The sequence below is a fragment of the Emys orbicularis genome, chromosome 1 (genome assembly GCF_028017835.1).
Source record: "Emys orbicularis isolate rEmyOrb1 chromosome 1, rEmyOrb1.hap1, whole genome shotgun sequence".
Classification (NCBI taxonomy): Eukaryota; Metazoa; Chordata; order Testudines; family Emydidae; genus Emys; species Emys orbicularis.
The window spans coordinates 110,872,539-110,933,486 of NC_088683.1; the positions used below are offsets into that span (position 1 = coordinate 110,872,539).

General features: G+C 44.3%; 1 protein-coding gene across 1 annotated transcript; it reads left to right on the forward strand.

Annotated features, from left to right (window-relative positions):
- The first annotated feature begins 21,444 nt into the window (after positions 1-21,444).
- On the forward strand, positions 21,445-59,459 carry FAM180A (family with sequence similarity 180 member A). Its single transcript, XM_065399554.1, has 3 exons — positions 21,445-21,520; positions 57,987-58,090; positions 59,115-59,459. The coding sequence occupies exons 1-3, from the start codon at positions 21,445-21,447 to the stop codon at positions 59,457-59,459; spliced, it is 525 nt and encodes a 174-aa protein (XP_065255626.1).
- Positions 59,460-60,948: the final 1,489 nt, after the last annotated feature.

The window sequence follows — 60,948 nt, forward strand, 5'->3', positions numbered from 1 at the left end:
GGCAATCAAGACTCAGGCCTCTAAGTTCCTGCCCCACATGCAGTGTGATAGATTGTCTGATGGTGAATCTCTTCATTAGTTGTTCTAAGGTCCTGGTCAAAATCTGGAGGGAATGTCCCCAGAAAACTACATTTGTGCGTGTTCATGTTCTTTTTAAGGCAATGAATTCAGCAGAAGGCCTTTCTCACTTGATTAGGTGTGCGTTGGGGTCACACATTGGTGTATTCTGTGCTGTTGTGTCCCTCTTATAAATTTATTTTCAAATTAAACATGCATAGAGCTTTATTTTTGACTTTTAACTTTTATCTTGGAAAGTGTTATGTCCCCCACATTCAGAAAAGTCAAGCCATCCCCTCAGGATCCTCAGGATGTTATGAAATATCTAGAGCATAGTTGCATGGACTTGTCATGCCTGACACACATGAGTCTGTATTTGGCCAGATAATTTGTGGTAGTGGACATGTTCTACTGATCTCAGTGTTCCTCCGTTTCAGTAAGGACTACTGTTTACATGGGGGTTGTGTGGCAAATGGAACAGGAGAGTAAGAAACCATTGATACAGATTAACAAAGGATATGGTAAATTCTCCATCTCTTGCAGTCTTTAAATCAAGACCGGATGCCTGTCTAAAAGATATGAAAGAAGGTGGGTGAAGTAGTATCTTTATTGGACCAACTTCTGCTACAAAAGACAACTTCTCAGAGCTCTTCTTATTGCTACAATAAGAATGCAAACAACATCTAAAAGATATGCTCTTATTTAACCACAACTCATTGGAGTAGATACAGGAATCACTGGGTGAAACTGTGGCCTGTGCTATGCAGGAGGGGTCAGTCTAGAAGACTAAATGGTCCACTCTGCCTTTAAAATCTATTAAGTAAACACTGACAAGAATGTCTAATGCCTGTTTTAACATTTTACTCCTGGTCCTCACCCACACACCTCCTTTTCTATTGTTGTATTATTAATTGTTAAGATACACGAGTATTTAGAAGCAAAGCAAGTTCATTAGGGAAAAAATTAGAAAGGCCAAGGCACAAAACAAGATCAAACTAGCTAGAGACATAAAGGGTAACAAGAAAACATTCTACAAATACATTAGAAGCAAGAGGAAGACCAAGGACAGGGTAGGCCCATTGCTCAATGAGGGGTGGGGAAAATAATAACAGAAAATGTGGAAAAGGCAGAGGTGCTTAATGACTTTGTTTCAGTTTTCACCAAGAAGGTTGGTGATGATTGGTCACCTAACATAGTGAATGCCAATGAAAATGAGGTAGGATCACAGGCTAAAATAGGAAAAGAACAAGTTAAAAATTACTTAGACAAATTAGATGTTAACTCACCAGGGCCTGATGAAATGCATCCTAAAATACTCAAGGAGCTGACTGAGGAGATATCTGAGCCATTAGCGATTATCTTTGAAAAGTCATGGAAGATGGAAGACTGGAAAAGGGCAAATATAGTGCTCATCTATAAAAAGGGAAATAAGATAAATTATAGACCAATCATCTTAACTTCTGTACCCAGAAAGATAATGGAGCAAATAATTAAGCAATCAATTTGCAAACATCTAGAAGATAATAAGGTGATAAGTAACAGTCAGCATGGATTTGTCAAGAACAAATCTTCTCAAACCAACATGACAGCTTTCTTTGACAGGGTAACAAACCTTGTGGATAGCGGGGAAATGGTAGACATGGTATATCTTGACTTTAGTAAAGCTTTTGATACTGTCTCGCATGACCTTCTCATAAACAAACTAGGGAAAGGCAACCTAGATGGAGCTACTATAAGGTGGGTGTAAAACTGATTGGAAAACTGTTCCCAGAGAGTAGTTATCAGTGGTTCACAGTCATGCTGGAAGGGCATAATGAGTGGGGTCCCGCAGGGATCAGTTCTGGGTCTGGTTCTGTTCAATATCTTCATCAATGATTTAGATAATGGCATAGAGAATACACTTATCAAGTTTGTGGACGATACCAAGCTGGGAGGGGTTGCAAGTGCTTTGAGGATAGGATTAAAATTCAAAATGATATGGACAAACTGAAGAAATGGTCTGAAGTAAATAGGATGACATTCAATAAGGACAAATGCAAAGTACTCCATTTAGGAAGGAACAATCAGTTGCACACATACAAAATGGGAAATGACTGCCTAGGAAGGAGTACTAGGGAAAGGGATCTGGGGGTCATAATGGACCACAAGCTAAATATGAGTCAAGAGTGTAACACTGTTGCAAAAAAAGCAAACATCATTCTGGGATGTATAAGTAGGAGTGTTGTAAGCAAGTCACGAGAAGTAATTCTTCTGCTCTACTCCGTGCTGATTAAACATCAACTGGAGTATTGTGTCCAGTTCCGGGCACCACATTTCAGGAAAGATGTGGACAAATTGGAGAAAGTTCAGATAAGAGCAACAAAAATGATTAAAGGTCTAGAAAACATGACCTATGAGGGAAGATTGAAAAAACTGGGTTTGTTTAGTCTGGAAAAGAGAAGACTGAGAGGGGACATGCTAACAGTTTTCAAGTACATAAAAGGTTATTACAAGGAGGAGGGAGAAAAATTGTTCTTAACCTCTGAAGATAGGACAAGAAGTAATGGACTTAAATTGCAGCAAGGGAGGTTTAGGTTGGACATTAGGAAAAACTTCCTAACTGTCAGGGTGGTTAAGCACTGGAATAAATTGCCTAGGGAGGTTGTGGAATCTCCGTCATTGGAGCATATTAGACAAACACCTGTCAGGAATGGTCTAGATAATACTTAGTCCTGCCATGAGTGCAGGGGACTGGACTAGATGACCTCTCGAGGTCTCTTCCAGTTCCATGATTCTATGATTATGGGGCTGTCTCTAGAACACTTGGTAGAGAACAAGTGTGATAGTTCAGGATGTACCTAGAAAATTCAGAAGCATAATATATTGAAACTTGGGGATCTACCAGACTATGTGCATTGCAGCAAGTGCATAGTATGGGAAACACCTAGAATGTTGGGCACAAGTGGGTATGTAGTGTGTCACGATGTATCTGGAACATGTAGGAGCAGGAGTGAAATAATTAAAAAGAATGGGTACCGTCATACTTCATTTAAGTTCAGTTCACTTTGTGGACATTACACTGGATTTTTAATTAGCTTTTAAAAGTATCCATTGTTTCCAGAGAGACAAGGTGAATGAGGTAACTTCAGTGGATCAACTTCAGTAGGTGAGAGAGACAACAGAAGTTGGTCCAATAACAGATATTACCTCACCCACCGTGTCTGTCTAATGTCCTGGGACTGACACAGCTACAACAACACTGCATACATTATTTCTACGCATTTATTTCAGTACATGTTACAATTTTGGAAGTTTAATAAGTTCCAGATGATACAAAAGGCTCACTTATTTGTCTTTCTGTTTTCATTTTGCCACATTGCACTTAGGGTGACTTTTTGTCTCGGTCAACTCTTCATAAAAGGGATAATATCAATTTGCAAATCTGAATGTAGTAATTTTTTTACAGCCCAAACGCAGAGTGCAAATCATGTTTTGTGACTAATAAAATATTTCAAATCAGGGCATTTTGATGTTTTAATTATAATTGTAGTGTTTTTCAGGAATTAGACTGTTAAGTTTTAATAAATGTGCAAAATATGTGTTTTTTTTTCTGGTGCTTGAATGAGAATTCAAATAAATAGCTTTGTTGTTGCATAAAAGGTTTTCTCAAGATGACTTTAAACTGACAGCAGAAAAGTGTATTAGTTTTAAAATAATAAGAACATGAGATTTATTTATTTATTTTGTAAAGACAAGAAATAACATTCAGACTGAAATCTAAATCCGTCTTAATCCACTGTTAAAGTTCAGAATTGCTCAGTAGCCAGGAAATGCTGTGTTAAGATTGACGTCTCAGCCTTAACTCTGCCCCCGTCCTCTTCACTTCAAAGTTAGGCCCACTTTTCCTCTCACACAAGGTTTGCACTAGTGTAACACCATTGACTTCAAAAGGAATTACTTCTGATTTACAGCTATGTAAGAGGGTGGAGAATCAGGTCTTTTACCATGATGAAGTATTTGACAGCTAATATAGTCTATAATATAACGCATGCTGGAATGTGTAACACAACCTTCCCTGCACCCTCCTTGTGCGGCTAAAGTTAACTGGAATGTTGACATTGACCATAATGGGAGCAGGATTAACCCCATTGACTTCGCTGGTGCCCTTTAAGTAACAGGATACTACCTAACATGAGCAAGAGTGGCAAAATCATGGCTGAAGTGTTGAGAGGTTGACATGAGTCTGCCTGAATACAGATGAAACCTATAATTTCATGTGAGTTAAAAGTGAAGGTGGCTGCCATTTGCATCAGGCTATGCAAAGAAGGGGCATCCCTCAGACTCCTGGCACAGACCCCCCAGCTAGGTTAATTTAGAGCATCTCTGATATATTTAATTAAAATATCCTGGTATACTTCCCCCTTCTAGTTTCAGCTAGCCATGGTTGATGCCTGTAGCCAACACTTGAGGTGTGGTGTATGTAACACTAGCAGGGCATGGGACATTTCTTGCCTTGAGACAAGCTAATGTAAAAGTCCAATGCCGTCACCTGGCTTCACAGATTCTTGGCTGGGAGGCTAAAGAAGGAAGCAGATGTGGAGCTCTTGGAACAGTCTGGTGGCTGTGATTTGCTCAGAGCTGAGATCTGAGCAGATCTCCTTTCTTCTATAAGCCCCTCCTGTCTGCTCCCCTTGCAAGACCCTCTAATTGGGGTCTACAGGGTCTTTAGAGAGCCAAAGCAAATAGGTTGCCTATTCTGTTAGCTCATTACATTCCTTGAGGTGTTCCTGCTCTTAGCATTTTTGCAACTCTAGTGAATTTCAAAATATGCCAATGAAAGAACTGAAGGGATTCTTTTGTTAATAATTCTCATCCTTTTACACTGTCAGGGAATTACCTATTCCAGCTCACTGATTTAGCTTCTGTTTATGGGACCTTTCCTGTACTCTGATTCCACTTTGATGAAGGGAGGAGGTGGAAGTAGTTTCACTACTTTTGGTTGGCAGCAAACACATGCCGTGAAGCCCTGTGTTGTCAGCATAACTGAACTGATGTGCCTGTAGCCACCTTCTCAGCTCTTAGTCAAAGATTGCCTTACAAGTAGGCAGTCTTCTGTTGAGATGAAAAGATTTGCTAATGATTAGTGATGCTGATCCTAAAGGCTTGAAAGTCCACTAAAAGTGGCAGGAGGGTGTCTCAGTTCTTTTTCTCTCCTGCTGATAAAAAGCTCACCTTAACTGATCACTCTCCTTATAGTGTATATGGTAACACCCATTGTTTCATGTTCTCTGTGTATATATATATATCTTCCTACTGTATTTTCCACGACATGCATCCGATGAAATGGGCTGTAGCCCACGAAAGCTTATGCTCAAATAAATTTGTTAGTCTCTAAGGTGCCACAAGTACTCCTGTTCTTTTCACCCGACTGTGTTATGTTTGCCATAGAACTGCCTGTTAAATTTAACACCAGTTCGCAATGTGCTAATAGAGGTAACCTTAAAATTCAAGTTAACTGGTAATGTCCTGTAGGTTATTTTGGTTGAACCTGCCATCATCAGTCATGAATTTATTAGTTTTTCCATTGAGGCATCATGCAGTGCTGTTTGTCATGCTGATCAGAATTGCCTTACTTTTACCTTGTGCTCCCCACACCCCATCAGTTGTATGCCCCAGTTATCTCTTATCTTATGCTTAGAGTGTAAGGTCCTGGGGACAGGGACCATCTTTTTATACAGATGTTTATACAGCAGCTAGCACAAGGGTGCCTAACAAAGAGCCCTGAGATTATGGCATGGCTTGCCCTTCCCATGGCTACTGCAATGCAAATAATGCTATTTATTTGCTGCACACTGATGGTGTGTTCAGTCTAGTGCAAATACAGTACTTGGGGATGCTTGAAATCTAAATCATTAGACTGCGATTAATCTGTTTGTGAGGCCCATTGTTCTATCCATAACCTGTCAGACAGTGGAGTTTAAAGTGACTCAAACTCTCTTCTCATTCAGATACTAGCTCTCCAACCAGTACATGTTAAAATATCATCTGACAGTTGAAAGAAATGGGCGAGTGGAAAAGGCATAAAGAACTCCATGATAGAACATAAACCAAAAATCACAAAACAAACAATACATGCACATCCAAATGCACATTAGTCTGATACTAAGAGAAAAAAATCCCACTACAATGATGCAAAGATTGTAGGACAAAGTATGTAAATATTACCTACTGCACAGATGAACAAAATCTCCTGCTCTTTCCTAGCCTGAAGGCTCTCATGCTTTCTCCCTACAAGACAGCACTAGTCAAACGTTTTTGAAATTCAAAAAGAACCAGGGGGAAAGGTAGAATTTTCATGCCTTTCTGCCCTTTTCAACCAACTATAAAGCTCTTTTTAAAGCAGCTCTGCTCATTAAGTTTTATAATATAGCCCTCAAAGTCTGAGATTCCTCTTCCTCCTCCTCTAGTGTCAGTGAAGCCTCTGCCCCTGTAACTTCAGTGGAGCCAGGATAGTAGCCATCTTTTCTTTTGATGCATTTAGTAAATGTTTCCCCATTTCATTACACCTTTGCTTGAGTTACAGTAAAACAAGCATTTTCTTTCTGTCAAACAATTTAACCTTTGGCATAATAGATTTTTCATAGTGTATGTTAGTTCCTTGTAAACCTTTTCCAGTGTTTATCCAAATACTGATTTATTTGTCACCAAACATTTCCTTTCTTTTTACTATGCCTGCTGTAGCCTTCGTATGTGTACATGTAAATTTTCCCCAATTTTTTAAATAGGGCCTCAGATCTGCATGCAAAATTTTACTCCTGCAATTAATTGTGTGCAAAGTTTTGCATCCACAAAGTTTTGCCTTGGCCTCAGATTGTGAGTGCTGCTATTTATTGAGGTTGCACTACTTAATGGACAACCAGTGTAAAAATGAAACTTCCAAATTCATTAGTGTGTTGATTTCCTTAGAACCTCTGTGAAACAATGCTTCATTACCATGTAAATAGCAACAGCCCTTGGGCCCAGGCTAATAGTCCTAACTAAGGCATAATATTGAGAATATAATACTAAATCCCCCAAGATTTATATAACAAATGCAGTTCATATCAGGCAGCAAAATACCCTGCCAACTGCCATAGTTATGGATGCTAAGTAAGAAAGGCCTTATTTCCCCACCACAAACAGCCAGCTTAAAACAAAATATAAAGCTCTCCCTTTAAGAATAAACAGGGTACACTTAAAGGGGATTCCCAGGCTGCATGCCAAGTCTGAGGTTTTGAAGCGTTCATTTGTGGTTGTTTTCAGTGCCTCTCTCTCTCTCTCTCTCTCTCTCTGCCTAAATGCTCTAATTAGTTTTATCCATTAAAAAAAAAAAAACGCTCTGAACCAATGTGAGGCTTCTAGTTGTGGTTCGCTGTGGTTTCCTAGACAGGTTGCCCTTGTGAAGGACAAGCCATGCCATATATGATTCCAGGGCTGAGTGTTGGGTAGAGGCACATCCCACAAACTGTTTTTCCAGGGTTTCCTGATGCCGTAGTTTATTGATGCACAGATAGCTGCCGTGAGGAGACTTGGAAAGCCCTCCACTTTCCCCTCTTAGCCAATGGAGATATGCTTGCAGTAAAAATCCTCAACACTGAGGCAGAAATGGCTGGGAAGTTGGGAAAGAAGTAATCCTGGAATGATGAGGTGCAGACAGTGGCCGTTCCCTTCTTTCAGAGTTGTGGACACCCAAGGAGAGGAAAAACTCAGAATAATAGAGACAGAAACAAATAGAATATGTGTGTGTGTGTGTGTGGGGGGGGTGTTTACACAATTGCATTTATCAACCATCTCTTGCAGATATTTTGAATGGTTTTGCTGTTGGGAAGCAGAACATTCTACTGTTTTACAGGTAGTGCCTACAGGCCCCAGCTGAGAAGGGCCCCCGTTGTGCTAGTCACTGTACAGAGACACAATAAGACAGCTACTCATCTGAAAAAACTTATTTGTTTTGCCTTTCCCTGTCATAGTGTTAAGGGCAGGGCAAAAGCTACTTACATATCAATAGACTTTGGATGAGGCCCTTTTGTTTGGGCTGGCTGTCTTCTTCTGCCATCAGAAACAACCTCTCCTCCTCTTTGTCTGGCCATGTCTCTCACACACATACATATAATCCATATGTTGCCTCACCTGTCAGTCCTGGAATTCAGGAATGTCTTGATGTGCATTCCGAAGACTGTTTAGGAAGCCGCAGGGTGATAGCAGACTCTGGCACATCAAATCTTATCAAAATGAACAAACTAATTAGAGCATTTACGCAGGGAGAGAGACACTGAAAATAAACTATCCAAGACCTCAGACTTGGCATGCAGTCTCTGAATCCCCTTGATTCATAAATGTAAAGAAACTGTTGTGTGTTGAGCTGGATCTCAGTGGGAACCGAAGGCGGAAGAGAGCTTTCAGATTTAGAGTGGTGTGATAGGAAACCCCTAGAAAAAGCAAAATATGAATTTCTTAATTTATTTTTCCAGGGGACATTCAATTAAACTGAATGGCAGCAAAGTTAAGGTTGACAAAAGAAAATACTGTATTCACTCAGTACACAATTAGCCATCAGAACTCAATGCCACATGATATCACTGAGACCAAGGGTTTAGCAGGAATCCTGAAGAAGGATTAGACATTTATGTGGATAATAGGAATATGCATAGTTATAATAGTGAAATGTTTTTAAAGAGAGTGTTGGAAGGAAAATAAACTCATGCTTCAAGGCACAAGTCAACCTCTAACCAATGGGGGTTAGGAAGAACCTTTCCCTGGAGTCAGTGACCCCATAACTACCTATTGTAGGCCTTGCACCTTCCTCTGATGTCACCTTGTGCTGGTGGAGACAGGACACTGAACTAGATGGACACAGGTCTGATCCAGTGTGGCAATTCCTCTGTTTCTATATAAAACCTGATTTCCCAGTCTAAAATCTCATTAGCAGCTAAATGTTAATCTTGGGGGCAGAAACACAAGATCAGGTGGGTGATGTCAGATATTCAAAGAGTGACTTTAAGGTCAGAGAAGTGCAGCACAGCTCTTGCTGGCATGGTCACTGGCAGGCTTTTTGCATACCCGATAGAGCATTGGCCTGTGTACCACAGGGGTCTTGATTTGAGCCTTAGCTCTGGTAAGGTGAGCAGGCACACACAGAGCAATCCTGGCCACTGAAGAGAGTTTAAATCCATTTTGCTTCATGGCTGCTAGCTAGCAGGCAGACTAATGGACCATAGCCTCTGCTTCAGCATCTCCTTGCTATCCCTCCACCCCTGCAATCAAGCACAGATGAAACCACGTCATTCCCCACCCAAGTATTGTTAAGAGACCAGCAAATTGTGGTTCTAATCCTGCAAACCTTATTCACCAGGATAGCCCTTACTGAGAGAGGAATCCCATTGACTAAAATGGGACTCCTCTAATAAGTAAGGGCTCCTGGCACAAATAAGGAATGCAGAATCAGGCCCTATTTTTCTAGAAGAAAATTTGAATAACTTCAGAGCTATTATCTCCCTGGGACCCATTTATCTTCCAGGTGACTTTCTGGTTTCCAACTATTAGACCACAGAACATGCACATAGACGAAGGGGGGGGGGGGAGGAGAAATAGAAGGAATGAAAGAGTGTATTGTTACAGAGGCAGTAACCTGAAAAAATCTGTAAAGCTGCCTTCTTCCTTTCCCTTTGTTGTTGTGTGTTTCAGTAACCCAGCGTGGTGGTTGGTGTTTTCCATTAGGCTTACTGTCAAAATAAAAAGGCGAGATAGTGGGTGAAAAAGAAGGAGAGAAGATCAGCCATCTTTATTTTATAATTTCAAAAAGGATTATGTTAAATTTTTGCTTCCAAAGTTGCTAATGTTTCTATTTGATCTCACTCTGAAACTGGCCAGCATCTGTTTTAGCATAATCTCTCTCTGTTATTTTGACTGAAATAAGGCACAGACATTAGAATTATCCCTTTATTTTCCCCCCCAGATTTACTGGACAGATAGAAAGAAAATTACTAAAAGATCATACTACATGTATAGTATGCTCCATATTTTTGGTGCTGAGGTTTCTTTTAGTGATCAAAATATTAGTTAGAACAGATTGAAATTGGTTTTACATTGCATCTTTCCTATACTGTTTTCCCCAAGTATTTTACAAAGCCATGAGTTAAAGACTGATGCAGAGACTGTGCATTCAGTAATAGCTCCTGCACTGCCTTGGTTTCAGAAGGAAATGTGTTTATTCCCTACTCTTTTTGAAAAATCACTATAGGTCACCAAAGCTTGTGCTAGTGTCAACTACATCACAGTTTCATTGACTTCAATGGAGCTGCACCAATTGACACCAGCATAGAATCTTGCCCAGGATCTTTAACGTCCAGCTGGAACCCCACCAGAGACTGGACCACAGTTAAATGTCACCTTTAAAGGATGGCAACAGTGCAGCAGCAATTTAGCACTGCACATCATGGTTAGCACTGGGTGTGAGGCCAAGTCCTGGAATGGGACTGACACCCAGGGCCGACGAGAGGGGGGGAAGTCAGTACAAATTACCGGGGCCCGGCGGTCCAGAAGGGGGCCCAGGGCCCGGCTCCCACCCCCTCGACCCTTGCTGGGGGGCCCGGAAAATTTTTTCACCGGGGCACGAACCTGCTCTCCGCGTCCCTGCTGACACCACATCATAATGGCCAAAAAGAGAGCATGCTACCAACTCAGCCACGCTGCCACTGTGTGAGTATATTGAATATGAGTGAGTGATGGATTTCAGACAGCTCAGAGGTTCAGTAGGGATAATCAGCAGGGATGTTGGCTATCGGAGGACACACATCATCATTTGCATAGAAATGCCGTCTGAAGTATAAAAGTGCATGCACACATTTTTAAGGGTCTGATTCAACGCTGCATTGCTCTAGGTTACACAGGTGTAACTCCATTTACTCCTATCGGTTTAGGCAGTGGGCACCAGACACATACTCTAACTGATCTAATTATCTGGGGATAGGAGAGATCTGTATTTTTGAGCAGCTGGCAAGTACTGACATTCAATTCTCTAGATGCAGAGAGTGGGTGCACCACTGGTGGGGCTGAAGCATGAATGGAGAGAAGGCAGGAGCAGTTTGCATTGCACCCTGTGCCAAGGTAACACTGCGGTTATTTGTATTTGTTTCCCACCTCCAACAGTATTCTTCGTTCTGGCTCAGACCTTTGCTGCTTAATAGGAATTCTTACACTTTCCCTTCTCTATAGAAGCTTGTACCTCTGTTTGTCCCATCTCTTTTGCTGTGCCTTGCTGCTCCCTGGCTTAGAGTCTGCATTCCAACCTTATGGGAATTCCCCCACTATTTCATCAGCTTGTCTCCTGCTCTCCTTATTTCAGGTCTTCACTGCAGCCTTACAGGTGCAATGAGAGTTATGAGAGAGTTATAAGTTATGAGAGACAGACCGGCAGTTTGCTTTGCATTTAATGTATGTAGGTAAAGCTAGCCTTTGTTAATTTAACAAAAGTGATGGAGTTTAATGCCATGATATATAAATCCTATATTCTTATATAGATATAAAATCACCACTACTTTATATGGACCCTGACATAGCAATGTTAGTTTAAAGAAAAGCCAAAATTGGAACCATTCATCCAACCCTCTGCTTAATTCCTCTGAGCTTTGTGGGCTCAGGTAAAATGAGAACCAGATCCAAACCATCTCTGGTTTGGATTTTAGAGCACAAAACCCCACCTGATGAGGTTTTTCAAACCTGGTTTTGCTCATCTTATCTCCAATTACAAGGACATAATACACTCCAATAATTTTCCTGGGATTTGTCCTGTTTATAAGAACACTTTAAAAATTGAGACACCTATTTTCTCTCCCTCCTTCTTTTTAAATATACTTTTATAGTATACTTCCTGCTTCCTGTTAGTGACTCTTTCCTATATTTCACTAGCTATAAACCAGGGTCAGCCAGGCCTCCCCTATTATTATGTATTATTTGTTTATTTGTATTACAGTAGTGCTCAGGGCCCTGGTAATGGACCAGTGCCCCATTGCACAACAATTGTGATTAGTTCAGCTTGAAAATACAAGGGGATGCGGCAATTATCTTGCATTGGCCAGTGCCCTTAGTGTGGTAGAGGTCTTTTCACGAGCGTGGTGCTAATCAAACTGTTTTGGTGTCTCGGTGCATGAAAATTCAGTATACAATGCAAAGAGCTGCTGAGGTAGTTTGAAGAGAACCGTGAAAGAGGATGCAAGCTGTAAGGAGAGTTGAGTAGCTGCTGCAGTACGAGATGTTCCATTCTACTGTACTTTCCACGTATAAGAACGCCTTTCATTGCTGCTAAGGGTGTTGCTATAAGCATGATACTATATATAAATAATAATTCCACAGGAAAAAGGGAGGTGGGATTTGCTGTTTTTTCCATTACATCTGCTTTCAAGCTCTTGTGCCAAACTGAGGGTGGCTGGGGAGGCAGAGAGAGAATCTGCGTCAAAAAGAAGTCAGCCCACACCCTTTCAGCAATGTGAAAGGTGATTTGGTGGTGTTGCCCTCAGTGCATTGTAGCACTGACCAATGAGACCCATCTGCTATTAAACTGGGGACTTTGGTTGCAATCACAACAAAACCGGCCAGTTCTTCAAAGGGGCGTGAATGCACAGTATGACATGGCATACCACTTTGAATTTCCCCTGAGGTGACATGAATTATGGCAATAGGCAGTATATTCATCCTTTAGGAACTGAGCTAGTAAATGTCCAGCTCTCTATCTCTAAATACTTCTGCTGTGCTAGTGACTATACTGGACCAAATTTGGCCTTGGTGTGAGTGAACGCAGCTAGAATGTCTGTAAACTTGGAATATTCTGGGTTAGAACTAGGCTAATTGTTCATATCTAATAATTTTTAAAGAAATGTAGCACTCTTTTCTGTGTACACATTAGCCGTTGAGAGATTTAGATTTTTATGAAGCGTTCATTATTTGAAAATGTTTCTATAAACACTTTATGCCAGATTCTCCACCAGGCTTTGGTGCCTTGGGCTAGCCTGCCACCACAAAGGGTGTGACTCTAGCCAGCTAAAGATTCTCCCATTATGGGGTATCTGAAGTGATAATATGATCCTCAGGAGAGGAGAATCCTTGAGCTGTATTAAGCAGCCAAAATGGTTCTACGCTGCACCCTCTCACAACTTTAGCCATGGCAGGCAGAGGTTGCAACATTCCAGCCGCCAGGTGGTCTCTTGGAGGCTGTTGTGTTTGAGTGTAGTTTAGAGAAGCCTTCAGGCTGCTCCGCATTATGCCAGACCAAGAAACCCAGTAATCCAGAAGTGGCTTAAAGTGACCTTTGCTTTCCCTCACTTCAATTGTGAGCCATGCTGAATGGCTCTCAGCCACAACCATGAATCTAGCCCACAATGTCTACATGACTAGCCCCTCATGGTGTCAGCCAAGCAGCTCAAGGCTATGAGCTACTATGCATTTCATTTTTGTTTATCAAAGATAATCTTTGTATGCCTCGGGTGGGGGGAAGTGTAGATTGTCTTGAACTGTCACTTTTTACTTCATGTGCACAGGGCACTGATTTATAGTTTAGTCTGTGCAGTCAGGGATATCTAATTGCTGATGACCACCTTTCCACCTCCAGGCTGCCTGTGTTTTCCCTTTGTTTCTTGCTGTCAGTAGGAGCATGAGATTTGGCTGTAATCATCATGATCATCAAATTGCCCTCTCTCATGGGGTGACCAGAAACCCTGGAAAACTGGAATGCTGAGGAGGGATAGGGGAAGAAAGGAGTAGCCACCTGCGGTCACTCTTCCCTGCTTTCCCAAAACCCTTCCTGGCACACCTGTCCCTGAGACAGATGTCATGGTTTTTCGTTTGGAAGAGCTGGTCACTCCATTCTTATACCAGTGAGCAGATTTACATGTGGAATATCAATCAGTCTGCCCTGGATTAGAATTTAACCTTTTTAAAAAATTCCTTTTTGCCTCTGGGAACCTTCTAGGGCTCTAAATCCAAAGGTATAGGGTTCTTACAATTTAATTGTACTACTGTAGCAGCGAAGGACCTCAATCGAGATCAAGGCTCCATTGTGCTTGGCATCGTACACCAAATAGAGACAGTCTCTGGCTGAAAGAGCTTGCAGCCCATTTAGACAAACAAAGGATGGGGAACAAAGATTATTCTCCTCCTTATGTTACAGATGGGGAACTGAGGCAGAGTCAATGAGTTAGTCGAGATACCACAGGAAGGTGTGTGGCAGAGTCAGGCTGCCACTCCATGCCTGCCACTCTCTTGCCACTAAACTGACAGCCTCGTGCTATACCCACAGCACTTTCCTTCTCCATCTCCCAAGTGCCCCTTCCACTAGTTCAATGGGCTGTCTTGAATCTAGTGCTGTGTTTGCTGCTGAGCAAGAAAATAAATAAAGCTTCCATCCCATTGTTTCCGGTAATGAGCCTGTGTTTGTCATTCAGTATTTCTCTTTGCCCCAGAAATGGCACCAGTTAGTCTGCTTTTCCGTTATCAAGTCCTGTTTTCTTTGGGTTTGAATTTAAAATGTATGGTGGTATTTACTGAAGAGAGACTTCTGAGCTGTTCCGAGGAATTAATCCTTAATCCCTCTTCTGCGAATGTGCAGGGCTGCGGTTGACTTGATGGGTTGAAAGGCAGGAAATTCTCTGAATAGCTGACCTTCCTTTATGATTTTAGCAGTGATTTTTTTACTCTTGTCTGCTTCAGTTCGGCTCTCATCCCGCAGTAGCATTGCTGATAGCGTTGTCTCTCATTTAACTGCAAGTCATGGCCTTGGTGTTTACGTTGGGTTCTTGCGTTTGCAACCCAGTAGCCCCCTGTAAAGAATCCAGAAAAGCAAATAAGATTTTGGAGACTTTTAAACTTAACAGATAAGGGTAATGCTGCATTGTAGGCTGAAGTCAATGGAGATACAACTATTTGCTCCACCTGAGGGTCTGGCCCAGCGGTCACAAAGAAGAGTTACCTGTATATATTTTACATAGCGGTGGAGAGGGAGACCAGTCAGCCCCCTTTCCTCCCTTCACCATCAGTCATTTGCCACTCTTGCTACTGTACCTTCAGCCTCCCCCGTCTTTGCTGCCTGTTTGTGCTAGTGTCGCAACTGCCATTTTGGCTAACACCCCAGGAACTGTACCAGGGACCTTTAGGGCTGAGCTAAAGAGCCAGGCTCTGTAGCTGAGACTCACATCCTATGTGAACTGGGAACATGGGTGGTGGGGGGGCAACCTATTAATACCTTCCTCTTAATAGCTCTACACAAATTGGGGTATACTAGAACAGTGCCATGTTCCTCCCTTCAGGAGGCTATTAATTTTCTCAGACCTAATGTCGCCTTGTCCAATGGATAACGACACTGAAACATAAAGTTAATTCCAGGCCATAGTCAGCAGGCTTCTCAGAAGTTCTTGTGAGATTTTTGCCTCCAGTTATTGCAAGCAGCTGTAAACCACAACAGAAATATTTGAAAGGCTAACAAGAGCCATTACAGATAATGAGAAGCCAGTAATTGCTCAATTGACAGTAATCTGCTTCTGAAATAACCTTTTCCCTGAAAGTCAGGGAACTCTTATTTGAAGGGGGGGGGAAATATGACTTTGGTGGGGCTCCTGACTAGAAAGGTCCATAGTGTCTTGGTTCAGTCACATTTGGCTATTGGGGTTTGGCATTGGTATTGTATGTACTGGAACTGGAATGCATGAGTGTACCAGAAGAGCAGTTGACAGTGGCAGTGGTAGTCACAACTCTTGAGTGCCAGTCTCAGCTCTAGCACTGACTCACCTTATGAGGCCTTGAGCAAGTCACTTAACCTGTCTGTGCCTCAGTTTCTCCACCTGTATAATGGCGATGATGATGATAACAGCCTATCTCACAAGAGTGTGTACAGACTTGTTTAATGTTTGTAAAGTGCTTTGAGATACTCAAGTGAAAGGAGCTTATATAAAAGTACCAAGTATTGTGATTATTAGTGGCATAGTATATATGGACAATGTCAGAATATTAGCATGTGGGAGGCACCATGGTCTAAGGAACAGGGCCCTGGATTGGGATTCTGGAGATCTCTGACCTTAGGCAAGTCACTTCACCTCTGTTTGCCCGTCAATCCTTTATCTATCTTGGCTTTTTTAGACTGCAAGCTCTTCAGGACAGAGACTGTATCCCATTATGTGCTTATATAGCACCCCGCACGATGGGCCTTAGCATATATGGGCAAGAGTAGACAGTGGCATCTCGAATGTAAATCCCTACCCAGTAGTGCCTGTTGAATTTGGGTTCAGCTGAAAGCAAGGCGGTGTCCTATAGCTCCTGCCCAGTGGGAATAGTCAAGCTACAAGGGCTGCCCCTCTGCCATCAGATTGTTTGTGATGGGAGGGTTGGAGCAAGTGGCATGGAGAGCAGAGGAACATCAGGCTGTGGGGATAGATGCCAGATTTCCTCCATCACTGTAGGAAGCTTCTGCTGCTGCCACAGTACACGGAAAAGCAGCTGCCAGCTTCTTGGGTGTCCCCGGTTCACCTATCACTCTATTGCTTCCAGCCACAGAATACAGACTGTGTTGGAGCACCAATGTATATTGACAGTAATTGGTAGCACGGGTGCTGGTATACAGGAACGTTTGTCCCAAATGGAAAATGGATTCTTTTGGGCTCCAGTAATATTGTTGCAAGTCCCAGACATGTCAAATTTCCTGCACACTCATAACACCTGCCAGAGCTAGAAGCTTGGCACACCCTCTCCCTCTCTGCCTGCCCTCCCTCCCCCAGGGCCTGAAGTCTTTCACAGATGCTGGGAAATTTGAAAGACTCTCAATCTCAACAACTGACCAGCTCATAGGAATAAATTATTTGTCCCTGACTGCTTTAAGGCTCTAAATTTAGGGGAATATGCTAAACTTATATTTCAGTATAATTGTCCACACTAGGGATTTGCACCATTTTACCCATATCTATTTCTAAAGCAAGACAAAAACTGTGTAGAACAAGTTGCTCTCTCGTGTGTCAAATTTTTTTTTAAACCAGATCTCCTCCCGTGTGACTTCTGTCTCCATAAGGGAATATCCTCAAAGTGACTCCACCTCTGTTATAACATTTTCCTGTTTGAAAATTTCAGGGCAAGGTAGGGGGTATAATTGTGGTGAATGGCGGAGACTTGCCCCAGTTTCAGCCAGCGGTGTAGTTGCACTGGTTCAAACCCTTAGTACAGGCAGGCTAAGCTGTGATTTGCATCAGGCTGGAATTGGAGCACGTACCCGGGACAGTTGTTAAAATGAATAGAAGATGTGTGGCTAAGTTTCCTGTGCTTGTTTGAAAACTGGTTTATCCTGAGGTTTCTTAATAGGAAGGATGTTGTGTGTGAGAGAGAAAGAGAGTGTGTGTGATACCTAATCTCATACTGATTGTTGGGACCATTTACACATTTGTACAGAGCAATTTACACTGGTAACATCTGAAGGAGATTGGTTCCCTTATGTGCTATTTTTAGGTTGGCACTTTATAACTACAGCTGCATTTTCTTCATTAAAAAACACCCAATACAGAGATGACAGGCAAATGTGCATCATTTATGGCTCTAATATAGAATCAGATCTAAAGGTGCTAGTGTGCTCAGAGAGGCTTGCAAGGCTGAGCAAACACTGCACTGGGAAAGTGAGTTTTGCAGCTCACTGTCACCGTATGTCTCCTGGGTGCTGCTGGCAGACGCAGTACTGCAGTGCTACACAGCAGCATCCCCTTGCCTTGCCTTGCCTTGCCTTGCCTTGCGGACGGCAGATGGTCCAATACGACTGCTAGCTGTCGTTGTCGTCCCGTGGGTGCTCCTGGCCGACCTCGGTTAGGTTGGTCGGGGGCGCCTGGGAAGACATGGGTGCTCCTGGCCGGCCTCGGTGAGGTCAGTCGGGGGCGTCTGGACAAAAATGGGAATGACTCCCCAGGTCATTCTCTTCTTTAAGTTTCGTCTAATGGAGATTTAGTCCTGCCTGGAGTATCATGCCAGCTGGAGGCTTCTGCCTCAGGCTGCTCTCCCAGTCGGCAGCACAGCGCGGTCGCACCTACCCCAGCCTACCCCTTGTCCCATGGCTCATGAAGCCTGGACAGTAGTAAGGAGCAGTTCAACTATAGGCTGAGCAAGTGCAGAATGGTGGTAGAATGTGCCTTTGGACGTTTAAAAGCTCGCTGGCACAGTTTACTGACTTGGTTAGACCTCAGCGAAACCAGTATTCCCATTGTTATTACTGCTTGCTGTGTGCTCCACAATCTCTGTGAGAGTAAGGGGGAGATGTTTATGGCGGGATGGGAGGTTGAGGCAAATCGTCTGGCCGCTGATCACGTGCAGCCAGACACCAGGGCGGTTAGAAGAGCACAACAGGGCGCGCTGCGCATCAGAGAAGCTTTGAAAACCAGTTTCATGACTGGCCAGGCTACAGTGTGAAAATTCTGTTTGTTTCTCCTTGATGAAAACCCGCCCCCTTGGTTCACTCTACTTCCCTGTAAGCCAACCGCCCTCCCCTCCCCCCTTCGATCTCCACTTGCAGAGGCAATAAAGTCATTGTTGTTTCAAATTCATGCATTCTTTATGAATTCGTCACACAAATGGGGGGATAACTGCCAAGGTAGCCCGGGAGGGGTGGACGAGGAGGGAAGCACAGGGGTGAGGTAGTTGTAGGAGCACCCCTTAGAATGGCATGCAGCTCACCATAGAAGCGGCATGTCTGGGGCTCTGACCCGGAGCGGCCATTTGCCTCTCTGGTTCTTTGGTCGGCTTCACGCCACACTGCTGCGAGTCCCTGTTATAACCTCTGTCCTTCATGCCCTTGGAGATTTTTTCAAATATTCCCACATTTTGTCTTTTGGAACGGAGTTAGGCTAGCATGGATTTGTCTCCCCGTACAGTGATCAGATGCAGTACCTCCCTTCGGTCCATGTTGGAGCTCTTTTGCGATTCTGGGACTCCATGGTCACCTGTGCTGATGAGCTCTGCATGGTCACCTGTGCTGATCAGCTCACTACGCTGGCCAAACAGGAAATGAAATTCAAAAGTTCGCGGGGCTTTTCCAGTCTACTTGGCCAGTGCATCTGAGTTGAGAGTGCTGTCCAGAGCACTCTGGGATAGCTCCCGGAGGCCAATACCATTGAATTGCATCCACACTACCCCAAATTCGACCCAGCGGGGTCAATTTCAGCGCTAATCCCCTCGTCGGAGAGGAGTACAGAAATCGATTTTAAGAGCCCTTTAAGTCAACAAAAATGGCTTCGTCATGTGGATGGGTGCAGAGTTAAATCGATCTAACGCTGCTAAATTCGACCTAAACTCGTAGTGTAGACCAGGGCTAAGGGACTTCACACCACTGTAGCTGTATTGATGTCATTAAAATGGTACTGCTGAGCTGAATTGATACAAACCCATAAACTCCATATATACTATGCTAGCCTAAAAGAGGGTTTACCCCAAATCAGTTTACGTACTGGATTAAGCTGCACCAGTGGTGCAATGCATTTACATTAGGGGTTAAATTTCCTCAGTGTAGACATGTCTCAGACTCTTACCACTGTGCAACGTACACACCCAACCCTTTGCCTGTCATCTCTGAATTGGGGCCACTAAGAGCCTGGTCCACTACTGCATTATTCCTATTTTACATCGGTGAGTTCAGTGGTGTTACACTGATATAAAACTGGACCAACGCAACGATGAATTGGGCCCTCAGAGTCAAAGCTGATGTTTATTGCCACCCCTCACACAACCAGGTTCCAGAAGAAAGGAGAGTAGCAAGACAAGCAACTAACAAGAGAGTGTAAGAATACATGTGTTACAGTCAGTTATTCTCTGCTTTACTTTACATCTTCCATCTCCTTGGCATGGAAATTACTCCCTTGCAGTCACATAACATTAGGTGAGTGTAACTACATCTGGGAATGTCTGCATCTAGGAAAATTCAAGTCTATTGGAATAGAATTTACATCACCGTAAGCAACACGACTGAATTTGCCCCATTGTCGTTTCCCCCACCTCCCCACCCCCTTTTCCTTTACAAACAGTTCTAACAGTTTTGCTTGAATTTGGTGCTTGGGCTAGTGAAGGAATTGTAGCCTTGGCTAGAGCATGGTATATGAGAAACCAGGGCTGTGAAGGTTTCCTCTGTGCAGTCCTCCCATGGACATCACTCCTGATTTGAAGTATCCTCTGCTGTTCCTTGGCCCTTCCCTGTAATTCTGCTAACCTATATAATCTGAGCTGGATTCTCTTCTCGTGTATGCCAATTTTACCCCAGTGTGACTCCACTCACTTAATTGAAGTTGCTCCTGGCTTACATACGTGTAAGTGAGAGAAGAATTAGAGCCACCGTCTATCTCTGTGTCCATCATGGGTTTCTAGGCACTAAATAGAAAATTGAGAAGCAAATGAATATTTGCATCACACATTGATCATCTCTTAGTATCCACATCCCACTACTTCTTCCCTGTGTCCTGATATGTAACAACCCCCTGACATTTCAACCCTGTGTGCTCTCAGTGAACCTCAGTCTTGACCTGAAGGGTGGTGGACCACCCTACAACTCTGATAGTATACCTCATTTTTCTTTACCTGTATACCCCCAGCTGTTTCCATTCTGGGTCTCTCCTGAGTAGAATCTTTCAGTGATGCCAGATTGAGTGTATTTTGTTATGTGGACCAGCATCATCAAGGAGGCAACTATCAAATACCTTTTCACTTCACGAATGGTGACTCCTTTAGACACTTTCCACCCAATGTAGTAGGTGCTGTACAAACACAGAACAAAAAGATGGTCTCGGTCTCAAATTGCTCACACTCTAAGTATTTTATTTTAGTGTTCTCTATAAATGAGCGATGCCCGTGAGTCACAGTGGTAAAAAGTTCCTTCAGTGAATATGCCTCACTCTCTGTATTATGCATCCAAGGAATGCAGCACACATCACCACAGAGCTGGCTTTTAGCTGAGCTACATGTTAACATATGCCCATGCGCATAGCAGGGAAAAAACCTACAGAACAACCATTTAATAGTGTTCTTTCATAAAGTTGCTCCTGTCTGTTTATTTGACATTTTAAAAAAATGGCCCTTCTAACAAATGGAACTTGAATACAAAAATGTAATGACATTTATTCTCACAGCTGCCAGCAAACTCACATGCACCATGAGTCATTCCAGATGTGGATAAAAACAAAGTGTGCCTATGAAAGCAAGTTCGCTGATCCCTAGGAGAGTTGGTTTAGGGGAAGAGCTGCTACATTGACTTCAATAGCACTCAAGAGAACAGACAGGTTCTTCCTTTGGGGTGGGGAGGTAGTTGTCTCTTCCTGAAAAGGAAGCAAGGAAACAAATAGCTAATATACAGATAGAGAGATTTTAAAGTAAAGGATGCACTGGAAGACTTTGCTACTGCTGCTTTTCTATTATAATGCTCATGCCACTGTGAGCCCGAGGTGGAACAGAGGTAAGATTTAAATATTACAAACAAAAACTATTTATGGGAAAACTCTGAAATTGCAGAATGGCTCTGACATTATGATTTTTTTTTTCATTTGTCACTCTCAGCTCTTGAATTTTTTCCCATTCACAGCAGGTTAATTAAAAAACAAATCTTCTCACTTTCTTTCTTCTTCCCCCTTCTATTAAAATAAAATTAGAGGCAGCTTTTTCATGACATGAAATCCAGAAGAAAAACCTTGGCAGCCACAAGGGGCATAATTCTATCTTCGCTCCTGGGCAGGTGTTAGGGGTTTAAAAGAAGTAGCTACATAGGGCAAAAATTAAAATACCTGGAGGATACAGGGCACCTAAGTAATAGGAACTCTGAGTCTGGGGGACTAGCATGTTTCATATACAGAAAGCTGTCAGTATGAAGCTACATGGCATTACCTATGTATATTTATACTTTTTTCCAGTGACTTACAAAGTAAGTGTGTGTCCAGCCAATTCAGGAATTACCTTATGTGGCCCCATCCAGTATCTTTACTAATGATTTTTTTTTTAGCTTTCTCTTTTTCTTTATTCTCTTCACTGGAATTTGGCTGTGGTTCTGTGACTGCTTTGGTAGCACTGTCTGGAATGGGGAAAGGAAACACCTCCTAACAGAATTTTTTGGGACTGAACCTAAACCCACAGACTTTTCAAGGGAACTTTGGCACCAATGAAGTACAAGTTAAATTTATTATTCAGCCCGCCCCCCCCCCTCCTCCTTCTGTGGGCTTGATTCCTTTCTAACTGAGTCTGTGCTTTATAACAAGAGTTGGATTTTTGAAGGGGCATCAGTGAGTGAAGTTGGATGAGACTTTAACTCTTCTCTAGGAGGCAGTATTGCCTAGTGGCTAGCACACTGGGCTAAGACTCAGAAGACCTGTGCTCTATTCCCAGCTCTGTCACTGGCTGCGGGGCATTGAGCAAGTCTCTTCGGCTCTCTGTCTTAGTTTCCCCATCAGTAAAACGGGGATAGTGATACTAGCATCCTTTGTAAAAAGTGCTTAGAGATCTACCAATGAACAGCACTGTATAAGGCATTACCTCATCTCTGTGACACTTTGATAAGGGGATAAAAAGGAAATAAAAATTATGCATTGCTTTGAAATAAATCCTACCTCTGGGTGGATCAGGGCATCTTGTCAGGACCAATGTCTTTGAAGTAGAGAGGACAAAAATTATTACTATATGTTTAATGCCCTTCTTTGTTTTTATTGATTCAATTACTTTAATTTATTGAATTCACGTAATTACTAAAGTCCAAGGATCATGAACAAAATGTGGAGGGAAAAAGAAGAGGGCCCCATTCTCCCCCTAGTAGCTTTTAGAGAGTGGTAATGCTGAGAGTTTTAACTCCATTTTCTTGCACATTTTTGGGGCGAGAATAAGAGTGGCACTGCCTGGTGAGCCCTACAGAAAAGAGGTAGGAAATCCAACTCCCACCTGCTGGTGTAGGGGTATCATCTGGAGGCAAGGGGCTTCACTGGGATTAACCCCTGACTCTTCACTGGCACCTGGCCCTCTCAGCTTCATGGCAGATGCTGGAGCTGTTTCCAGGCGCTCTTGCTACCATAGCTGCCCCAGGAATTCCTGCCCCCCCACCCATGAAATACCAACATGGCAGTCCCTCCCTTAGTGGAAACCTGAGAATAGAGTGTTGAGCTTTACATCTTGCCCTAAAGGTCAACAGACTTGGGCTCTGTCAGAGCAGTGGGGGAAGCCAGTTTCAGTCAGGGGCCTTCCATTAAAAATAACCTGTCCTCAGTCCTAGATGGTTAAACCTGGAGACTGCTAGCTTGAGCACCATCAGCTGTTAAGCTCAACTGCCATGACTGTGAATAAGAGGGGGTGGGATGGGGTGGGGGGAGGAGCTATCTCAGATGGCCAGGACCCGAACCATTCAGCAAAGCCAACAACCTGCATGGCATCTGGAAGTGAACAGAATGATGGAATATGTTCTTTGGGGTTCATACCTCTTCACAGAGAAGCAGGCACCTTCCAGCATCTCCTGTAGCTTTCTAGTAGTCTTCCAGAGTGCCCCATGGTGGAGCCCATTACACAATCCAGTCTCAAAGGGACAAAGGCATGAATGACAGTAGCAAGATCCTGGAGTGAGAGAAATAGTTGCAACCAGATGTAGATAAGGCAGGAAAAAGCCCCCTTGGCCACCAATCTCTGTGTGTGTGTCTAGGAGCATCTGGGAGTCCAGATGAAAACATATTTGTATCAATAATGAAGACAGGACACATCCTTAATATACACTCAGAATCCTTCCCTCAACCCACAAGCATCCCCTCCGTCTTTTCTGAGCAAAACCTCAGCCAGCTAACTCTCATCCAAGTCCTGATCTAGGCTTGGCACTGGGAATGCAAAGGCAGCACAGCATCTGGATCTGATGAAAACCTAGAGCTGAATATCATCTGCATACTGACCGGTAGCATGAATTGTTTAAAGCAAATACTCCCTCACAAAACAAAAAGTCCCTCGTTAGTTAATAGTTGGCCTTCACAGTAAAGATGAGCATTGGAGGTTTGGGTAAAACGGTACCTGGATCAGAATCCCACTGTCAAGGATTTGGCCTGTCTCTGCTCCGAGATAGCGATGGGCTACGATGAGAGACATTTAGTTAAATCTCTGAACTTTGAGAGCTCTTATAAATGGAACCTAGGGTCTGAATCACACTGTAACAGAGCACTGGGCCTTAGGTGCATGTGTACATCCAAATGAACTTGTTACAGCCTCTAAGCTCTTTAAAATAGGGTGCTGTAGTCACAAGCACATGGCTAGGAGTGAGCACATGACCTGCAGGAACCCAAATCTAAATCTTTCTGCCCCTGCAACAGGAGAGACTTAGGGAAGCCTTGGGGTGGGTCTCTCCATAGTAGACAGGAATGGCTACCAAAGGGAGATAGCATCTCCTCTCCCCTCCCAGCTGTGGTGGAAGCTGGGTAAGCCTTGGGAGGTTAGTACTCAGTAGCTTGAATGTATTTGCTCTTGTTTTTGAGCGCTTGTTTGAAAATAAAGCCAGACCTGAGGAAAGGGTCTTGGGCTGAATGGTTGGGAGCTTTATTCTACTTCCCCCTCCTGGTGAGTTAGATCACTGGTTGGTGTGCACTATTCTTAGCCTGGGCTTTGCCAAAATTTAAAAAAAAAAAGGCAAACATACATCTTTCTTTCTTCTTGCTCATCCCTATTCTACAGTAATGTTTGTAGTGCCATATGGAATATCATACCCACTCTGTCTCATGTACCTGCCCATATCCAAATGTGAGATGTATCAGGAGGTAGCCGTGTTAGTCTGTATCCACAAAAACAACATGGAGTCTGGTGGCACCTTAAAGACTAACAGATTTATTTGGGCATAAGTTTTCATGGGTAAAAATCTTCACTTCTTCAGATGCATGGAGTGAAAATTACAGATGCAGGCATTATATACTGACACATGAAGAGAAGGGAGTTATCTCACAAGTGGAGAACCAGTGTTGACAGGGCCAATTCGATCAGGGTGGATGTAGTCCACTCCCAATAATAGATGAGGAGGTATCAATTCCAGGAGAGGCAAAGCTGCTTTTGTAATGAGCCAGCCACTCCCAGTCCCTATTCAAGCCCAAATTAATGGTGTTAAATTTGCAAATGAATTTTAGTTCTGCTGTTTCTCTTTAAAGTCTGTTTCTGAAGGTTTTTTTGTTCAAGAATAGTTACTTTTAAATCTGTTATAGAATGTCCAGGGAGATTGAAGTGTTCACCTACTGGCTTTTGTATGTTACCATTCCTGATGTCCGATTTGTGTCCATTTATTCTTTTACGTAGGGACTGTCTGGTTTGGCCAATGTACATAGCAGAGGGGCATTGCTGGCACATGATGGCATATATCACATTAGTAGACGTGCAGGTGAATGAGCCCCTGATGGTGTGGCACATGTGGTTGGGTCCTCTGATGGTGTCGCTAGAGTAGATATGGGGACAGAGTAGGCAACGAGGTTTGCTACAGGGATTGGTTCCTGGGTTGGTGTTTCTGTGGTGTGGTGTGTAGTTGCTAGTGAGTATTTGCTTCAGGTTGGGGGGTTGTCTGTAAGCGAGGACTGGCCTGCCTCCTAAGATTTGTGAGAGTGAGGGATTGTTTTCCAGGATAGGTTGTAGATCATTGATAATGCGCTGGAGAGGTTTTAGCTGGGGGCTGTACGTGATGGCCAGTGGTGTTCTGTTATTTTCCTTGTTGGGCCTGTCCTGTAGTAGGTGATTTCTGGATACCCGTCTCGCTCTGTCAATCTGTTTCCTCACTTCCCCAAGTGGGTATTGTAGTTTTAAGAATGCTTGATAAAGATCTTGTAGGTGTTTGTCTCTGTCTGAGGGATTGGAGCAAATTCGGTTGTATCTTAGGGCTTGGCTGTAGACAATGGATCGTGTGATGTGTCCCGGATGGAAGCTGGAGGCATGTAGGTAAGTATAGCGGTCAGTAGGTTTCCGGTATAGGGTGGTGTTTATGTGACCATCACTTATTTGCACTGTAGTGTCCAGGAAGTGGATCTCTTGTGTGGACTGGTCCAGGCTGAGGTTGATGGTGGGGTGGAAATTGTTGAAATCCAGGTGGAATTCTTCAAGGGCCTCCTTTCCATGGTTCCATATGATGATGATGTCATCAATGTAGCGCAAGTAGAGGAGGGGCTGTCAAGGCTGTATCCCCACTTTGAACTTTAGGGTACAAGTGTGGGGGCCTGCATGAGGACTTCTAAGCTTAACTACCAGCTTAGTTCTGGTCCGCTGCCACCATTCCCTTCCCTGGGAAGCTTTGAGAACCTTTTCACCAATTCCCTGGTGAATACAGATCCAAATCCCTTGGATCTTAAAACAAGGAGAAATTGACCCTTCCCCCCTCCTTCCTTTCACCAACTCCTGGTGAATACAGATCCAAACCCCTTGGATCTTAAAACAAGGAAAAATCAATCAGGTTCTTAAAAAGAAGGCTTTTAATTAAAGAAAAAGGTAAAAATCATCTCTGTAAAATCAGTATGGAAAATAACTTTACAGGGTAATCAAACTTAAAGAGCTCAGAGGACCCCCCTCTAGCCCAGGTTCAAAGTATAGCAAACAAAGATAAACACTCTAGTAAAAGGTACATTTACAAGTTGAGAAAACAAAGTAAAACTAAGACGCCTTGCCTGGCTTTTTACTGACAAGTTTGAAATAGGAGAGACTTGTTTAGAAAGATGGGGAGAACCTGGATTGATGTCTGGTCCCTCTCAGTCCCAAGAGCGAACAAACCCTTAAACAAAGAGCACAAACAAAAGCCTTTCCCCCCCCCCAAGATTTGAAAGTATCTTGTCCCCTTATTGGTCCTTTGGGTCAGGTGTGAGCCAGGTTACCCGAGCTTCTTAACCCTTTACAGGTAAAAGGATTTTGGAGTCTCTGGCCAGGAGGGATTTTATAGTACTGTACACAGGAGAGCTGTTACCCTTCCCTTTATAGTTATGACAGGGGCGCTAGGAGATGATAGCTAAGGAAGCGTTGTTCTAAGTCAGCCATAAAAATGTTGGCATACTGTGGGGCCATGCGGGTACCCATAGCAATGCCACTGACTTGAAGGTATAAGTTGTCCCCAAATCTGAAATGGTTGTGGGTGAGGACAAAGTCACAAAGCTCAGCCATCAGGCGTGCTGTGGCCTCATCAGAGATACTGTTCCTGACAGCTTGTAGTCCATCCTCATGTGGAATATTGGTGTAAAGTGCTTCTACATCCTGAAAACACCATGCTGGCCACCATGGAAGATCACCAATGGATTGTAGTTTCCTCAGGAAGTCGGTGGTGTCTCAAAGATAGCTGGGAGTGCTGGTAGCGTAGGGTCTGAGGAGAGAGTACAAATTTCCAGATAATCCTGCTGTAAGAATGCCAATGCCTGAGATGATGGGGCGTCCAGGGTTTCCAGGTTTATGGATCTTGGGTAGCAGATAGAATACCCCTGGTCGGGGCTCTGGGGGTGTGTTCATGTAGATTTGTTCCCGTGCTATAGCAGGGAGTTTCCTGAGCAGATGGCGTAGTTTCTTTTGGTACTCCTCAGTGGGATCAGAGGATAGTGGCCTGTAGAATGTGGTGTTGGAGAATTGCCTGGCAGCCTCCTGTTCATAATCCGACCTGTTCATTATGACCACAGCACCTCCTTTGTCAGCCCCTTTGATTATAATGTCTGAGTTGTTTTTGAGGCTGTGGATGGCATTGCGTTCTGTATGGCTGAGGTTAAACTTATGGGGCAAGTGATGCTGTTTGTTCACAATTTCAGCCTGTGCACGTCTGCGGAAGCACTCTATGTAGAGGTCCAGTCTGTCATTTTGAGTGTCAGGAGGAGTCCACGCAGAGTTCTTCTTCTTGTAGTGTTGGTAGGAGGGTTTCTGTGGGTCAGTACACTGTTCAGTGGTGTGTTGAAAATATTCCTTGAGTCGGAGACGATGAAAGTAGGCTTCCAGATCACTGCAGAACTGTATCATGTTCATGGGGATGGTGAGGCAGAAAGAGAGTCCCTGAGATAGGACAGACTCTTCAGCCGGGCTAAGTGTGTGGTTGGATAGATTAACAATATTGTTAGGTGAGCTGAGGGTATCACTGTTGTAGCCCCCTATGAGATGGGGACATCTTACAATGCAGGACAAAGATTGACTAGGAGCAACATTCAGAACAGCTCAGTGAGGAGCTTGAATGGAGATGAGGCACATTTTTTTTACACATCTGAAGTTTTCTATAGCCTCAATTCCACTGCTTGGCATTCTGCTTTCACTAATTTACTCTGAGAAACAGCAAGATAATAACAGGTCTTTTGCAGCAAATGTAATTTTGGATCCATAATGAGTGATTCCCCAGCCCCCCTGTAATAAGGTACAAACAAGAGGTGAGATTATTACAGATGAGCTTGAACCAAAACTCTAGAGCTGCACAGATGTGCAAAGTGGCCAACTTCCAGTAACTATAGAAACCATGGGCCAAATTCTGTTGGTTTTTTTTCCATAAACCAGTATAAATCTGGATTAACTCCATTGACTTCAATGTAGTTGAGAGCAGAATTTAGCTCATTATCTGTATTCTTGGAATTGTTTGGTTTTATAGTAGAAACCCTAAAGCCAGGCTTGTTTGCACATTTCAATTCACTTAGTTATATATTATTAGCTTTCAGAGCTTCCTGATCAGAATCAAATACCACACAGCCAATGAAGTGTGTTTGTAGTGTGGGTCTCTGGGTGGTGAAGATGCAATATGATTCCTCGGGGGTGAGCTTCCTTGGACAGCGAGGAAGCAATTGTGTCTGTAATTTCACCCACCATTGAAGGCTGGGGGAAGGAGGAATGGAAAATGTAAGGTTGGAAGAAGGTCAAGGTTTTCTCACTTGGTCCATACACATTGCTATAAATCTCTCCTCCCATTCTCTGCAAAAGTGGATCATCTATAATTTCATAAAGCTATGGACGTATTTATTCCCTGGATACATTTCCTGTGTTTGCCACTGGGGAGAAAGGATGCCCGTCTACCTTGATTTCCCCAGAACAGTCCTAATTCTTAGTGTTTCATCTAGTGCAGGGGTAGGCAACCTTTCAGAAGTGGTGTGCTGAGTCTTCATTTATTCACTTTAATTAAAGGTTTCGCGTGCCGGTAATACATGTTAACGTTTTTTAGAAGGTGTCTCTCTCTAAGTCTATATTATATAACTAAACTATTGTTGTATGTAAAGTAAACAAGGTTTTCAAAATGTTTAAGAAGCTTCATTTAAATTTAAATTAAAATGCTGATCTTACGCCGCCAGCCTGCTCAGCCCGCTTCCAGCCTGGGGTTCTGTTCACCTAGGCCTGCAGCAGGCTGAGCGGGGCCTGTGGCCGGGACGCCGTCTGGCAAGGGGCTGGCAGCTGGGACCCCAGACCTGGGGGGGGGGAGTTCAGGGGTCAGGGAAGAGAGTGTGGGGCAGAAGGCTGGGTGTGTGCGGGGGATTCAGGGGTCAGGGCAGAGGGGTGGGGGGGTTCAGGGGTCAGGGCAGAAGGCTGGTGGGTGTGGGGGTGCAGGGCAGAAGGCTGGGGTGCTCGGCTCATGGGGGTGCTCCCAGCCCCCTGCCCTGAGCAGCTCAGGGCAGGGGGCTGGGAGGGATATGCCCTGCTCCCCAAGGCCCATCCCTACCTTTCTCTGCCTGCTCTATGGAGCAGCGAGCACGCTGCCGCTCGGCTCCGCTCCGCTCCCCCTCCCCCTTGCAAGGGCCATCGCCGGCAGGGAGAGGGAGGGGGAGGAAGAGAAGGGGCCGAAATGCACCACGCTGTGCGAAGAAACGGGGGAGGGAGGAAGCTTGGCTGCCGCAGGACCAAGCTTCTGCCCCCTCAGGGGAGAGCGGTGAGCGGGGGGGCTGAGTGGGGCGGGGAGCCGGGACCCCCCCCTCACCGCTCTCCCCTGCGGAGGCAGGAGGCAGAAGCTTGGTCCTGCAGCAGCCAAGCTTCCCTCCTCCCCTGCTTCTTCCCCCAGTGTGGCACTTTCCGGCCCCTCTGCCCCTCCTCCTCCTCCTCCTCCTCTTCCTCTCACCGGGCAGGCAGCATGCCACTCAAAATCGGCTCGCGTGCCGTGTTTGGCATGCGTTCCGTAGGTTGCCGACTCCTGATAGTGTTCTGGCAATATAGGTATTGAACCTGAATGAACCATTGTTCAAGTCACTACCATTTCGAGTTACATGCTGCTGCCTATAGTGCTGCCACAGCTGCAGAAAACTGGTTGCTTTCTGGAGCCAAGTGGGAGAGGGATGTGTGTCCATGCCCAACCGGTCATTTCACACTTGAGGTAGGGTTTAATTCTTCATCTGATCCATGACCAGAGGTCCATGCCAGGTCCATGGTGGTCCTGCCACATGCACTGTCTATGTATTCCATCCTGGCAAGAGTACAAGGTGACTCACCAAAACTTTTTATATTACTCTCCTCTTTCCCACCCTGCTCCATATTGCAAATTAAACCTTGCCCACCTCCTTTCTGCAGCAGCCTCTAGGATTCCTTGCTGACAGTAATACTCATCACTTCTGGCTTGGATGGCGCAAGCAAAGGGAATCTGGCTTGAATACCGCATGTAATTACCACACAAATGGACACACACACCCAGTAGCCCCACGTGTACTGGGTCATGGTTTTGGCTTGTACAGAACATGATGATGATTGTAAAGGTCTGGCCCAAGAAGGAAAATAAATCATACCAGTTGGTCTTGGAACAAGAGCTTTTTAAATGCAGTGTCCTTTTCGCTTGCTCTGATTTCCATAGAGTATTTATTATCTGATTCATAAAAAAGGTATATACAACTTTGAAGGATTTGAAATATTATGAAACTTGGCCAATTTTCTATGCTCGTATGTAAAATTTGCTCCTTCTTACACAATAAAGCAGTGTTTCCCAAACTTGGGACACCGCTTGTTTAGGGAAAGCCCCTGGCGGGTTGGGCCGGTTTGTTTACCTGCCACATATGCAGGTTCTGCTGATCGCGGCTCCCACTGGCCGCAGTTCACTGCTCCAGGCCAATGGGAGCTGCTGGAAGTGGCGGCCAGTAAGTCCCTCGGCCCGCGCCGCTTCCTGCAGCCCCCATTGGCCTGGAGCAGCGAACCGCAGCCAGTGGGAGCTGCGATCGGCCAAACCTGCAGACGCAGCAGGTAAACAAACGGGCCCGGCCCGCCAGGGGCTTTCCCTAAACAAGCAGCAGCCCTGGTTTGAGAACCACTGGGCTAGTGGCTAGAACATTGGACTGTGATTTAGGAGACCTGGATTCTACTCCCAGCTCTACCACCGGGCTGATGGGTGACTTTGGGCAAGTCACCTCACCTCTCTGTGGCTCAGTTTTCCCATCTGTAAAATGAGAATATTGATTCTTTTTCTCCTTTGAAAAGTTGTTTGAAATGTACTGATGAAAAGTGCTATATAAGAGCAAGTTTTTAAAATTTGATGTCATACAAACAGTGCCTCTACAAACACTTAATAGACTTAAATAATAGACTTGCAGAATCAAATAAAGAATAAATTTTAAAATAAAAAATGACCAAAAGGAGAGAGAGTGAGTATAGAAAAGAAAAATAATGGGGTGGGGAAGGTGGGGAATGTATTTTCAGGTGGGCTCTGAAAACGGAGTGAGAGTTGATGAGGTAAAGATCTACAGGGAGGCTGTCCCACATGGCAGATGGTTCACAGGAGAAGGCTCTTGCATCAGCAGTGGTGAGAATGTGAGTTTGTAAATAAAGAAGACTATTGCAGAGGGAGCAGGCAAGGGACTAGAGAGATCCTGAGGTAGGATAGAGCAAGCCCAGACAAGGTTAAAAAGGGGCCAGATCCTGATCCCCATTCAGGCTGCTTTGTATAACCCCAGCAGCAGAAAGTATTGGAAAGCCAGTGGACTTAATCCTTGGAGAGTTTTACCTACAAAGGAAATCTCCTAGTGGTGTAGAACTGGCATAGCAGCTCTATACCAAACCCCATCTCAGCATGTTGCTGGCTCTGAAACAGCGGGGCCATGGGCAGCCAGATTTAAGTCAGAGAAGCCTTTGTTCCAGAAAGGTGGTAAAGGCTGCTTAAAAAAAAAAGCAGGTTGAGCATTCAGTGCAAGCCTGTTGCAGATGAATCAGGGTATGTCTACACTACGAGAGTAGTTCGATTTTACTTAAATCGAATATGTGGAATCGATATTACAAAGTCGAACGTGTGTATCCACACTAAGGGCAGTAATTCGACTTTGTGAGTCCACACTAACGGGGCAAGCGTCGACATTGGAAGTGGTGCACTGTGGGCAGCTATCCCACAGTTCCCGCAGTCCCCGCTGCCCATTGGAATTCTGGGTCGAGCCCCCAATGCCTGCTGGGGAAAAAAATGTGTCGAGGGTGGTTTGGGGTAACTGTCGTCATCCAACCGTCACTCCCGCCCTCCCTCCCTGAAAGCGCCGGCGGGCAATCATTTCATTTTGCGCGCTTTTCTGGTGAGTGACAGCGCAGACGCCACAGCACTGCGAGCATGGAGCCCGCTGCGACCATCGCTGCAGTTATGGCCGTTGTCAACACCTCGCACCTTATTGTCCACCTTTTCCAGAGGCAGATGCTGAGAAATCGGGCGAGGAGGTTACGGCATCGCGGTGAGGACATGAAGTATGAGAGTGGCACAGACCTCTCGCGAAGCACGGGACCCCGCGCCGTGAACATCATGGTGGCAATGGGTCATGTTGATGCTGTGGAACGGCGATTCTGGGCCCAGGAAACAAGCATGGACTGGTGGGACCGCATAGTGCTGCAGGTCTGGGATGAATCACAGTGGCTGCGAAACTTTCGGATGCGGAAGGGAACTTTCCTGGAACTTTGTGAGCTGCTGTCCCCTGCCCTGAAGTGCAAGGACACCCGGATGCGAGCAGCCCTGACTGTCCAGAAGCGAGTGGCCATAGCCCTCTGGAAGCTTGCAACGCCAGACAGCTACCGGTCAGTCGCGAACCACTTTGGCGTGGGCAAATCTACCGTGGGGGTTGCTGTGATGCAAGTAGCCAACGCAATCGTTGAGCTACTGCTGTCAAAGGTAGTGACCCTTGGAAACGTGCAGGTCATCATAGATGGCTTCGCCGCGATGGGATTCCCAAACTGCGGTGGGGCTATAGATGGAACTCACATCCCTATCCTGGGACCGGACCACCAGGCCAGCCAGTACATTAACCGAAAGGGCTACTTTTCAATGGTGCTGCAAGCACTGGTGGACCATAGGGGACGTTTTACAAACATCAACGTCGGATGGCCGGGCAAGGTTCATGACGCTCGTGTTTTCAGGAACTCTGGTCTGTTTAGACGGCTGCAGGAAGGTATTTACTTCCCGGACCACAAAATAACTCTTGGGGATGTGGAGATGCCTATAGTGATCCTCGGGGACCCAGCCTACCCGCTAATGCCCTGGCTCATGAAGCCCTATACAGGCACCCTGGACAGTGAAAAAGAACTCTTCAACTACCGTCTCAGCAAGTGCAGAATGGTGGTGGAGTGTGCTTTTGGACGTCTCAAGGGGAGATGGAGAAGCTTACTGACTCGCTCTGATCTCAGCGAAACCAATATCCCCATTGTTATTGCAGCTTGCTGTGTGCTCCACAATCTCTGTGAGAGCAAGGGGGAGACCTTTATGGCGGGGTGGGAGGTTGAGGCAAATAGCCTGGCTGCTGATTACGCCCAGCCAGACAGCCGTGCGATTAGAAGAGCCCAGCGGGACACGCTGTGCATCCGGGAGGCTTTGAAAGCTAGGTTCCTCAGTGAGCAGGGTAACCTGTGATTATTAACTTTGTTTAAAGAGAAGCTGAACCTGCCCCCATTTCTTTACCCAGTTTATGTTGACTATCCTCTGCAGCTACATACCCCGTTCACCCCGTCCCCCCCCTTCCAACACACGTTTAAAAATAAAATACATGGAACTTTGTTAATGAACACCTGTCTTTATTACGGGTTTCGCGGTAAAGGGTTGAAACTGGGACGCAGACTGTGGTGGGGAGCGGGCGTAGTGATGGAAAGAACGATTATAAACTCGAGGAATGACAGGCTCCTGCTCCTAGAGCAGTCCACAGTGCTGGACTGGTTGTTTCAACGGAGCCTGCCACCCCTCCTTTTTGGGACTCTGTGTGTGGGAGCTATGTGACTTTGTGGCGGGGGAGGACGGTTACAGATCCACTGCTGCGTGGCTCTGTGATCCAGGATAAGGACCGCTGCATAAGATCTCTAACCGCCCTCCCCCGCCACAAAGTCACATAGCCCACCCCCACACAGAACATGAAAACCACCTCCCAGACTGAACAGGGTGCCTAGTGACTGCAATGTGTGTGTGACCTGCTGTTGAACCTGCCCCCGTGTCTGTACCCTGGTAAAGGTGACTGTCCTCTCCAATTACCAACCCCCTTCCACCCTTCAAACACACTCTCCTGTAAAAGAACATGATGGAAACAGTAATTAACAGAAACGTATTTTTTATTAGCAACTACACAGTTAGGGGATGAAACTGGGACGGGGGCTTGGGTGAGGCGGGAAGGAAAGGACTTATCAAATTTTGGGGAATGAGAGCCTTCTGGTACTCGAGCAGTCTGCAGGGGTGGAGTGACAGTTTTCACGGCCCCTGCCGCCCCTCCTTCTTGGGACTTTGGGTGAGGGGGGTATGGGACTTTGTGGCGGGGGAGGGCGGTTAGAGATAGAATGCAGAGGGGGCTCTGTCCTCCTGCCTCCGGTCCTGCAGAACAGCCACAAGGCGCCGGAGCGTGTCTGTTTCCTCCCTCATTAGTCCAAGCAGCGTTTGAGTCGCCTGCTGATCTTCCTGACGCCACCTCTCCTCCCGTTCAATGTGTGATCGATGGATTTGGGACATGTTCTCCCTCCACTGGGTCTGCTGGGCCGCCTCGGCTCGGGAGTAGCCCATATGTTCTGAGAACATGTCGTCCCGTGTCCTTTTCTTTCTACGCCTAATCTGCGCCAGCCTCTGGGAGGGGGATGCCAGGGTAGGTCGGGAGACAGTCGTAGCTGTGGGATGGGAAAAAGGGAGTGAATTCCTCACAAAGATAATTTTTTGTGAACAATGAACATCGTCTTTCTCTGTGAAGAAGACCATGCACAGCACCTATCACATGCGCACTCAGGACAAGGTCGAATTTTCGGCCTTCGCATTCAGTGCCTGGGGTCTTGCACTGGAGATCAGACAAGCGGGGCAGGACAGCGGAATTTGGGTAGCAGGCTGACATGGTAAGCCGTAGACTTTTGGCTGCTTAAAACTTAAATGATAGCAGTGCCCTCCTTTCACGTTCAAAGCAATGCTCCTAGCGTTGGCCAGTTCCTGCTGCTGGCAATCCGGCAAGCATGAACTCTGCCCCTGTCCCACCCCCTCGCGGCTGTCCCCGGGAAAGATCCCTGTATGCTGCCCCTCTCCCGCCTCCACCGCCTGGCTATAAACCGCCGGTTACAGTTCTGTAAAGGAACAGGCAAGCAGTCCCAACAGTAACATTCCCCTAATTCAAAGCAGGTCACCATGAGCGACATCACTCTGCTGAGGATTTCTGGGACAGAGAAAGACCGCATGCTGCGTGAAAGCCAGCAAAAACCAGGGCTGTATGCCGCCATGCTCTGCAAGGCAATGATCCCGGAGTACTTGATGATAGCCTGGCGTGGAAAAGTTTCCTACCACGGAGGACCCAATAAGGCCGCTCTCCCCAGGAACCTCATGCAAAGGCTTTCCAATTACCTCCAGGAGAGCTTCGTGGAGATGTCCCATGAGGATTTTAGCTCTATCCCCGGACATATAGACCTTCTTTTCCAGTAGCTGCACTGGCAAGGACTAAAAAGTAGAGCGCCTAGGGCAAACTAATCATCATAAACCGGACATTGTTTGATTCTTTTGCAGTAGTTGCACTGCCAAGGACTAAAACGTGAAGCGCCTAGGGCAAACCAATCATGAAAAACCCATTGTTAATATTGTTAATATTCCTGTTCTGTTCAAAATAAATGTTTACATGTTTTAAACACTTACCGACTGGTCCTTCCCCTGATTCTGTGTCCGGGTTAACGCCTGGGGAGGGTTGGTAGGGGATCTCTGTGAGGGTGATGAACAGATCCTGGCTGTCGGGGAAATCAGCGTTGTAAGCGCTGTCGACTGCCTCATCCTCCTCATCTCCTTCCTCATCTTCCCCATCCGCTAACATCTCCGAGGAAGCGGCCCTCGACAAAATCCCATCCTCAGAGTCCACGGTCAGTGGTGGGGTAGTGGTGGCGGCTGCACCTAGAATGGAATGCAGTGCCTCGTAGAAACGGCATGTCTGGGGCTGGGATCCAGAGCGTCCGTTTGCCTCTTTGGTCTTCTGGTAGCCTTGTCTCAGCTCCTTGATTTTCACGTGGCACTGCGTTGCATCCCGGCTGTATCCTCTCTCCGTCATGGCTTTTGAGATCTTCTCGTAGATCTTTGCGTTCCGTCTTTTCGAGCGCAGCTCCGAAAGCATGGACTCATCACCCCACACAGCGATCAGATCCAAGACTTCCCGATCAGTCCATGCTGGGGCCCTCTTTCTATTCTGCGATTGCATGGTCACCTCTGCTGGAGAGCTCTGCATCGTTGCCAGTGCTGCTGAGCTCGCCACGATGTCTAAACAGGAAATGAGATTCAAACTGCCCAGACAGGAAAAGGAATTCAAATTTTCCCGGGGCTTTTCCTGTGTGGCTGGTCAGAGCATCCGAGCTTGGACTGCTGTCCAGAGCGTCAACAGAGTGGTGCACTGTGGGATAGCTCCCGGAGCTATTAGCGTCGATTTCCATCCACACCTACCCTAATTCGACATGGCCATGTCGAATTTAGCGCTACTCCCCTCGTTGGGGAGGAGTACAGAAATCGAATTTAAGAGACCTCTATGTCAAACTAAATAGCTTTGTTGTATGGACGGGTGCAGGGTTAATTCGATTTAACGCTGCTAAATTCAACATAACCTCCTAGTGTAGACCAGGCCTCAGATAATAACCATCAGCCTGGTATACATAGATGGGACACCGCTGCTAGAGACAGGCCAGCACTAAAACCCTGGAGCTTCACACACAAACTTTAGGAGTGTTTTGGTCTGGGTCTGAAATTTGTGGATCAGTCTAATTTCTTGTTTAAAGTTCCATTTACTGAGTGCAAACCCAGCCTCACTGAAGTGAATGGGACTTTTGCCATTGATTTCAATAAAGCCAAGATTTAACCCATTATCTGTTACTCCATGTCCCATAGTAGGCAAGAATGATCAAAGACTTCCAGCACATGCATGAGGAATTGCTGGGAATTTGCTAAAGGTGTCTTGATCAGAAGTGGCATTAGCACTTTTGAATGCCATATGTGTAGGGTATATGGGTATCAGAAGGTAGTAGGGAAAGGAAGAATTGTTCCATGGAATCACAGAATAAAGGAAGGAATGTTTTCCCACTCAGCACTGAGTATACAGACCAGAGTTACCTGCAGACCTGCTTTGTGGAGAGGGGCACAGGCCAAAGTCCAAAATGATAAACTTCCATACAGGTTTCCTCCTCCCATCAAAAGGAAAGGCAGGAGCATTGGGCACACTTTCCACCCACCTTTCTCCATCCATTTCCCCTTCCCACCATTCTGAGGTAATAATAACTAATCATACTTTGTACTTATATATTGGTATGACAGCTGTTCCTTGGAGAGATCCTCCCCGTGGGTATTCTGCCTTTCTGGCGGTTGTGTATCTGCTGGAGCTGAGACATGGTCCCTTGAACCAGCCTCAGTCTGTTACATAACATGGGCTTACTAACCCATTAAGTGGCTTAACCTTTAAGAAGGAGCAGCTTTTATCCCCTCAGAGGTTCCGATGAGAGTTAGTGCTGTAATGATAGCCCGGTTGCTATTGTCTCATCATCAGTGTGGTGGTGATGGTGGGAGTTCAGTATTGGAATTGGGACCTGGATGAATGTGTGAAAAAGAAAAAAGTCGACTAAAATAAGAACAATTGCTCACTTTCGTTCCCACAGAGGGTTCTTTCTTTCATTAAAGCGTATGCTGGGGCATTTCTCGGCCCAATTTGCTGGCTACAGTTGGCAGCTCACCAACTCCCTTGAGATCAGCACTCGTTCCTTTCATTGTTTTGAAATTCTTCACCAGCCACAGTGATTTAGGTCACCAGCCACAGTGACTCAACATTGCACAAGCATCTCCACTTGGAGGAGTCATGTTGGCTGTTCCCCTCCCCTCCACCCCCCCCCCCCCAAAAAAAAAGCTGGGTGAGGAAAAAGAAAGTTCCTGAAGGGACAGGGCATGCTTGCTAGGCTGGAGACTCAGGTTGGATTCCCTGGGGAGTTCAAGTGGCAGGAAGATGCATTTCCAGGCCAGATACCCAAAGCTGCACTGTGGTGGCACATATATTGCCCACACCCTCATAATACTTGAGGAGTAGAATGCTGGGATTACATGATGACACAAAGTATTTGCATAGCTATGAACTTGTAAAGCTGCACTGACTTTGACCTGGAAATCTGCCTGCATGGGTGAGACATGGGTTAGAGTGGTGTGGTCTATTTTTGGGGCTTTAGGATAGCATGGACCAGTTCCCTGGTTTCTCCATTGTTTTGGAAACGGATATTATCTTTCCAAACTGGCAGTGCTTATATGAGCCAGAGGGGGGGTGGGAAACCACATACCTCTCTATAAAATGGACAGGCTGGGCAAGGGGAGTTGGGGAAAAGGCAGAAGATAGACACACAGAAAGACTAGAGGAGGGGCTGGAGGCAAAAAGAAAACGGAGCAGGTGAGAGGACAGAGGATAATGCATGAAAATAAAAGGGGAGGGAAAAGTAGAAGATAGAAGGAGAAACAAAGAATGTGATAAGTATGGATGGCGGGAACGATTAAAGCATACACAACTTTATGGCAATTGTAACCCACTGGTCAGTGTGTTAGGTGTTCCCCTTTGAGCCTAATCTACCGAGGATGTTGGTCTGTTACAGCTGCACCCTGTTCCTTCCCATGGGAGCCTGCTTCTTTAGCTTAAGAGGTCTTAGGGCAGGTCTTCACTACGGGGGGGGGGGTCGATTTAAGATACACAAATTCAGCTACGCGAATAGCGTAGCTGAATTCAACGTATCGGAGCCGACTTACCCCGCTGTAAGGACGGCGGCAAAATCGACCTCCGTGGCTTCCCGTCGACGGCGCTTACTCCCACCTCCGCTGGTGGAGTAAGAGCGTCGATTTGGGGATCGATTGTCGCGTCCCGACGAGACGCGATAATTCGATCCCCGAGAGGTCGATTTCTACCCGCCGATTCAGGTGGGTAGTGTAGACCTAGCCTTAGGCTCTTAGATCTGGAAGTACCCCGTTCATCCCCTTGTGTTGGCCATGCTGGTAGATGTTGCACAACACTGTTTATTCCTACCCCTGGAGAGAAGAAAAATAGTTGTTTTCTTGAATTTTTCTTCATGAAATGCAGTTTGTATTCCTGTGGGTATTGTTTGTGTCTCAAACAGGGGTAGGCAACCTATGGCACCTGTGCCAAAGGCGGCATGTGAGCTGATTTTCAGTGGCACTCACACTGCCCAGGTCCTGGCCACCGATCCGACGGGCTCTGCATTTTAATTTAATTTTAAATGAAGCTTCTTAAACATTTTAAAAACCTTATTTACTTTACATACAACAATAGCTTCGTTATATATTTTAGACTTATAGAAAGAGACCTTCTAAAAACGTTAAAATGTATTACTGGCACTCGAAACCTTAAATTAGAGTGAATAAATGAAGACTCGGCACACCACTTCTGAAAGGTTGCCGACCCCTGGTCTAACAACCAGCTAAAATAGAAAATTAATGTTAATATATGTAACTGTACTATTTATTGCCATTGTCCGTGGTTTGGCACTGGACAAACACCATTTCCAGTTACTCATTACTTTTTAAAATTGCAATATCGATGTTTAGGACATCATGCCATAACTGGAACCGTACATTTCTCATAATTGCGGGAACTTCTGCTTCTCCAGACCTGCATGCCAAGTTGGCAGAAAGTTCTGGGAGCCAGAAAGTCCAGTAATTATTAAAACACAAAGGGTTTTTTTTCTCCCTACCAAGTTTATAAACAAACAGAACCACGAGTTACAGGGGACTGAGTTAGTATAGCCTCTCCTTGGACTGGAAAGTTTAAGGCTCTGTCTGCACAGAAATGAAAGGGGAGAGAAAAGGGCACAAGATTTTTCTTTGCCCATGCCCCCCCGTGGAGAGGTTGGGTACAAATGGTGCTTGTGCTCAGGTAGCAAAAGGACTATGGAAATCCAGAGAGGACAGGAAATGGGTAATAATGTCATGGCCCTGCTTCTATACAGATCAGCAGAGCTAGCCCAATGTGGAACAGAGGGCACGCTGCACCCTGTCAAAGGGAGTCTCAGTGGCCATGCCCCTGGTTTAGATGAGTGAACTGCAGAACTGTCAGTTGTCCTCCATCAAACCTACTCAGATCAGTGAACAACAGAGACCTACTTCCTGGAAGTGTTTGAAGCTCACTTCTGCATGATCTAACTAACACAAAAACTACTCCCCACTCTCTCTCATCTATCTGTCCGCTCTCACTCATGCATTATTCTGTCTCTGCTCAAAACCAGCTCAGCTGCACAGGGCCAGGCTGGGTTTTGCAGAACCCTGAGCAAAGTATAATGTGTGTGGAATGAGGCGGTCTTCAGTAGCCCACGTAACGTACTTGGAGGGAGTAGTTGGCCATTGAGGAGAGGATCATGGCATGTGGCACTAGGGGTCTAGAAAGGAAAATGTGTCAGTTGTTAGTAGGGCATGTTGACTAGGCTGCTTATCTTTGTTAGGCCATAGGGTGTTGCATCTCCCATGCAGGAAGGCGAGACTGTAAGTGGGTGTTGCTAAGAGGTCATTAGTGTGTTGGCAAAAATGGAGTCTGCCACACAAGCAAGTGTCTCTCCACTCAAGTCTTTGCAAATCAATGCAGCTGATTGGACTTTTGCAGCACTAACAGTGAGTTAGAACATAAGAACAGCCATACTGGGTCAGACCAAAGGTCCATTAAGCCCAGTATCCTGTCCTCTGACAGGTGCCCCAAAGGGAATGAACAGACAGGTTATCATCAAGTGATCCGTGCCCTGTCACCCAATCCCAGCTTCTGGCAAACAGAAGCTAGGGACACCATTCCAGCCCATCCTGGCTAATAGCCATTAATGGACCTATCTTCCAGTAATCTATCTAGCTCCCTTTTAAACCCCGTTATAGTATTGGCCTTCACAACACCCTCTGGCAAGGAGTTCCAGAGGTTGACAGTGCATTGCGTGAAAAAAATACTTTCTTGTGTTTGTTTTAAACCTGCTACCTATTAATTTCATTTGGTGGCCCCTTGTTCTTGTATTATGAGAAGGAGTAAATAACACTTCCTACCACTCATGATTTTATAGACCTCTTAAGGAGGGGTGGCATATCCCCCCTTAGTCACCTCTTTTCCAAGCTGAAAAGTCCCAGTCTTATTAATCTCTCCTCATACAGAAGCCGTTCTATACCCCTAATTATTTTTGTTGCCCTTTTCTGAACCTTTTCCAATTCCAATATATCTTTTTTGAGATGGGACGAACACATCTGCACGCAATATTCAAGGTGTGGGCATACCATGGATTTATATAGAGGCAATATGATATTTTCTGTCTTATTATCTATCCCTTTCTTGATGATTCCCAACATTCTGTTCACTTTTTTGACTGCTGCTGCACATTGAGTGGATGATTTCAGAGAACTATTCACAGTGACTCCAAGATCTCTTTCTTGAGTGGTAACAGCTAATTTAGACCCCATCATTGTATATGTATAGTTAGGATTATGTTTTCCAATGTGCATTTCCAATATGCATTTATCAACATTAAATTTCATCTGCCATTTTGTTGTCCAGTCACCCAGTTTTGTGAGATCCTTTTGTAGCTCTTCACAGTCTGCCTGGGACTTAACTATATTGAGTAGTTTTGTATCATCTGCAAATTTTGCCACCTCACTGTTTACCCCTTTTTCCAGATCATTTATGAATATATTAAATGGGACTGGACCCAGTACAGGTCCTTGGGGGACACCACTATTTACCTCTCTCCATTCTGAAAACTGATAATTTATTCCTACCCTTTGTTTCCTATCTTTTAACCAGTTACTGATCCATGAGAGAACCTTCCCTCTTATCCCATGACTGCTAATTTTGCTTAAGAGCCTTTGGTGAGGGAACTCGTCAAAGACTTTCTGAAAATCTAAATACACTATATCCACTGGATCTCCTTTGTCCACATGCTTGTTGACCCCCTCAAAGAATTCTAGTAGATTGGTGAGGCATGATTTCCCTTTACAAAAACCATGTTGACTATTTCTCAACAAATTATGTTCATCTATGTGTGACAATTTTGTTCTTTACGATAGTTTCAACCAATTTGCCCGGTACTGAAGTGAGGCTTACTGGCCTGTAGTTGCCAGGGTCACCTCTGGAGCCCTTTTTAAAAATTGGCATCACATTAGCTATCCTCCAGTCATTTGGTACAGAGCTGATTTAAATGATAGGTTACAGATGACAGTTAGTAGTCCTGCAATTTCACATTTGAGTTCCTTCAGAACTCTTGGGTGAATACCATCTGGTCCTGGAGACTTATTACTGTTGAGTTTATCAATTTGTTCCAAAACTTCCTCTAATGACACCTCAATTTGGGGCAGTTCCTCAGATCTGTCACCCAAAAAGGATGGCTCAGGTTTGGGAATCTTCCTCACATCCACAACAGTGAAGACCGATGCAAAGAATTCATTTAGTTTCTCCGCAATGGCCTTATCGTCTTTTAGTGCTCCTTTAGCATCTCGATCGTCCAGTGGCCCCACTGATTGTTAGCAGGCTTTCTGCTTCTGATGTATTTAAAATTATTTTTGCTATTTCTTTTGGAGTCTTTGGCTATCCGTTCTTCAAATTCTTTTTTTGGTCTTTCTAATTATTTTGGTCTTTTCTAATTAGAAAAGTGTTGTGTTAGCTCTTCTAACCTCATCTTGGTTGGAAAGAGCTGTTTGCATTTTTTAAAATCTATTTGCAAAATACAGTGCATTTTGTGTGTGTTTGCGCGTGGTGTTGATGTTAACAATTACTTCAAGGATCATTTTCTAAATACAAATAATAAAAATAATCCAGAAAACTACCAATCACTATCTGAGCAACCCCTCATTGACAAACTGGTATGCACTACTCACTCTTCTTATATAGACATGCAGTATTAAAGCAGTGTGCATAGTCTGGTGCTCATGAGCAGCTCAACAATAACAAATCAGTATCCATTGTTATTTTATTTCTTTATTTGCATTGTGATAGTGCCTGGAAGCCCCAGTCATGGACCAGACTCCCTTGTGCTAAATGCTGTATAAACACAGGACAAAATGATGGTCCCTGCTCCGAAGGGTTTACAATCTAAGTAATAATCCAGTGTTCATGAGCAGCCCTACGTAAACAATTTAGTGAGCATATGAGATGATGGAAAAACAATCCTCTAAGGAAGCACATTTCAGCTGGAAGGATCTAGGCAGTTATCATTAATGAAAGGATAAATAACATTAATCAAAGTCTTTTCCCCCTAAAGAGGAACAATATGTTCTTTTAAATCCAAGCTATTTTATTCAAGGCTTTCTTCAGCCATTGTACAACTTCCCCAGCTCTAATAACCCCTAGAGGGTGGGTGGATATCAGGGCTGCACTCAATCCGTAACGCCCCAGAGTCTGCCTCACATGGAAGGAGCAGTCTCCTGAATTTGCTCTTCCTAATTTTATGACATCATGCCATTATCATTTTGGCCTAAATATTTACTTGGGTCATTTTTCTAGAAGTCAAAATCCATTTTACAAGTTCAGATCAACAAACTCCAAGGGAGGAGTGACTGGAGAAAGGGGATGCCTATCGCTGAATCGAATACACATCGACAAAGGCGGCAAAATCCACTCAGGCTGAGAGAATGTGAGATGGCACCTGCAGAGTGAAGTCAGGGACTAGAGGTGTTGAGACCCTACAGTTTTCATTTGTTTCAATGGGAGCAGCAGGTGCTCAGCAGCTTTTAGGATTGGGCCCATAGATGGATAATTGAGAGAAGTTCTGGTTATATTGTTGAGCACAACACTTAGCGAACATAAACCTCAACTCCTCCTCTCTGTGCTACAGAGATGGCCCCTTGGATGCCAGGGCTCTTTGGGTGACCTTGCGTTACTCCATATATGGCACAACATGATGAGATTTGTAGTGCAGTGTCTTTACATAAACTACACCAATGCTGACTTTAATGAGGCGATGCCTGTTTAGTTCATCTGAGGATCTATCCCAGAATGTCTAGCTGGCTTTAGCAATGCACCTTGTTTGAGTTGGCTTGGCTTTCTGCACTTGAAATCCTAATAGCAAGCCCAGTCTTACTTCAGACTTCAGCTTTCACTCATTGGGATATGAAACCAGAAATATCTGAATATTCCAACTTCAGAGCAGTGTGAAATTTATTGTGGAGAAAGGACAGCCTTGTGGCTAAGGCACTCCACTGAGACGCAGGAGAGAGGGATTCAGTTCCTGGCTCTCCCACAGTCTTTCTATGTGACCTTAAGCATGTTACTTGGTCCAGTGTTTCCCAAACAGAGTGTCATGGGAAGGGTTCTAGATGGATTGCATGCCCAGTGCAGAGGGGAGGACCTGGGGTCAGGGGGATTGGAAAACCAGCCTGCCCAGCACTCAGCCCGCAATGGCAGGTTCTGTCCTGTGGGGCTGACTCCCAGCTCCAGACATTGCGACCAGGCACACAGGTTCGCAGCACCGCTCAGGTTGGGCCCAGCCACCACTTAGCACTGCGGTGCCATGTGCCAGGTCTCAGCGTCACTCATTCAAAGCTGGCCCAGCTGACCCTAGCAGGGAGCTGGGCCCAGCCCTGTGGGACAGGAACCACTGCTGCAAGTGAGTGGGGGCAGGCTCACTCTTCAACCTCCCCTCTGTACCGGGCGGGGTACTAGGGTTGCAGTGGGAGGGCACTGCTGAGGGTGGGGTCAGTGCCCCCTCAGTGGGATGAGGAGCAGGCAGAGGTGGAGAAGGATGCTGGCTGATGATTTTGGGCCAACCCCCATGAATTTGGACGTTGGGAGGATTGCAAAAAAGATAAATGCAGTTGTTGGTCACCTAAGGAAAAAGTTTGGGAACCATTGACTTAATCTCACTGTGTTTCAGTTCCCCTTCTGCTTACATATTTTATCACTTCTTCCCCTTTGTCTGTCATGTCTGTTTAGGTTGTAAGATGTTTGGGGCGGGGACTGTCTATTTGCATGCACAGCATCTGGCACATGGGTTCCTGATCTTGGCTGAGGCTTCTGTATTATAAATAATACATTTCAAATCCAACTTTCAAGCTTTTAGTACATTTTTGGCAAGACCGAAAATGCTGGTGAAATTCCACTGGTGTGCCATAATATGCATACACTTCAAAGTGTGTTTGAGATTTTACATATGTTTGCAGTCATCGTCTGTTATCCCATCAACGTCACTTTCATGCCAGACATTCGCAAAGTTATGATGAAAATTTGATAGAATGAACTCTCTTATTCTGATTTTTATTTCAAATGGGCCACACCTCACACCCCTGACTCTGAGTTAAGGACTTTCAGGTGGTTCTTACTCTTCAGATTTTTCTGAGCAGCAAAATAGCTGTGCAATTCTAGTTCATAAAACACACCTACATCAGTCTTCTGCTCCCACTCTTGGGAAATACATGATGCTTTGGAAAGACTCTGTTTCCAGGGACAATTCATTTCCTCAGTTAAAGGATCCCTGCAACTTGCTCAGTGGACAAGGCTGGTTTCTATACTTTCCCCATCTAGCACATCTTTATGTCATTAAGAAAACTAGCAGCAGATGCACAGACATATGGAGATCAGCTAACATCTGGAAAGGCAGCTGTGCTCTTCCTATTTCTGAAGCACAAGTAAAATCCTAAAGCAGGAGAGAGAAAAGAGGGATTAATGTTTTCTCATTCTACAAATTTATTTGAATTTGTAGAGCGCTGTGGGAGGGAGGGGGGAACAACTCTGGTCCTTCCTAATCAGAGAAAAAATCAGCAATGTAAAGGAAATCCCTCACCAGCTTTGACCTGTGTGTATTGATACCTGATATTACTGGAGATCAGCTTACCCAATCTGTGGATCTAGTAATGGGTGAGTACTTCATAATGAACTATTTATTAAATGAATTTTGCCTCTATTTCTGTTCACAAATAGTTTGTGGGTAAATTATTACATTTCTTAATTTATTCATGACATGAAATTATTTCTAAGAAGCTAATTTCTTTGGCAAATAATTCTTGGAGCCAGGTTCTGCTATTCTTTCTTACATTAAATAATAGCTTGGTGATCTCAGTGAGACATCTCATAGATTAAGGTACTACTCAGTGTGAGTAATAGCATCTAGCTCTTAGTCTGCAGATTGTCTGTGGTAAATTCATAGATTTAAAGGCCGGAAGGGACTATTAGATCATCTAGTCTGACCTCCTGTATATCACAGCCATAGAATTTCACCCAGCTACCCTTGTATTGAGACCAATACTTCTGTTTGGCTAATGCTTATCTTCCTGAAAGGCATCCAGTCTTGATCTGAAGCCATCAAGAGATGGAGAATTGGCTACTTCGCTTGGTAGTTTGTTCCAATGGTAAATCATCCTTGTTGTTCAAAAAAATTGTGCTTTATTTCACTGGAAACTTTTGAAGTCAATGTTGTGTTTGTTAGTTACCTAATTCCTGTGGTATTGTTTCTGTCCCCTGATTGGATATCTGATGGAACTAACCAACAATAGTGCAAATTTAAAATGGAATATTCAAATGCAGCATTGCAGTTTGTGACTCAAAATCCAAATTGTTGCCTGCCTAGTTATGCAATTCAGAATTGACTTTTGATTAATTTTTGAGCATTTACAATTGAAATGAGCTGGTGTGTGTGTGTGTGTGTGCGCACGCGCGCGCGCGTGTGTGTGCATGCACACACACTAACACAGCGTGTTTGCTGGAATATTCAAGGGAAATAACAAAAAGGAAGAAACAAAGCAGAAGTAAATTCATTGAAAATTCAAATAACTTTGAATGGAAACGTTTTGCCCAGCAATACAGGGAGCAGAAGGAGCAGTAATAGCTTTCGGTGGCACAACGCACAAGGAAGTCTGTGTGCAGTGCCGGCTCCAGCTTTTTTGCCACCCCAAGCGGTGAAAAAAAAAGAAAAAAGAACCACCCAATCGAGCTGCCGCCGAAGTGCCGCCGAGGAGCAAGACAGCGAGTGAAGGACCCGCCGCTGAATTGCCGCCGATCTGGATCGGGCCGATTGAGCTGCCGCTGAAGTGTCACCGCCCACCGCCGATCCGGACATGCTGCCCCGACAACGGATGCACTGCCGCCCCTTTCTATTGGCCGCCCCAGGCACCTGCTTCCTTCGCTGGTACCTGGAGCCAGCCCTGCTGTGTTGTAGTGGTTACATCAAAGGGCATGGAACCATGCGGATTCCAGGGTATAACTTTTCCAGGCTGGGCATTCCCCTTCAACCCCATTAGGTGTCCTGGAATGACCATAATATTGCATCACAGCCCTGAGTTTTACCATACCTGCACTGGAAGTCCTTCATCCAGAGCAACTCTGCCAATGCACCAACTGTGTCAGTGAATCAGAGACTGTTGCACAGCTACTGTCTCCCTTACCCACCAGCGGAGTGAGGAAGTCTGTGTGAATGACCGTATATAACTAAGCGTGTAAGTTAGATCCTTCCTTACAATCTTATATGTCACCTATGAACAGTCCACCACAGCCCTCAAGTGCTGCAGTTGATATGAACCCAATAGTTGTTAGCATAGGGCTTGAACTAACTGCTCTCTGGCCCAGAGGTCTGCCACTTGCAATTGCTAAGGTTAAAGGGTGTAGCTTGAAAAACTTTTTCTAAGGACCTGCCCTTTCCAGTGAGCAAATGGACAGAATGATGCTGCTTTTCAGAGCTGGTAGGGGTCAGTGGCTTTGTTGGTATGGTTTTCTTGATTTCTATTGTCCCCGTTCCCTTGTTTGTTTGAACGTTCCTCCTCCTTGTTTTGTTTGTGCTGAGCTTTCTACTAAGTCCCGCATGTAACATCCCCAGGAGCACCAACATCCAGCTGCACTATCTCCCTCCCTCCCTCCCTCCCTCCCTCTCTGCTCCTTGCTGCAAGAAATGAAAATAGATTACACCACTGTACAGTTCCGTATGTATTCATCTGTGCAGAGAGATTTCAGGTTCTTTTATTGGATGGCTTCATGGCTGCTACTGGCCAGGACTACCCAATAAGGATGGAGAGGAAAGATGGTATTGAAGGACTTGGACATAGAGTGGGAATTGCACCCACAACTTTCTGTTAGAGATTCATTGTGTGACTAGATCTCTCTGCTAGTTCTCAGACTAGTTCCCTATCTGTGAAATGGGGATAATATTTCCTTTTTCCCTATTTAGACTGTACATTTTTTGTGGCAGAGACTGTCTCTTACTATCAGAGGGGTAGCCGTGTTAGTCTGAATCTGTAAAAAGCAACAGAGGGTCCTGTGGCATCTTTAAGACTAACAGAAGTATTGGAGCATAAGCTTTCGTGGGTGAATGCCCACTTCATGAGGCATCTGATGAAGTGGGCATTCACCCACGAAAGCTTATGCTCCAATACTTCTGTTAGTCTTAAAGGTGCCACAGGACCCTCTGTTGCTGTCTCTTACTATGTATTTGCACAGTGCCTAGCAAAGTAAGGCCCCAACTTCTTAGTAATATTACAATAATATATTCCACACGCAAACCTGCACTCCTTTCCTTCACTTTTAGTTTCTTTCTACTGACTTCCTGCTCTTCAATTTTACTAAGGCAACATGACTTCACTACCGTACAAGCCTTCTTTTGACAGGCCTGTCTCATGTATGGGCACAACAGATTTCAGTAGGGTACCCCTCTCTTTATAACTAGGGGAGGAATGAATGACACAGGATATTCTTCCATGTTGGGAGGTGTCTGGGACTCTCTCAGGTGAAAAAGAGTGACTGATATAGTTTCCAGGTGAGTGAACATTTCTCCAGGTGCATTCTAGCTGCCTCACACCAGTGTGCTCTTTCCTGCTCAAAACATTTCACCTGGAACAGATAGATGTGAATACTTTATTTATATATATAAACAAAATCTCCAGAAATACCTCTCTATTTAAACTACAGATGGAAAAAGCCTTTAAATCTCCCCAAGTGATAGGCCCTACCATGTTATCACTAGCACACAGGAAAGGATTTGCCTCTCCAACCAGTTCTACACTGAAGTTGCTCTACACTGCACATCTTCTGATCATCTTCTTTGCAGTCAATAACACATCTCAGGGGTTCCATTGCAGAACATGCTTAGTGACCTATGAGGCCTAAGATGATAGAATGGGAAGGAACACCTGGGCTAGGAGACAGCTTTTCGCAAATGGGCTCTTCTTTGATGCATGATACACAAATTAAAGGTAATCTGAAACAATAGTAATTACTTAGATAACTAAAGAATTATATAGTTCATTTTAAACAACTTTAAAAATAGACTTTATCTTAAAACAGCATAGAAAGTTGCCTGCTTTTCTCATGCATTCCCATGGCAGATGCATTTCCTGTGTCCTAACCTACAAAATCAGACTTTCAATATGGCAGCTTCATTTTTGGATCTTATTTAAAATAATAATAATAATAATAATTAATAAAAAGAATAACAAACTTCTATGCCTGCCTCTAGCCAACAGAGCAAAAAAAAAGATAATTGTGTTTTTAACTCTTGGGAGCTGAGTCTAAGGTGGTGAGCATTGATATAAAAAGCTAGATCAACAGATTCTATTTGCTTTTGGTTTTTTTTAATTACTGTTTTAGGTTTTTTGTGTTTGTTTTTGCAGTTATTGTTTTCCTTCATAGGGGATGGAGACTTCATACCCCCAAAATGGGGGCTTTACTGCATGAAGGCCAGTTGCTACAGGTTTTTGTGTAGCACTTGTCATTGATGGAGTTACTTGTGTGAGTTAGTGCAGTTCCATGTAAGAGCTGTAGAAACTGGTCTTTAGTAATATGCTGCGTTTTCTTGTCTTTATGGTTCAATCCAAATGATCTTTTCTTTCTTTGCCTTATTTCTATCCCTCTTCCAGCAGTTTCTCTCCCCATTTCTCTCGATGATGGGTTAGTATTAAATCATTTTTAACCTGGGATTTTTGATAGAGAAGGCAAAATGGCAAGAACTAAAAAGAAGCTATGCCTGACCACACTCCATTGCAATGCCGGTCAGGCAAAGTTCAGGTCCTGGCCTGACAGCCAATTGCATGTGTTCTGCATTCACTTTCCAAACACCCTGTGGGACTGTAGAACATGCATCCTTCTGGGGTTAATGGAAGTGCTGGCCAACAAGTAAGGAAGGATGGGAATATTGCAAACAAGTCTGCTCATCTCTTATTAATACAGATCCAGTCACCATCAGCTTGGTGGATTTCATTACTTCCTTCACTGCCTGCTGAACATCCCTCATGGGCCAACACCACTCTACTCAGCAAGAGGCAGCCCTTCTGCGACCAGGTGTGGGGCAAGCTCAGCCACAGATGTACACGAGGTAGTTGCCCAGGGATGCAAAACATCTAGTGACTCTTGACTGAGCAATTCCAGGGCTGTGAGGTGCAGATATTTCACAGTTACCTTGAGGTGGCAATAATCCTGTAGTCAGGTCTGACTGATCAGGTGTTATTCTATTAATGGAATAACTCAACAAAAGGACTACAATGACTATTCCTCTAACAAAAAAATAATACTTCCAAACATCAAATATTATGGGTCTGTCTCAAAAACCCCAAAGGCAGGCATATTCAAAGATGACAGTGAGATAAAAACATTAAGCAGCATGTCCTGGATTTGAGTCTCACAGCAAAATTTCTGCTCATCTCTAATGTCAATACTATAGTGTACTAGTGGGGTGGGAATTGTGAGATGAACTACTAGACATACCTCAGAGGAGTGGCTAAAGCAAATTCTCTTGTGAACTTTTCCGATGTCTGCCCAATGGCCCTTCTGAAGAAGCTAGAGAATATCTTCAGTGAACTGCCCTGCCATCGTCTCAAGCAAATAGGTTCTATTATCCCAGGCTCTTTGTGAGCTATTACTGGGTGCATGATGGCTAATGCATTTGCCTGCATAGTCACTGCACTGCCAGTATCCAATTCATTTGCTTTATCAAGTGCTTGGGATTACCTGAAATTAAAAAGATGCTGATTTACAATGAAACTCTGTTCTAGGAAATAAAATAACCTCTCTCAGCTCATCCTCAGGATTGGCTGAGCTGCAGTCAGCACAGAACCCAAGGGGAGGAGGGCAAAGGTGTCTCTAAGCTACTTTTGTGCCCCTTTTCCCCAAATCCTAGGACTGACAGTCCTCATTGCAAGTTACAGCAGCCCTCCAGGCTGCTAGAATATGCACCCAGGAGCAACAGCTCCCAAGGAGCCATTATGGCTGTTGGTGACCCAGAGCTGCAGCAGCAGTGCTAAGGCTATGCCCTGGCACACCCCCTGCCCTGGGGTTGGTGGAGGGTTGGTGTAGAGACAGCTACACTCTGTGCCACCTGGAGATTCCATGATCCCAATAGCCAGTTAAGTCAGCTTTCCACATGTCTTGCACTACCAGAGCAGTAAGCAGACAGAACAAGGCCCAGGATATGGGCCTCTATTTATGGCCCTGTATACTGTGTGACAGCCAGAAACAGCAAAAAGCCACAACTTCAAGCAAATAATAAAACATGGAAGAACTCATCAGGCACCTGTGACCAGGTATGCCCTTTCCCATTAACAGGGCTGGCCCTAGATTTTGAAGGACTGCAAACTAATGCCTGGGGGACTCCATCCAGCTTCCACCCAAACCCTGACCAGCTCTGCCCACCTCTGTGTACTCTCTTTTGGCCACTGCTGGGCACATCTGTTTGTGAGGTTCTGGCAATCCATGCTACAGGTTCAAGGAGGCCAAGAGGTAGAGCCAAAGTACAACATTCCTAGTGGGGACTACAGGAGGGAAACTAGGGTAGTCCATTGTTACCATTGGGATCACATGGGGACATGGATGGACAATCAGAGATAATACTCTAGCTCAGGTGTGTGCATGGAATGTGGGGTGTCTTGAGGCTAAGCAGACATATATTTTGCATCAGCCACCCCTGTTCATCAGTGACTTTAGAAGTAGTCCTGATTTATCTTCCGCTGTTAGCACTAAGGAAACCTCCTTGAGAAACATGTAGAGAGTTACAGCTTTAGGACAATGGCAGTAGGAAAGCTGCTTTATCTAACCAAACTCTAATGCTAACGTGCTGCCTGGAATTTTATCTCCTTGGATAATCCAACAAGGATTTAGGCAGAACCGTTACTGCTCCACTGAGTTAGAGGGGGAGAACAGAGAGGCATGGAAGGTTGTCACAACTTTGGACCAGTTCTACTCAAGTTGATTTATGATGTTGCACGCATCCTCCTCATGTAACAGCAAAAAACACTGTGTTCTAATGGAGAATCACCTCCAAGGGGAGCATGTGGTGTTTCTCCTTCTGGCCTCCTTTGGGTTTATGACTGGGAAAACAGTTCTGTTTCTGTTGGGTACTCCCTACTGTGGCAGTTGTCAAAGTGCTCACTGGCTCACCATAGCCCCTCTGAGAGAGTGAGCTTGTGGTAACCTCGCATGGCCATAAATTTCCACCCTAGAGACTTTTCTACTCCAGTAGAGGCTATCACAAATAAGGGCTGATTTTGGCACTTCATGTTTTTTTTCTTATTATTTAATTTTTAGTGAAGTGAACAACTGAGACTATTCAGAGTGTAAAAGATCTTCCTGCTTTTCAGTGTGTGTCTTGGGGAAGGACACGACAGCACTGCCAAAAGAGACTTTATAAAATGCATTGGTTTCAAGCACATTATCAAACTGAGATTAAAAATAACATAACATTTCTCTATATTAGTTGGTATGAGAGGAAACTTCAGAAACCAGTCTGCTCTTGGATAATGTCTATCTATTACAGCTATCTATAAAATATTTCCTTCTTGTTTCACCATATCGGAGAGATAGGGTCTGATCCAGAACCCACTGAGGTCAAAAGAATGACTCCCATTGGGTCAATGTCCATGGGGTTTTATAATCCAAAGCCTATTGAAGTGAATGGGAAAAACTACCACTGAGTCTTGATCCCATTTGGATTAGATTCTTATTTTGCAGCCCTGAAGACTGGAAACAGTATTATGTTCTCCCTGCAATAAACATACATTGGCATAGTGCTCACCGCTGTCAGTCATATGGTTTTGTATGATTTCTTATCTGAAGGAAAGGGAAATAAATGTATAAGATTCACAATGGTAGTAAAAGAATGATTTTTGTATTTGTGTGATTTGCTCAATACTTATTGTGTGTTCAAGTCACTACTGGGATGCAAACAAGGCAAGCAGCAGTCTGGACTTGAAAGAGAAACAAAGTATCTGTCAGTTCGGGCCAGTTCTTAAGTGAACCAAAATGGAATTTTGGAAAAGGGAAAAAAATACTTATCACAATACTAATTAAATACAGGACACTCCAGCGTGGCTACTTTAGAAATAAGAAAACAGTCTTTAAGAAAACTTTTTGAATATAAAAGTCTATGACTAAAAGAGAAACTATTGCAAGCTTAACTCTCAGTGGTATATTTAAATATCTAAGCAACGGTGACCCACCATGAGTTACAAGTTGGCAGTGCGGTTACCAAGTAGGCTAATGCAGAAGCAGCCTTCATCAAAGTTTGTGGGATAGTTCTCAGAGGGAAGTAGTGGCAATTCCATCTCTTGTGTCTTTTTAGAAGTAGATGAGATAAAGCACTAGGAAATGTTCTGTATGAAACAGTCTTGTGCGGGATGAACTGGGTGACCAAATAAAGCACTTCCATCTCTAATATCTAAGACCTTGCACGCGCACACCCACACCGATACCCTAGGACATGAGAGCCTGCATTTGGTGAGAAGGGGAATGTTGGCCAAGATACACTGTTGGAAAAGTGATCTGGGAATCTCTTATGTTGGTCTGTCATACCCCCTACCCCTTTGTCTGTCTTGTCTATTTAAATTGTAGGTTTTTCAGGATAGGGACTATCTCTTATTATGTTTTGCATAGGGCCTAGCACAATGGGGCCCAGATCTTGGCTGTAGTCTCTAGGCACTATAATATAAATTGGGAAGGAGGGGGGAGTCAATAAGAATGTCTCCATTGACTAAATGATTCTTGGATCAGGCATTCTATGACAGCATTGATCAGAAATCCCCTTCCTTCAGACCGTCACAATTTTTGTGGATGATGTGAATCAGCTGCATTATCATCATAAAATTATACAGATTACTATGATGTAAATACCTAGTAATACTACAGGAAACTCCTTTGGGGCAAAAACTGGAAAAGATATGATAAGTCAGACAAATTGTCCTGTGCTATTCTTTGATATTGCACAGGTAATTCATGCCAAAGCTGTAAGTGTAGGAGGAAGTCAAGTCAGCAGAAAAGTTTTTAGATGAGTTTATAATAATTAAATTCAGACTTCCTTGTGACTGGCTGGCTGCAAATCTTTCCCCATCTTGATTTTTGTGCTAAATTTACAAGCTCATAAACACTGAGTAAATAAAATCAGAAATCGCTTTCTGCAAATGTATACACAAGCCCTGGAGGAAATGTAAATCACTGGGGTTAAGAGAATTTAAAGTAAGTGTGTGTGTGTGTGTGTGTGTGTGTGTGTGTGTGTTGGAAGATGAGGGTGGTTAGGGATTGAATTAAAATGCTGAGCAAGAAAAAATAAAAATGCAAAAAAGGAACACAAAGTTTATGAAGATAGAAAAAAGTTTCTAAGAACTGTAGCAAATGTTGAATATCTGTATTTGGGGCCAGGTGAACAGTTCAGAGGGTTAATGCAAACCTGGCCCATATAGAGGGGTTTGTATTCTCTAAATACATTTGCAAACAAGGGGCTTGTATGTATCATGTTCAGGCCTTGGCCCTGTCAAATCTCACAGCCTACTAAGCAATGTCATCCTGGTCAGTTATTGGATAGGAAAACATCAGGAAGTGCAGCTAGTAATTCAGTAACAGGCACTTTTCTAAGGGTGTGTCTACACTTCAAACTGGGGGTGATAATTCCAGCTTGAGGAGATATACCCATGCTAGCTCTGATCAAGCTAGCATGCTTAAAGATAGAATGTAGCCACCATGACACAGGTGGGAGGGGCTAGCCTCAGGGCAGCTAGTTCCTCCTGCTGCCCCCACCCCTGCAGCTACACTCTATTTTTAGAGTGCTCGCTGGATCAGAGCTAGGGTGGGTATGTCTCCCCAAGCTGAGAATTACACCCCCAGTTCAAAGTGTAGACATACCTTAGGTCAGCACTGTGCAATTTCCTAACATCGAGAGGGCCTTGCTCATGGAATTGATGTCTTCTGGATGAGTTTTAAAATAAAGGTATTTTTCATTCTTAGCTAGATTCCAATGTAATAATCTGCCCACCTAAATTCTCCCTGTGCACTTTCAGCTGCCAATATCGTCCTTCATTTCCTTTATCAAAAGCTGTTGTACAGTGTCAATGTTAAATAGCTGTTGCATTTCTTTGGGGGATAAGTGATGTCTATAGATTCATAATTTGTATAGTGTCTGGGAGATAATTATAGATATAAGGCACTATTACAGAGACATGGAAGTGATTCTATTGATCAGTGGTCTCCAAACATTTTCGATCGCGCACCCCCTGCTCCCGGCTGAACTGACGAAGCAAAAAAAAAAGCCGCTCGGACTCCCGGCCAAACTGCCGAGGGAGGGGAAAAAAAATAAAGCGGCGCTGCTCCGGCAGCGCTCCTCCTGCCGCGCACCCCGAAGGATCCTCTTGCGCACCCCACTTTGGAGACCACTGCTATAGATATCGATCTGTCCAGAATTTCAATCTATTTTCTATCCTCCTCTAACTTTGAATTGCAGATAGTGATTCATCTGAAAATATATATGGTTATAACAGACTAGGAGAAGATTTTGTTTTCCCCTGGAAACTTGGAAACTAAAAGATAAAACATCCATCCATCCATTCATTCAAATAAAAATAGCTGTGTTTTTAAGTATTAGGGTATGTCTTCACCCAGCCGCTAGTTCGGCGGCTGGCAATCGAAGTTCTGGGTTCGACTTATCGCGTCTTGTCTGGACGCGATAAGTCGAACCAGGAAGCGCTCGCCGTCGACTGCGGTACTCCAGCTAGACGAGAGGAGTACCGCGGAGTCGACGGGGGAGCCTGCCTGCCGCGTGTGGACCGAGGTAAGTTCGAACTAAGGTACTTCGAACTTCAGCTACATTATTCACGTAGCTGAAGTTGCGTACCTTAGTTCGATTTGGAGGTTTAGTGTAGACCAAGCCTTACAGCAATGTCTTAAGATTCTCCGGTCACCTGTTCCACAACATAGGGAAAACTTAAGAATACAAAATTTCACACCTGTATAGATGTTTCTATGCATGGGGCAGTTTCCTTGGAAAGGATGCTTAAAAAGTTATAAATGAATCTTCATTATTTTGACTGGATCTCTGCCAGCTGCTCGGCCATTAACATTTTAATGACCCAGTGATTAAAGTTTTAATTACTAAGCAGACTTATCCATGGATAAGTTCATATTAGATATATCTAGGCTTGGAAGAATTCAATTTTTATTTTTTTATAATGTTGACAGATAATATCGATGTTTATTTTTAAACATTTATTTTAAAAGTAATATATTGATTTAATGTTCACAATTGTGAGAAATTATAGGTTTTAAGCATTTTTATTTTTTTTTCTTGATTTTACATCTTTACATTTGCGGGACTTTACCACCAGGGAGCGGAGGGGTCAGACAACAGGGGGAATCAGAAAATAATACATGACAGAAATGGAGATTCAAAAAGTTAAAGCTTTGTAACGTTTAAAACACAAATTGTTAAGATCATCTGTCAAAATATACAATGTAAATATCCTGAAATCAAACTGGAATAAGTTCTCAAAGCAGCATTTTTCTAACTTTGTCTGTCTGTACATTTTGATTGCTGTTGATGGAAATATTTTTGTCAGTTGTGTGTGTACAGTGACATCAACACTTCCCAATATAGGGGGAGGGATAGCTCAGTGGTTTGAGCATTGGCCTGCTAAACCCAGGGTTGTGAGTTCAATCTTTGAGGGGGCCATTTGGAGATTTAGTTGGGGTTGGTCCTGCTTTGAGCAGGGGGCTGGACTAGATGACCTCCTGAGGTCCCTTCCAACCCTGATATTCTATGATTCTATGAATAGCAATCCAGTCCTTTCAAGCCTGGATATATCAAAAACATGACTCTCTGGCCTGCAGAGGAGTGAGTGCTGACCACACTGTTTATCAGCACCCCAACAGACTCAGCTGTAGCCTGCAAGGAAACTGTGTGACCCACCCTTACAGTTATCATAGGTGGAGTCTGAGCAATACAACAAGGGTTGAGTGACTTCCTGACTATATGTGGCTCCTAACAGGGTGACATGTCCTTTCCCTGTGACAGTATTAGATTCCCAAACTGAGGCTCCTTTCTGGTCCTGAATCAGAGAGAAAATGTCTAGGTCATATTATTTTTATTTGTATTGTGGTAGTGCTTAGGAGCTCCAGTCTTGGACTCTGGACCCCATTGTGGTAGGCACCGTACAGACACAGAACAACAAGATGGCCTCTACCCCAACGAGCTTATACTCTAAATAAAAGCTTACAACCCAAGTAGTCAATTTCCTTGCCCAGTGCAAGATTGTTCCCTATAATATATTTTCTGCAATAGACTGTGCATTGGTTAAAGCTGATACTGAAATGTCCTTGGCTCCCTTAGTGCGTGCCACTCATTTAAATCTCTCTTCTTGTTGATTTTTTTTCCAGCCATGCTTTTCCCAGATGCTCAGCGGCTTAAGAGATGGTCGTCATCTGCCCCCGTGAGCCCGGTGCTGCAGAACTCGCTGGATGATGTGAACATGCTTTTTGAGGTTCAGTATGTCAGGGCAATGGGCACCCTTCAGTCTCTATACCGGAATAGTGTCATTGTTTCCCATTCATCACAGCCTCCCCATTTCACCCTATCTCTGAGCTCTGCCCCAGCCTCAAACCTGAATTGCTGACCACTGTGCTGTCCCTTACGGTTAGTAGCCCACTGTTGGTACCAAACAGAGAGGGATTGGAGATGTATATACTTTTAAAAGTATAAAATATCTCTATTTCAGATTCTAGGTACATGTACATTCAACAAAATAAAATATACCTAAATTTGAGAAACCCTCAATTCAAAGTGAACTCCTGATTTAAAACAAACAAACAAAACTTTCCAAGAAATTATGTCCCCTCAGCCCACGGGTAAACCTGACATTGGCACCTGGAGTTCAATAGATGTGACTTCTGTCGGACCAACAGGGAAGGCAAGATCCAGAACCAATGCCCCCACTGAACATACCCCATTCTCTGCCCCCTAACCGGTAACCATATAGTGCCATTTTGATTCCTTGATCCAAAGCATCAGTGCCAAATGAATCAATGCTTAGCAGCACAGCACCATGCCTGGCAGTGCCAAGGAATCAAAAGGAAAAACAAACCTCCCAGGACAGCATGACTATTTCATCTGTACAGAGCAGGCTCAAATCCTCTGTTCAGTACACATTTGAAAATGATTCTGGTGCTTTGACCCTAGTATAGATTACAAAGCCACTGCATGATCTGCCACAGTTCATCATGACTAGAAAAGATCCTGAACTATAAAAGGAAAGGTATCATAGGCCAGTATTAATGTGTGTTGGTAACGCAGTGTAGTGGGCCCAGAACTGGAAGGGCAGGAATTAAGGTGCAGTGGTGGAATTTTTAGAGGGCAACTTGAACAGTGTCTTTTTACTCTACCCTGGCTTAGTTCTTTGCTTGCATTTTACCAAAGAAAAGAAATAAGAACAAGCTCTAAATTAATGTTTACTCTATATATAGACTCTCAGAGGATAAATAGCTTTCTGTGTTCTGATTTTGTACCAGTTTCTTTTAGCTGAGATTGAAATTGACAGAAGTCTGAGGATCTCCATAAAAGACGAGGAGCTGGCTTCGCTGAGGAAGGCCAAAGAATTTGACACTGTCTGCAATGACATTATCCCCAAGAGCATCACAGAGATTCGTCGGCTGAGTGCCAGGCTGTCTGACTACCCGAGGGTCCTAAAGAAAGAAGATTTTGAAAGGACAGTGTTGACCATGGTCTACACAGCCTACAGGGCAGCTCGATCTCGGATGCACCAGAAAGACTCTTGGGCTGAATCCTTCATCAGTCTCTACAAGGCCCTGAAGCAGGACTTGATGTTCTCATACAGCAAAAAGCCATTGCATTGAAGGAGTTTATACACCAAGAATGCAACAAGCTCTGCTGAGAAGGGGACACATAGCACGTCCACCACTTTATTCTGTAAACAATTTAAGTCTGCGCGTAGATAAGGATTCTTTATTCTCTAGCTCCCCCTAGTGGGATCCTGTTATAGAAACACGTTAAACAGGAAAAACATCTTGTCTGCTTCAGTCCCTGGCATCCATTCTCATGTGGGCAAAGAAGAATGTTTTATTACTGAGGTAGAAGGGAATATTTATATTATATATACATATTTAAAGTTATTCCCAAAGGATGAAGGAAGGGCACGTTCATCTGACAAGTTTGGGGGGAAGTTTTAGAAACCCGTTTCCTGTTTTGGAAAGTAGTAAATATTTTGAAGTTGCATTAAACAAGTCCATCCCTGGTGTAATATCAACAAAGTTAATGGCTTTATGTCTGGGATGATTTGGGCTTGATCTGTCTTGGGGGTGAAGGGAAGTATGCTCTGGTAACTAGTTTGCAAAGCAAACTCAGAAGGAGAATGTGCTGGGAAATGCTACCTTCCTGGCTAGAAAAAAAGATAGTAGTTTTTCTGCCACCTAATGGGATGTAAAGAGAGAGAGAGAGATACAGGCCCACTATAAAATGAAGAAGAGTCATGGCAATTAGAGCTTGGAGGCTATGGCAAGAGTAAAATCATCAATATTCTTATAAATCAAACTGGCTGACTCGCTTCCCAAGTATTGGCAACCTATTTTAATCTCTTGTTCACATACATTGGGTTGAGCCAGTTTTTATTCACAAGAATGTTTGTTTGTGGAAGGACACATAGTTATTTGTGTGTGCATTCTCCCCAGAAGAGCTCTCACAGCCAGTCTATAAAGGTCCTTCCATTATTTGCACATGGCTCTGAGCCTGCAACTCTCTGTCCATGTGGAGTCAACTGCAGGATCAGAGCCTACATTAATTCAACAATTACACATTTTTCAGCTTGTCCCTATAACTCAAAGTCGCTGAACCAGTCTCCTGGTTCAGAACATCCCTGAACTTTGTGAAGGGTGTAAAAAATCAACACTTTTTTATGGATAATTCATGGACAGACGAAAGGTATTCATCAGATAAATTATTTGCAATGAACAGTTCAACCTGTTCTAGTGACAATGTCCTAAGATTTAAAACAGGTTATACTAATACTGTTTATCTACCTATGTCTGATATTTTTAGCATGTCTCACTATAGTATCTGAGCACTTCTGAAAAGCTGTTTCCCCTTTAATATTTGCACCTGTGCTCTCTCTCACTGACTCTCACACACTACACTCAGTCTTTCTCTCTTTAATCATCCACTTTACTTCATTGTCTAAAGTGTATAAATAGAGACAGGCCCAAACCAAAACCGGCAAGGGAAATAGTTTGGATTTTAAGGGCCAGACTCTGAGCCCCACGCTGCTCCTTTTGCATCACTCAGGCCATACAAAAAGAGCAGAAATCGCCTGCAAGTTTCTTATTGTGGGGA

Coding starts and splice junctions, on each gene's coding strand:
- FAM180A (XM_065399554.1), top strand. CDS start 21,445: ATGCACTGGAAGACTTTGCTACTGCTGCTTTTCTATTATAATGCTCAT. Junction 21,521..57,986: donor GAGCCCGAGGTGGAACAGAG/GTAAGATTTAAA, acceptor TTTTTTTTCCAG/CCATGCTTTTCCCAGATGCT. Junction 58,091..59,114: donor ATGTGAACATGCTTTTTGAG/GTTCAGTATGTC, acceptor ATTTTGTACCAG/TTTCTTTTAGCTGAGATTGA.